This window comes from Salmo salar, chromosome 09, assembly GCF_965601325.2.
Source record: "Salmo salar chromosome 09, fSalSal1, whole genome shotgun sequence".
Lineage (NCBI taxonomy): Eukaryota > Metazoa > Chordata > Actinopteri > Salmoniformes > Salmonidae > Salmo > Salmo salar.
The window spans coordinates 27685295-27746242 of record NC_138299.1 but is presented as its reverse complement, the minus strand read 5'-3'; the positions used below and the strand labels follow the sequence as shown (position 1 = coordinate 27746242).

General features: G+C 42.5%; 1 protein-coding gene across 1 annotated transcript; it reads left to right on the top strand.

Annotated features, from left to right (window-relative positions):
* The first annotated feature begins 1244 nt into the window (after positions 1 to 1244).
* On the top strand, positions 1245 to 45911 carry apoba (apolipoprotein Ba). Its single transcript, XM_014211001.3, has 29 exons — positions 1245 to 1390; positions 2822 to 2866; positions 7584 to 7696; positions 7815 to 7960; positions 8199 to 8343; positions 8431 to 8583; positions 9125 to 9249; positions 14084 to 14160; positions 14477 to 14933; positions 15351 to 15459; positions 15571 to 15723; positions 15895 to 16106; positions 18038 to 18242; positions 18426 to 18605; positions 18697 to 18900; positions 22587 to 22754; positions 22907 to 23112; positions 23385 to 23567; positions 23676 to 23806; positions 23925 to 24135; positions 24233 to 24405; positions 24513 to 24688; positions 25583 to 25680; positions 30403 to 30776; positions 35732 to 43321; positions 43405 to 43516; positions 43623 to 43652; positions 43939 to 44125; positions 44338 to 45911. The coding sequence occupies exons 1-29, from the start codon at positions 1336 to 1338 to the stop codon at positions 45427 to 45429; spliced, it is 13110 nt and encodes a 4369-aa protein (XP_014066476.3). The 5' UTR covers positions 1245 to 1335; the 3' UTR covers positions 45430 to 45911.
* Positions 45912 to 60948: the final 15037 nt, after the last annotated feature.

Sequence of the window (60948 nt, the reverse complement as noted above, 5' to 3'; positions counted from 1 at the left end):
TTGGCCAAAGCAAGTATATCTTATTATTGGTGTCCTTTAGTAGTGGTTTCTTTGCAGAAATTCGGCCATGAAGGTCTGATTCACGAAGTGTCCTCTGAACAGTTGATGTTGAGATGTGTCTGTTACTTGAAATCTGTGAAGCATTTATTTGGGCTGCAATTTCTGAGACTGGTAACTCTAATGAACTTATCCTCTGCAGCAGAAGTAACTCTGGGTCTTCCTTTCCTGTGGTGGTCCTCATGAGAGCCAATGCACTTGATGGTTTTTGGGACTGCACTTGAAGAAACTTTCAAAGTTCTTGAATTTTACAGCATTGACTGACCTTCATGTCTTGAAGTAATGATGGACTGTCATTTCTCTTTGCTTAATTGAGCTGTTCTTGCCATAATATGGACTTGGTCTTTTACCAAATACTGCTATCTTCTGTATATCACCCCTACCTTGTCACAACACAACTGATTGGCTCAAACGCATTAAGAAGGAAAGAAATTCCACAAATTAACTTTTAACAAGGCACACCTGTTAATTGAAATTCATTCCAGGTGACTACCTCATGATGCTGGTTGAGAGAATGCCAAGAGTGTGCAAAGCTGTCATCAAGGCAAAGGGTGGCTACTTTGAAGAATCTCAAATATACCATTTATTTTGATTTGTTTAACACTTCTTTGGTTACTACGTGATTCCATGTGTGTTATTTCAGTTTTGATGTCTTCACTATTATTCTACAATGTAGAAAATAGTAAAATAAAGAGAAACCCTGGAATGAGTAGGTGTGTCCAAACCTTTAACTGATACTGTATATACCAAATCCTACTGTTCAGCGTGCATCTCTATAATAGACTTTTGTGTAATTCAAATCATGTACAAAAACCTTTTCCAACTTTTCTAAAAACTATACATGGATTAGGGCATAGCTATAATTCCTCATACAGTATACTGACCTACATATTATTGCAACGGGTAGTTGTTGCAAGTTGCTACAGGACAGTAGATCCCTGAGAAACAAAACAGGAGACAATGATATTTTGATCCAAAACAATTGCTAAACGGGAGAATCAATACTGACAAATGTGCAATTCACATATTCTAGAATAGTGACAATTGTCTCCTTTGTTAAACTAGTCAAAGTTGATGACCTTTGGATTGGCCACAACATTTGCAACATTGATTTATCTACCATAGCTCTCAGTTGGGCTGTCTTTGGGAGGGACTAGGAGAGATATGGGGAGACATTATAAAAAATCTAGGTCCTGTGGTTAGTGAATCAGTTACGGTTGAGAGAGAGCTCAACCAAACATAAGGGACAGAGCCTTTTTTTGTCATTGAGCGCCCATCATGGGGGACCCCAAGATCTGGCTATTACTTCTTCTGAGCACCAATGTCTTTGCTCGTAAGTTTTTATATTTTATTACTCTCTGATTTTCATAAGATAGTGAAAACCATTCATCATTTGCATTTTATTTAGTCAATATAGGAAGATCCATATTTTACTAATATATTAGGAAAATAATTATATTCTATACTACAATCTACTTTAATTAATGACATTAAATTATTTTGGATAGTTTGAAAAATAGATGTCTAAAAATGTATGCTCGACTGCATGTCTGACATTTACACAGATTCAATGTAGCTAAGTATACTGAACAAAAATATAAAAACAACATGTAAAGTGTTGGTCCCATGTTTCACAAGCTGAAATAAAAGATCCTAGAAATTGTCCATACGCACAAAACGCTTATTTCTCTCATATTTTGTGCTAAAATTTGTTTACATCCCTGTTAGTGAGCATTTCTCCTTTGCCAAGATAATCCATCCACCTGACAGGTGTGGCACATTAAAAAGCTTATTAAACAGCATGATCATTACGCAGGTGCGCCTTGTGATGGGGACAATAAAAGGCTGCTCTACAATGTGCAGGATTGTCACACAATGCAATGACACAGATGTCTCAAGTTTTGAGGGAGTGTGCAATTGGCATGCTGACTGCAGGAATGTCCACCAGAGCTGTTGCCAGATAATTAAATGTTAATGTCTCTATCAAACGTAGTTTTTATGAATTTGGCAGTACGTCCAACCGGCATCACAACCGCCGACCACTTGTTTGGCATTGTTCGAGTGAGCGGTTTGCTGATGTCAACGTTGTGAACAGAGTGCCCCATGGTGGTGGTGGGGTTATCGTATGGGCTGGCATAAGCTTCGGACAATGAACACAATTGCATTTTATCAATGGCAATTTGAATGTATAGAGATACCGCGACGAGATCCTGAGGTCCATTGTCATGCCATTCATCCACCACCATCACCTCATGTTTCAGCATGATAATGCATGGCCCCGTGTTGCAAGATCTATACACAATTCCTGGAAGCTGAAAATGTCCCAGTTCTTCCATGGCCTGCATACTCACCAGACATGTCACCCATTGAGCATGTTGGGGATGCTCTGGATCGACCTGTTCGACATCGTGTTCCAGTATCCTCCAATATCCAGAAACTTCGCATAGCCATCGAAGAGGAGTGGGACAACATTCCACAGGCCACAATCAACAGCCTGATCAACTCTATGCGAAGGAGATGTGTCACACTACATGAGGCAAATGGTGGTCACACAGATGCATACCTGTATTCCCAGTCATGTGAAATCTGTAGATTAGTGCCTAATGAATTTATTTGAATTGACTGATTTCCTTATATGAACTGTAACTTAGTCACATTTTTTGAAATTGTTGCATGTTGCGTTTATATTTTGTTCAGTATAAATAAATGCTACACCAACGTAAAAGTTTTCACAAAAATTAAGACTCTTTTATATGCTTTTTAGAGAAAGGCAGTGAGAATGCTGATGAACAGATGTCATCATGCCCATGTAAGTCTCTAAGGATTTACTTGAACTGTTAATCTTACATTCAGTAAATAAATGCTTTTAGATCGATGCCTGTCCTGGTTTTTGAGTTTTAGTGGAACTGGAGATAACAGAGATAACCTGGCTGGATCTGAACTCTTGCGCCATGATGTTCATGATTAGTACAATTGATGTTATTCACTAAGAGAATTTCCATTTACTCAGTAAAGGTCCAGAGTTCAAGTGGTGATGTGGAACTTCGACTGTGAACCCAGGATGTTGTGTAAAAAATATTGACTTAATTAAGGGAAAACATTTTTTTTAATTCTTCATTTAAAAAAATTATGTTTTGTTTTTCATTATGTAGATGTACAGTACCAGTGAAAACTACTCATTCATTTTATTTTTTTACAATTTTCTACATTGTAGAATAATAGTGAAGACATCACAACTATGAAATGACACATATGGAATCATGTAGTAACCAAAAAAGTCTTAAACAAATCAAAATATATTTTAGATTTGAGATTCTTAAAAGAAGCCACCCTTTGCCTTGATAACAGCTTTGAACAGCCTTGGCATTCTCTCAACCAGCATCACGAGGAATGCTTTTCCAACGGTCTTGAAGGAGTTCCCACATTTGCTGAGCACTTGTTGGCTGTTTTTCGTTCACTCTGCAGTCCAACTGTCACGATCGCTATCTTCAAACTCCCGATCATAAATAAACCAAGGCGCAGCGTGCATGGAATTCCACATCTTTTAATGAAAATGAAACTCACCAAAACAACAAAAAAACGAAACGTGACATTCTGGGACTGCTCACAGGTAGCTACACAAAAACAAGATCCCACAATCACAGGTGGGAAAAGGGCTGCCTAAGTATGATTCCCAATCAGAGACAACGATAGACAGCTGCCTCTGATTAGGGACCATACTCGGCCAAAAACAAAGAAATAAACATAGAATGCCCACCCCACATCACACCCTGACCTAACCAAATAGAGATATAAAACGTCTCTCTAAGGTCAGGGCGTGACAGTACCCCCCCCCCCCCCAAAGGTGCGGATACCCGGGCGCAAACCTGAACTTATAGGGGAGGGTCCGGGTGGGTATCTACCTTTGGTGGCTGCTCCGGTTCGGGGCGTAGCCCCCGCTCCGCCCGCTGATCCCTCCGCTTTTGTGTCACCGGACCGTGGATCATCGCCGGAGGAACCGGACCGTGGATCATCGCTGGAAGCTCTGACCTGGGAACCCCCGCTGGAGGCTCCAAACTGCTGACCGTCGTTGGAGGCTCTGGACCGCCGACCGTCGTTGGAGGCTCTGGACCGCCAACCGTCGCTGGAGGCTGTGGACCGCCGACCGTCACTGGAAGCTCTGGACTGCGGACCGTCGCTGGAAACTCTGGACCCCGGACCGTCGCTGGAGACACTGGACCGCGGACCGTCGCTGGAGACTCTGGACCGCAGACCGTCGCTGGAGACTCTGGACTGCAGACCGTCGCTGGGGACTCTGGACCGCGGACCGTCGCTGGGGACTCTGGACCATGGACCGTCGCTGGGGACTCCGGACTGGGGACCGTCGCTGCAGACTCCGGACTGGGGACCGTCACTGGAGACTCCGGACCGTCTCAGGAGGTTCCGGACTGCGGGCCGTCTCAGGAGGTTCCGGACTGCGGGCAGTCTCAGGAGGTTCCTGGACTGCGGGCCGTCTCAGGAGGTTCCGGACTGCGGGCTGTCTCAGGAGGTTCCGGACTGTGAAACGTCGCCGGAAGCTCTGGACTGGGAACTGTCGCCAGAAGCTCTGGACTGGGAACTGTCGCCAGAAGCTCTGGACTGGGAACTGTTGCCGGAAGCTCCGGACTGGGGGACGTCGCTGCAGGCTCCGTGCCATGGATCATCACTACAGGCTCCGTGCCATGGATCATCACTGGAGGCTTTGTGCCATGGATTATGACTGGAGGCTCCGGGCCATGGATTATCACTGGAGGCTTCGTACGTGGAGCTGGAACAGGTCTCACTGGACTGGGGAGACACACTGGAGACCGAGTGCATGGGGCTGGCACAGGATATACTGGGCCGTGGAGGCGCACTGGAGGTCTGGAGCGTAGGGCTGGCACAACCCGTCCTGGCTGGATGCTCACTTTAGCCAGACAAGTGCGGGGCGCTGGCACAGGGCGAACTGGGCTGTGCAGGCGCACTGGCGACACAGTGCGTAGAGCTGGCGCAGGATATCCTGGACCGAGGAGGCGTACTGGAGACCAGTAGCGCTGAGCCGGCACAACCCGTCCTGGCTGAATGCTCACTTTAGCCCGGGGCGCAGGCAACGAGCGCACCGGGCTGTGAATGCGCACCAGAGATACAGTGCGCATCAACGCATAACACGGTGCCTGACTGGTCACATGCTCCCCACGGTAAGCACGGGGAGTTGGCGCAGGTCTCAACCCTGACTCCGCCAATCTCCCCGTGTGCCCCCCCCCGCCCCCATTTTTGGAGCTGCCTCTTGGGCTTCCGTCGTTGCCGTGACTCCCGATCTCGTCGCTGTTCCTCCCTCGCTGCTTCCACTTGTTCTCATGGGAGGCGATCCCTTCCGGCCTGGATCTCCTCCCACGTCCAGGATCCTTTGCCGTCCAGGATGTCCTCCCATGTCCAACTCGTCTTCCCCGTAGGCGCACGCTGCTTGGTCTTTTTGTGGTGGGATCTTCTGTCACGATCGCTATCTTCAAACTCCCGGTCATAAATAAACCAAGGCGCAGCGTGCATGGAATTCCACATCTTATAATGAAAATGAAACTCACCAAAACAACAAAACAGGAGAAAAACTAAATGTGACATTCTGGGACTGCTCACAGGCAGCTACACAAAAACAAGATCCCACAATCACAGGTGGGAAAAGGGCTGCCTAAGTATGATTCCCAATCAGAGACAACGATAGACAGCTGCCTCTGATTAGGAACCATACTCGGCCAAAAACAAAGAAATAAACAACATAGAATGCCCACCCCACATCACACCCTGACCTAACCAAATAGAGAAATAAAACGGCTCTCTAAGGTCAGGGCGTGACACCAACTCATCCAATACCATCTCAATTGGGTTGACGTCGGGTGATTGTGGAGGCCAGGTCATCTAATGCAACACTTCATCACTCTCCTTGTGTCACGTCCTGACCCTTGTAAGATGTCATTTTCTATAGTAGAGTAGGTCAGGGCGTGACAGGGGTTGTTTTTTGTGTGGTTTTCTATGTTTTCTATTTCTATGTTTAAATTCTATGTTTCTATTTCTATGGTTTTTTTGGGGGGGGGGGATGATCTCCAATTAGAGGCAGCTGGTCCTCGTTGTCTCTAATTGGAGATCATATTTAAGTAGGTTTTTTTTCCACCTGTGTTTGTGGGCAGTTATTTTGTTTTTGAGTTAGTAAATATCAAAATGAGCACTCAACACGCTGTGCTTTGGTCCCCTCTATACGACAGCCGTTACACCTTGGTCAAATAGCCCTTACACAGCCTGGAGATGTGTTTTGGGTCGTTGTCCTGTTGAAAAACAAATGATAGTCCCACTAAGCACGAACCAGATGGGATGGAGTATCGCTGCAGAATGCTGTGGTCGCCATGCTGGTTAAGTGTGCCTTGAATTCTAAATAAAGCACAGACAGTGTCACCAGCAAGGCACATTATCACACCTCCTCCATGCTTCACGGTGGGAACCACACATGCAGAGATCATCCGTTCACCTACTCTACGTCTCACAAAGACACGGCGGTTGGAACCAAAGATCTCAAATTTGGACTCATCAGACCAAAGGACAGATTTACACCGGTCTAATGTCCATTGCTCGTGTTTCTTGGTCCATGCAAGTCTATCTTATTATTGGTGTCCTTTAGTAGTGGTTTCTTTGCAGAAATTCGACCATGAAGGCCTGATTCACGAAGTGTCCTCTGAACAGTTGATGTTGAGATGTGTCTGTTACTTACTGAACTCTGTGAAGCATTTATTTGGGCTGCAATTTCTGAGGCTGGTAACTCTAATGAACTTATCCTCTGCAGCAGAGGTAACTCTGAGTATTCCTTTCCTGTGGCTGTCCTCATGAGAGCCAATGCACTTGATGGTTTTTGGGACTGCACTTGAAGAAACTTTCAAAGTTCTTGAAACTTCCCGCATTGACTGACCTTCATGTCTTGAAGTAATGATGGACTGTCATTTCTCTTTGCTTATTTGAGCTATTCTTTCCATAATATGGACTTGGTCTTTTACCAAATAAGGCTATCTTCTGTATACCACCCCTACCTTATCATAACACAACTGATTAGCTCAAATGGATTAAGAAGGAAAGAAATTCCACAAATTAACTTTTAACAGGGCACACCTGTTAATTGAAATGCAGTCCAGGCGACTACCTCATGATGCTGGTTGAGAGAATGCCAGGAGTGTGTGAAGCTGTCATTAAGGTAAAAAGTGGCTACTTTGAAGAATCTCAAATATAAAATATATTTTGATTTGTTTAACACTTTTTGGTTACTACATGATTCCATGTGTGTTATTTCAGTAATAGTAATATTAGTAAAATAAAGAAAAACCCTGGAATGAGTAGGTGTGTCCAAACTTTTGACTGGTACTGTGCATCTAAAACGTGGCTAGTAGCTAGTATATTAGAAGTATTGATAGAAATTATATAATACTTGATATAATACTTGTACATTCAGTGACATTATTCAAATTGATTTGCCCGTTATTTGTGATCTCCAGTGTCAGCAAGGTTTAAGACCTTTAAGAAATATGTGTACGAATACACAACAGAGAGCATAAATGGTGTGAGTGGTACATCCAATCTCAGGAATGGCCCCAAAGTCACATGTCAGGTAGGCCTATGTCTGTTTGTTTTTGTGGCTCCACTTTTTCTTGTTTCTCCTGGTAAACGGGTGAGCTCTTATCTTACTGACCCTCCCTCTCTCTGTTTGCTTGACCACTCTTGTTTAGGTTGAACTCGAAGTCCCACAAGAATGCAGCTTCGTTCTTCACACAGCGGACTGTGCTCTCAGTGAGGTGTCGGTCATCGACCCTCAGGGACAGCCTGTGTATAAACAGGCCGCAGGAGCTGAGGCCTTCCAGGCTGCTATGGAGAAGTCAGTGGAAACATTTACCATAAAGATAAAACATGTATTGTCAATTTGATGATGATTTGAACATAAAATGTTCTCCATCACTTTCCCTCATTTTTTTTTAACCATTTCAATCGTTTTTCACTTGTAAAATGAATAACACTATTTGTTAGTCTATTATTTTTAGTCCTGTGAAAGAACAGATCAACTATAATGAATTTGACAATATTGACTTATTGTCTGGTGTACTGTGTGTATTCAGGAACCTTCTGAAAATCACATGGGAGCCGGTCGTTGGGATACGCCTCTACCCAGAGCCAGATGAGCCTGTCAACATCCTGAACATCAAGAGGGGCATCATCTCCGCACTCAACGTCCCTGTCGTGGAGGAGAACAACAACATTATGGTAGGTCAGGTGTTTCTTAGAAGTGCACTATTGCACCGAGGGAAAGTGAGGGAAAAATTGATGTATATTTTTCCCTTTCCTCATTAGAACACTGTGCATGGCCTGTGCAAGACTGACTACACGGTCAACTCCAGGAAGGACATTGATACAGATGTGACTCTCACCAGAGATCTGTCTCAGTGTGATCAGTTCCGCAGAATGAAGCTCCCCAGCAGCCCGCTGGCCCTCCTCCCAAGCCTGGTGAGACCTGACTTCCAAAACATTAAACCTGTACAACTTCACTGTGTTGGAAATGTTGTGGGTTCGATTCCCTCTGCGTCCACCCATACAGATATAGGATCTTAATTTGACCAGTTTCTCACAGTAGAAAAATAATCCTACAGCAACAGGAAATGTGAAATATTGTGTGGATTATAATGAATGGACATTTTTGTAGGGGTTGATACAAAAGTGAAAATTACAAAATTTAGAAGCCTTTTTAACCTTGAATACACTACACATTTCCTGCAACAACAGGGTGATCAAATTAAAATCCTACACCTGTACAAAAATATTTGCTCTTAAAGTGACTGCTAAAAGTGACATTTCATATATTATATGATGTCATGTTATGTTAGAGCAACTATAGTCTATAAAATATCTGACATTTCAAGGAAGTCCTGAACAAACCTTACAGCCATTTTGATAGATATGTGTCTTTTCTTTTAATTTCAAAAGTGCGATTTTCAGGAAATGTAAAAAGGGTAATAATGTCAACATACGGCTATCACTCTTTCTTCAGCATGGTCCTTTGTCCAAGCTCATCAGTAGTACTCAGGACTGCAACTATCAGTTTGACAACAGGAGAAAGCATATGACCAATGCTGTGTGCACAGAAAAGCACATCTTCCTGCCCTTCTCACATGAGTAAGTCACCGACAAACATTTATGTGTATGTGCGGTGTGCAACTGTGCGTGTGTGTGCTAGGGTTTAATTGCGGGAACCGGGTTACCATGATTTCCCGCCCAAACCCATTCTCGTTTCCCAAGATAAATAATGGCATGATCAATCAACACTGTGTGTGTGTGTGTGTGTGTGTGTGTGTGTGTGTGTGTGTGTGTGTGTGTGTGTGTGTGTGTGTGTGTGTGTGTGTGTGTGTGTGTGTGTGTGTGTGTGTGTGTGTGTGTGTGTGTGTGTGCTGTTGTAGCCTACTGTGGGCCTATAACGCTACGTCGCCATTAATTCAAAGCACTACGTGTGACGGGTTCTTCTACAATGCCATTGCAAACATCAAGTAGGCCTACATTCTACATCAGATCAGCACTAAAAAAAGATGGCCATAGCCCACCCTCCCCAAGAATCCCCCAACATATCACAACTGGTGTGAGAATATGCCGAGAACGAGAAGGGCATATTAGCCTAGATGCAGAAATACAAACTACACGTGCAACATATCAACTCTCTGGCTTCATTCATACATTAGTCCAGTCATCACAATGCTAGCAGCTTATCATATTTACTCAAAATGAAGTCCCCAATAGAAAACATCCCTTACACATTAAGAAAAGAGTGTTCCTCAAGGGTTCTTTGAAAAGGGTGAGGGTTCTGTGTGGAACAATAATGACTAAAATAACCCTTTGAGCCCTTCTTTGCGGTTCACAGTGGTTCTTTGCGGTTCACAGTGGTGGTTTGCTCACAGCTCTTTTTGTGCAACAGTGAGTGAGTGTCATTCCAGTTTATCTAATCTGTTGTGCTATGCCATTACATGTTAAATGTGATTATGTCCAGTGATGGTGTCTTGTGAAAGACTCATATATGGCCTTGCGTCAATTGAGAACTGATATCTAAATCAGTGGTTCTCAAACCTCTCCTCAGGGACCCCCAGCCATTCCAGAGCCTGCACACCTGATTCAACTTGTCAATTAACACAACAATAAAAACTATGGAATTTTAACCATACTTTAACCATATAATTTGAGGGCTGAGGGGATAGGGTGTATATTTTAAGTGTTTGGACCGCAGCCATAGACTGTTCTCTCTGCTACTGCACTTAACACTTATTTTTCTTAAAACTGTATTCTTGGTTAAGGGCTTGTAAGTAAGCATTTCACTGTAAGGTGTATTCGGCACATGTGACAAATAACATTTGATTTGATAAAGAACAATTAAAAAGGGTTCTGTACAGCGGCAAAAAGGGTTGTAACAATAGCGGAACCCTTTTTGGTGATATATATAACCTTTTTTTAATAGTTATTTATAGGGAACAGGTTCTCTATAGCACCATCACGGTTCCATTTAGAACTGTATGAGCATGGTTCTTTATAGAAGCTTCAAAAAGGGTTCAATATAGCACCAAAAAGGATATGCTATCTTTACAAGTCAAATAACCCTTATTTGGCACTATATAGAAAAATGTATTTTTAGTGTGACAGCTACTTGCATGGTTTCTGTAAATATAATTGCTTACTAAGTGTGCAGGCCTCTCGACGCAGTTACAGTAGACAATGTCCAATCTCAATATCCATACATTAAAATCTCCAAACTAACGTGTGGCACTGGCAGAGACTCAAAATATAAACTGTTGCTAATCACAAAATGGGGGATACACTGTGTCCACAAAAGCGCTTGAGGAAATAGACATTTGCAACATTGTTTCATGATGTTATGCCTACGCTAACAAAAGTGAGCTCACGGTGGGCTACTGGTCAGATTCACGGGCAATTTATCAACTGCAATATCCATGTTTCTCCGCTACCCTAGGCCTACTGTCACGTCCTGACCAGTAAAGGTGCTGTTTGTTATTGTAGTTTGGTCAGGGCGTGGCAGGGGGTGTTTGTTTAGGGTGTTTCGGGGTTGTTTGGATTATGTTCTATGTTAGTGTATTTCTATGTTATTTCTAGTTGGTCTATTTCTATGTGGTGTTTATGGGGGTGACCTTCAATTGGAGGCAGCTGCTTCTCGTTGCCTCTGATTGAAGGTCCTATTTATATGGGGGTTTGTGGGTAGTTATTTCCTGGTTTAGTGTTTGTTGCACCCTCCGGGACTGTTTGGAGTTGTTTGTTTTGTATATGTGTTTATTTAGTGTTTCCTTCTTCAAATAAAAAAAGAAGATGAGTATACATTTTCCCGCTGCGTTTTGGTCCGCTCCTTATGACACTCGTGACAGAACTACCCACCACAAACGGACCAAGCAGTGGAGGAAGGAGCAGCAGGAGGAATATAAGGATTCATGGACATGGGAGGAGATCCTGGACGGGGCAGGACCATGGCACCAGGCTGGGGAGTACCAGCGCCCTAAGGAGGAGCTGGAGGCAGCCAAGGTGGAAAGGTGCCATTACGAGGCGTTATACGCGCCGATTGGCAAGTGCGAGAGGCAGCCCCAATAACTTTTTTGGGGGGGCACACGGAGAGTGGCTAGGTCAGGTAATAGACCTAAGCCAACTCCCCGTGCTTATTATGGGGAGAAACGGATCATGAGAGCACCGGTGTATGCGGAAGTGCGCACGATCTCGCCCATGCGCACGCACAGTCCGGTGTGAGCGATCCCAGCCCTTCGCAAGTGCCGTGCTAGAGTGGGCATCCAGCCGGGTAGGAGTATGCCTGCACAGCACATCTGGCCACCAGTGCGCCTCCTAGGCCCAGGCTACCCTACGCCTGCTCTACGCACGGCAGCCATCAGGCCTCTGCACAGCCCAGTTCGCCCTGTGCCAGCACTCCGCTCGTGCAGGGCTACTGTTACCATCCAGCCAGGACGGGTTGTGCAGGCGGTATGTTCCAGATCGCCGGTGCCTACTCATGACCCAGTGTATCCAGTTCCCGCTCCTCGCACTAGCATTGAGGTGCGTGTTTCCAGTCTGGCGCCTCCAAAGCCAACACCACGCACCCGGCCTCCAGTGCGTCAGCCCAGTCCAGTACGTCCTGTTCCCGCTCCTCGCACTAGCCTTGGGGTGCGTGTCTCCAGTCTGGTACCTCCAGTACCAGCCCCACGCACCAGGCCTCCAGTGCGTCAGCCCAGTCCAGTTCGTCCTGCTCCTCGCACTAGCCCTGTGGTGCGTGTCCCTAGTCTGGCGTCTCCAAAGCCAGCCCCACGCATCAGGCCTTCAGTGTGCAGTCCCCGTCCAGAGCTTCCGACGACAGTTCCCCGTCCAGAGCTTCCGACGACAGTTCCCCGTCCAGAGCTTCCGACGACAGTTCCCCGTTCAGTGCTTCCGGCGACAGTTCCCAGTCCAGAGCTTCCGGCGACAGTGCCACGTCTAGAGACGGCCCACAGTCCGGAGCCTGCAGAGACGGCCCACAGTCCGGAGCCTGCAGAGACGGCCCACAGTCCGGAGCCTGCAGAGACACGCCTCGGCCCGAGGTGTCCAGCGACGCGCCTCGGCCCGAGGTGTCCAGCGCCTCGGCCCGAGGTGTCCAGCGACGCGCCTCGGCCCGAGGTCTCCAGCGACGCGCCTCGGCCCGAGGTCTTCAGCGACGCGCCCCGGCCCGAGGTCTTCAGTGATGCGCCTTAGTCCAGAGACTTCGGGAGGGGTAAATAATAATAAGCCGTTAGCGGGGGTGGACAGGTTAGGTTGGGGAGTAAGGCCGGAGCCTGAGCCACCTCCGTAGTAGGAGGTTGGGGGGGGTGTAGCACAAGAACCGTCGGTGACGGTGGCCACCCTCCCTTCCCTCCCTTTAGTTAGGGGATTATTTTTGTGTTGGGGTTTATTTTTATTTATTTTTTTGTTTAAGGTGCATCCGGGGTATGCACCTTTGGGGGGGGGGGGGGGGGGGTACTGTCACATCCTGACCAGTAAAGGGGCTGTTTGTTATTGTAGTTTGGTCAGGGCGTGGCAGGCGGTGTTTGTTGCACCTGACGGGACTGTTTGGAGTCGTTTGTTTTGTATACGTGTATATTTTGTTTTTCCTTCTTCAAATAAAAAAAGAAGATGAGTATACATTTTCCCGCTGCGTTTTGGTCCACTCCTTACGACACTCGTGACACCTACTTAGCTTATCTGTTTGTTTAGCGGAGAATCTCATTTTCCCTGGGACAAAGTCACCACAATAAGTGGATTATCATCAAGTAAAAACAGCCACAACCACCCCCAATTCCCCAATTTCCAGGTGCAAGCCAGGGGAGAGAAAAGGGACAACAAGCTGTCTGACATCTTTCAGTCAAAGATATACTAAAACAAATGTAATTTTCACTAGACCTCATAATATTTTACCAATCGGCCATCAGTGCTTCATAAGACTACATCAGTGTTTCCTCCAACACATTGGTGCGGCTGGCTCCCAGGTTAAGCGAGCAGTGTGTCAAGAAGCAGTGCGGCTTGGCAGGATTGTGTTTCTAGACACATGGCTCTCGACCTTCGCCTCTCCCGAGTCCATAGGGGAGTTGCAGCAATGGGACTAGACTGTAATTACAAATTGGGGAGAAAAAGGGGTAAAAAGTTTTTAAAAAAGAAATGAAACAAAACTAGGCTACATCAATGAAATAGTGTGGTGACTTTGAGAGAACTTTGAGTTGATTAAATTGCAACAAACAAATCCAACATGAAAACGTTACATTCCTGTGTATATTTCTCCATTTACAGTGGCATAATCATGTCAGTATGGCTGATATTATATGTTTTAAATGGCACTTCCGATTTGAACGGGAATACCTGAATCCCGGTCATTTCTTGCAATTTTCTCTGGAAAATATTCAAGCCTAGATTATGTGTGTTACAAAAAATATTTGAATTGATTTCAGTAAAGCCAATTTTTACCCATCTGCAGGAATAGTGGAATCTCATCTGTGGTGACACAGAGCCTGACCTTGAAAGACTCAGCAAAGATCAACAACAGAGTTTTTGGTAAGGAACACGAAGGCATGCACTGTACTATCAGGAAAAGTGTGAGTGTTTGTTGCGATCTGTGATGGCTCTTGCTAAAAATATCCCCTTGTTGTAAGAGCTGCGTAACATTGTGTTAACAATTACATACTGATACCATAAAAGCTGATGTCAGTTTATTACATTAAATTCAGCTCATTTGGCTTGGGTTATGACCCTGTCGTTTGGCCATTATATGTCAAGTAAAGTGTCAATTATTATGCAGATAACATGAGTTGAAGGAAACTTCTTAAAGGGTTTTCCATACCTGTTCATTTCTCCCTGTACGTTGACGTAGAGGTTGAAACCAGCCGCATTCAACCTCTTCGCATGGAGTACCCAGAGGACAAGGCTCCTACTCAGACCAAAGAAGCTGTGCTGAGCACGCTGCGAGACCTCAGCGGTCTGTCGAGCACTGACCAGGGCCAGAGGAGGCCAGGTCTCTTCCAGAAACTGGTATCCGAGCTCCGTGCCCTTAAGAACGAGACACTGAGCCCGGCTGTGGAAGAGATGATGATGGAGGGTGGTATGCTGACCTCGCAGGCCCTGGCCCAGTGTGGAACACCGGAGTGCACCAGTGCCATCCTCCAAGTCATCAGGACGATGGACAGCACCGCTGTGGAGGGGGACGCCTTTGTGTACGCCCTTAGCCTCCAGTCGAGCCCTGATTCCCACCGGGTCAGAGATATGCTCAGTGTGGCCCAACACAGACAGAGCAAAGCCATTATGTACGCTCTGGCAAACACAGTCAGGAAGTAAGTGAAATTACACTCTTTACTATTTTTTACTCTACCTCAAAATAACTAAAATCATCTCTCATCAATTGCCTTTTTTTGGGAGGGGGGAATATGGTTGAAGTTTATTTGACTGAAACCATAATAGCTTTGTAACTTTTTAGATTTTTTTATTTAATTAATTATTGAAGCTAACCACCATAGGGCAATAATTACCATCACAACTAGGGTTGCAAAACTTTCAATAAATTCCCTGGTTTTCCCGAAATCCTGGTTGGAGAATTAAGGATTTCCTGCTTAATGCTTCTACTCCTCCAACCGGGATTTCAAGACAACCAGGGAATTTATTGAAAGTGGCCAGAATTTTACAAGCCTAATCACAACACAATTCAGTACTATTCAGCGCTACTTTAACATATTCCCAACACTCATCTGCAGGTTCCACCCAGGACATCCCACCGCTGAGGTCAGAGATGTGAAAGAGTTCATGGATACCATGTTGGGAGACTGCTCAGGGAATGAGGATATGACTTTCCTGACACTAAGGGTATGCAACCGCTTATACGCAATATTAAAAGTATTGTTGTGTACCTAACATACAGATACAGCTAGTCGGTATTGCAACTTGCAACTTAATTTTTTCACAACCATATTCCAGGTTGTAGGTGTTATGGGTAAAGCAATGAAATCTACCGGTGATGTCGGTCTGGGCTTGAAGAAGTCCCTCATGAACTGTGTGCGGAAGGGGGCTTCTCTATCTGTCCAGAAGGCAGCAATTCAGGCCTTCAGACTCATGGACATCGACCAGGAGGTGATTCAATGCCCTCCAACATACCCACCACCTAAACCTACTCAATAAATTCTCAACGTTCTTCTTTGAGTTCTCTTCAGTTATATACTTTTATTACTTAGCACACTGTTCATAATCTAATCAATAACAATCTGTACTAATAAGCTAAAAGGTTTGTGCTGTGAATGGCAGGTCAGAGAAAGTCTCTTGGAGGTGTACCAGGATGCTGAGAACCCCGTCCAGAAACGTGTGGCAGCTTATCTGATGCTTATGAAGAGTCCTGACGATGCACTCCTTAGCAAGGTGATCACCACACTGAATGACGAGCAGGACCCACAGGTCAGGAGCTTTGTGGCCTCCCACCTTGACAACATCCGGCACTCTGATGATCCCACAACGCAGCAGTAAGTGACTGTTTTCTGTATGATGTGTTCAGTCACTCCCTATTCGTTTATATACGTAGTTTACAAGGTTAACTTAATATGTGTGATCACAGTGGTAGAAGGTGTTGTTGTTTTCTGCATCTCCTACTGTACAGTGGGGGAAAAAGTATTTAGTCAGCCACCAATTGTGCAAGATCTCCCACTTAAAAAGATGAGAGAGGCCTGTAATTTTCATCATATGTACACTTCAACGATGACAGACAAAATGAGAAAAAAAATCCAGAAAATCACATTGTAGGATTTGTAATGAATTTATTTGCAAATTATGGTGGAAAATAAGTATTTGGTCAATAACAAAAGTCAATCTCAATACTTTGTTATATACCCTTTGTTGGCAATGACACAGGTCAAACGATTTCTGTAAGTCTTCAAGGTTCACACACTGTTGCTGGTATTTTGGCCCATTCCGCCATGCAGATCTCTTCTAGAGCAGTGATGTTTTGGGGCTGTCGCTGGGCAACACTGACTTTCAACTCCCTCCAAAGATTTTCTATGGGGTTGAGATCTGGAGACTGGCTAGGCCACTCCAGGACCTTGAAATGCTTCTTACGAAGCCACTCCTTCGTTGCCCGGGCGGTGTGTTTGGGATCATTGTCATGCTGAAAGACCCAGCCACGTTTCATCTTCAATGCCCTTGCTGATGGAAGGAGGTTTTCACTCAAAATCTCACGATACATGGCCCCATTCATTCTTTCCTTTACACGGATCAGTCGTCCTGGTCCCTTTGCAGAAAAACAGCCCCAAAGCATGATGTTTCCACCCCCATGCTTCACAGTAGGTATGGTGTTCTTTGGATGCAACCCAGCATTCTTTGTCCTCCAAACACGACGAGTTGAGTTTTTACCAAAATGTTATATTTTGGTTTCATCTGACCATATGACATTCTCCCAATCCTCTTCTGGATCATCCAAATGCTCTCTAGCAAACTTCAGACGGGCCTGGACATATACTGGCTTAAGCAGGGGGGACACGTCTGACACTGCAGGATTTGAGTCCCTGACGGCGTAGTGTGTTACTGATGGTAGGCTTTGTTACTTTAGTCCCAGCTCTCCGCAGGTCATTCACTAGGTCCCCCCGTGTGGTTCTGGGATTTTTGCTCACCGTTCTTGTGATCATTTTGACCCCACGGGGTGAGATCTTGCGTGGAGCCCCAGATCGAGGGAGATTATCAGTGGTCTTGTATGTCTTCCGTTTCCTAATAATTGCTCCCACAGTTGATTTCTTCAAACCAAGCTGCTTACCTATTGCAGATTCAGTCTTCCCAGCCTGGTGCAGGTCTACAATTTTGTTTCTGGTGTCCTTTGACAGCTCTTTGGTCTTGGCCATAGTGGAGTTTGGAGTGTGACTGTTTGAGGTTGTGGACAGGTGTCTTTTATACTGATAACAAGTTCAAACAGGTGCCATTAATACAGGTAACGAGTGGAGGACAGAGGAGCCTCTTAAAGAAGAAGTTACAGGTCTGTGAGAGCCAGAAATCTTGCTTGTTTGTAGGTGACCAAATACTTATTTTCCACCATAATTTGCAAATAAATTCATTAAAAATCCTACAATGTGATTTTCTGGATTTTCTTTCTCATTTTGTCTGTCATAGCTGACATGTACCTATGATGAAAATTACAGGCCTCTCTCATCTTTTTAAGTGGGAGAACTTGCACAATTGGTGGCTGACTAAATACTTTTTTCCCCCACTGTACATGTTTTTGACATCCGTGTAAGAAAATCATCTTCATTTATTAATATTTTTCATCTGTCTGTCCAGCTACAAAATCATGGGCATGATTGTGTTCAATAGAATCACAGCAACAAAATAATACCCTTTATTTTCCCAATCCCCATAATCACTGTGCAACAAGTTGTGGGTTCTGAAAAGCGCTCTTTCTCTTTTCCTCAAGAATAAGACAGTATATCGAGGAGGCATTGCAAGACCACCAGCATCCTGCTAACCCCTTCACCACAATGTCCCGAAACTACAAAATGGACACTGCCATGGGCTCCATGAAGGGCAACATGATCTTTGATTCCACTGACTCCCTGCCAAAGGCAGTCCTGCTGGAGACCACCCTCAAAGCCTTTGGGTACAACAGTGACATGTTAGAGGTAATGTTTGAAAATACAAATATGACACAAAAAGTGTATTTATCTAATAAATGAAACATTTTATTTAAATGCATATTATTTCAAAGAATAATTGCATCTATATTGGTGTGATTACATTGATATCTTGTCTCCCCTTTATGTGTTTTTTAGGTTTTATAACATATTCTCACTTCTTTTTTTAAGGTTGGTATTGAAGGTAATGGATTTGAACCGAGACTTGAGGCCCTTTTTGGAGAGCAGGGTTTCTTCCCTGACTCGGTCTCCAAGGCCATGTACTGGGCGGGTCACAAGATGCCAGACTCGGTCCAGCAGGTGCTGGAGAACTGGATCCCCCCCTTGAGGAGTGAGAGAAGGAAAAGACAGGTAAAAGTGTATGATTTTATGTATTGATGTTCAAGGAATAGTTTTTTGGTTTGGCTTTTTAATGACATGTTTAATCCTTCATATCTTACAGGCCCCACAGGACCTCATAAGAGACATTGGACAGAACTTCCAAAAGCTTGTCAGTGAACTTCGCTCTCAAGACTCCCCTGAGGCTATGGCATACCTAAGGATTCTTGAAAATGAAGTTGGATACATCAAGTACAGTGAGATGGAACACATGGCCCAGAGCCTAGCCATGTACTCTGAGGTGTTCTTCAAGATCATGCCTCTTAAGGTAAATCATGGTTGACTGAACAGGTCATTCTGAAGGAAAAAGAACATATAATCCCATTGAAAAATGGTGCTATTGTTTTTGGTATGTGAACTAAGTGCGAACTAGATAACTCAACAAAACAGGAAATTACAAACAGAGCTAACCCACTGGACCCGGACTGGTTGAATCAACATTGTTTCCACATAATTTCAATGAAAGTACACGGAACAAAAATATAAACGCAACATGTAAAGTGTTGGTTCAATGATTCATGAGCTAAAATAAAGGATTGCAGAAATTTCCCATAAGCACAGAGAGCTTTTTTCTCTCAAATATTGTGCACAAATTTGTTTACATCCCTGTTAGTGAGCATTTCTCCTTTGCCAAGATAATCCATCCACCTGACAGGTGTGGCATATCAAGAAGCTGATTAAACAGCACAATCATTACACAGGTGGATCTTGTGCTGTGGACAATAAAAGGCCACTCTAAAATGTTTCATTTAGTCACACAACATATTGCCATAGTTTTGAGGGAGCGTTCAATTGGCATGCTGACTGCAGGAATGTGCACCAGAGCTGTTGCCAGAGAATTTAATGTTAATTTCTCTACCATAAGCCGCCTCCAACGTTGTTTTAGAGAATTTGGCAGTACGTCCAACCGGCCTCACAACTGCAGACCACGTGTAATCTCGCCAGCCCAGGACCTCCACATCGGGCTTCTTCACCTGTGGGATCGTTTAATACAGTCACCAGGACAGCTGATGAAACTGTGGGTTTGCACAACCAAAGAATTTCTGCACAAACTCTCAGAAACCATTTCAGGGAAGCTCATCTGCGTGCTCGTCGTCCTCACGAGAGTCTTGACCTGACTGTAGTTCAGCCTCATAACCGACTTCAGTGGGCAAATGCTCACCTTCGATGGCCACTGGCTCGTTGGAATCCCGGGTTTGAACTGTACCAGGCAGATGGAAGACAGCGTGCATGGTGTCGTGTGGGCAAGCGGTCTGCTGATGTCAAAGTTGTGACCAGAGTGCCTCGTGGTGGTGGTGCAGGCATATGCTATGGACAATGAACACAATTGCATTTTATCAATGGCAATTTGAATGCATAGAGATTCCGTGACGAGATCATGAGCCCCATTGCCGTGCCATTCATCCGCCGCCATCACCTCATGTTTCAGCATGATAATGCACAGCCCCATGTCGCAAGGATCTGTACACAATTCCTGGAAGCTGAAAATGTCCCAGTTCTTCCATGGCCTGCATACTCACCAGACATGTCACCCATTGAGCATGTTTGAGGTTTGGGATGCTCTGAATGGACGTGTACAACACCATGTTCCAGTTCCCACCAATATCCAGCAACTTCGCACAGACATTGAAGAGGAGTGGGACAACATTCCACAGGCCACAATCAACAGCCTGATCAACTCTATTCAAAGGAGATGTGTCATGCTGCATGATGGTGGTCACACCAGATACTGACTGGTTTTCTGAATCATGCCCCTGCTTTTTTTACAGTATCTGTGACCAACAGATGCATATCTGTATTCTCAGTCATTGGAAACCCATAGATTACGGCCTAATTTATTGATTTAAATTGACTGATTTCCATATATGAACTGTAACTCAGTAAAATCGTAGAAATTGTTGCAATTGTATTCAGTGTACGTAGAACCATCGTAGAATAGACGTTGAATTGACGTCTGTGCCCAGTGGGAAACATGATTTTAATTATCTCCATACACTGATTGAGTTAAAGTGAACTTACCCACACCAAAAGCAGCGGCGGACGGTGATGTTTAAGAAGAGGGAGGATGATTTTTTTTGTTATGAGCAGGCCTTATCGCTATTAGAGCATTTTGGATGACTGTCATTCATATTCCAGTCACCCAGCTCAATGTAACGTCGATAGGTTTAGGCTACTACATGATACTCTAATTTTCCCTATCATGAGGTTGCTACGACTTAGCCTATGAATGAAAGTTTACAACTTAGGTGCAAAATTAGAGTAATCAAAGTGACTGTCACGATCATCAAAATGAGTAGACCAAGGCGCAGCGTGCATAGAGTTCCACATGTTTTAATAAATGAAACTCACCAAAACCAATACAGACGCAAACGAAACGTGAAGTCATGGTGTGCTCACAGGCACAACACAAAAACAAGATCCCACAACTCAAGGAGGGGAAAAAGGGCTGCCTAAGTATGGTTCCCAATCGGAGACAACAATGGACAGCTGCCTCTGATTGGAAACCACACTCAGCCAAAACAAAGAAATAGAAAAACTAGATTGCCCACCTCACATCACACCCTGACCTAACCAAACTAGAGGAAAATAAACGTCTCTAAGGTCAGGGCGTGACAGTGACAGACTAACACATTCAATATCGCCTTTCACACTCTTGCCTGCATCTAGCTGATCTAGGGTGTAATCATTAGTCCAACAGTTGCAAACAAGAGTTTCTATTGGATAAATTCAGGTATGTTTATCCCCGTTTCATTCCTTTGCCTTTTCAACAGAATCAGCAGAATGAATATACTCCCGATCACACGCAAACACAACTCACTTTCATAGCAGCCACATAGACACCGCATGATCATTTTGCTCATTTTACAATTCTTTCTCGCATCTACGCCTTCTCCTCTTCTCACCTTTTCCCTTCACTTGTGGACTTCAGTGCACAACACATCAGCTGTCTGTGACCAGGTGAAAAAACATTTCCAAGCCAAACCTTCATAACATAACCGCTAACCGCTACATACAGATCTTACATCGTTGTCACCATATTAGCTAATGTCATAGCTAGTTAACATACCTACTAGAACTAACGCGTTGGTAAACCCTCTACAATCATGCAGTACAGTGTACAGTCAGCAAGTAGTTTAGCACTTACACCGGCAGGCCTCGATGGCAATGAATTAATAAATCCAAAATCTTACCTTGACTTGGAAGAGTTCCAGTGTTGGATAGCCATAGCCAGCTAGCTAACATAGCATCCCTCTCTGTTTGAGCCGGCTGTTTGAGTAGGCTAAACTAGCTAGATGCATTCGCTAGCTAAGTAAAATGCAAGTGAAAAAAATACAATTAAATATAGCTACCTCTCTCTCTCTCTCGCTTCTCCTTCATTTTTAAAGAAATTAATTTGTTCAAAACTGTTCAACTTTCGTCTTTCTTTCTCTTTGAGTCAACTACTCACCACATTGTATGCACTGCAGTGCTAGTTAGCTGTAGGTTATGCTTTCAGTAGTAGATTGAGTCTCTGATCCTTTGATTGGGTGGACAACATGTCAATTCATGCTGCACGAGCCCTGATAGGTTGGAGGACATCCTCGGAAAGTTGTCATAATTACTGTGCAAGTCTATGGAAGGGGCTGAGAACCATGAGCCTCCTAGGTTTTGTGTACCCAGAGGAGGACGGAAACTAGCTGTCCTCCGGCTACACCATGGTACTACCCTACAGAGTGCTGTTGAGGCTACTGTTGACCTTCATTGCAAAACAGTGTGTTTTAATAAATTATTTGGTGACGTGAATATGTTTAGTATAGTTTCATCTAAAAAGGATAACTTTTTTTAATGTTTCACTACTTACATTTTTATGAAATTCACTGAGGAGAATATTCCTCCCCTTCCTCTTTTGAGGAGCCTCCACTGACCCAAATTCCTTTTGTTTCAATTAGCCTTATTCTCTTTATTTTTGCACAGGTCATGCAGTCTTTAATGTCGAGCACTGACAACGAGCTTTATGCCCACTATATCTTCCTGGATGAGAGCTTTTCTCTGCCCTCCGCATCTGGCTTACCCTTGAAATTCTCCTTGTCTGGTGTCTTTGCCCCTGGAGCCAAGGGAGGTCTGAACTTCTCCCCTGGCATGGTAAGCTGCCTGCTCTTTTGTTTCTATTCAATTAAATGTATATGCCTTATGGAACACTTTGAATGTATTTCAACCCTATTTGAACAAATTATATGATTCATTTAGGATCCTAGGTTATTTTTAAGTGTGAATTATGCCTTTCTTACCTGTAGCAGCAGCTGTCTTTCATGCCATCTGTCGGTGTGGAGTTTATTACGCAAATGGGCATCCAAATTCCTGAGTTTGTGCTGGCTGGCATTGAGATGCACACCAACATGTACCATGAGAGTTCCCTGAACGCCAAAGTCACCATGAGCAGAAATGAGATCAAACTCTCCATCCCTGCACCCAAGGGAACCACTCAGCTATTCAGTGTCAGGTGGGAATTACTCCAACTTCTACTTAAAATACATTTTACTTAAAATAATTGTTTTTAAATATAAGTGGAACGTTAAGGGTAACTCACATACTGTTGTCAGTGTGAATCGCAGTACTTACTTAAGAATCCAGTAGTATCAAATGCCATCATCTTGTAACATAGAAAAACTTTACATAAACCAGCCTAAACTTGAATCAGTTATATTAAACATTACTATGTAAAAAGTAATATTAAAGATTGTCATTATTTTCCTGCATCTCTTCAAAATCCAGCAACAAGCTGATGTCAGTGTCCTCCACCCAGACTAAGATGGTGCCGTCGATAGGGGAGGGTATGACAGACTCCACTGAATGCCAGCCCCTGTTTACTGGTATGAATATCTGCACAACACTGCGTTACACCAATGCAAGCTCAACAGATGATGCTCCGTACTACCCCCTTACAGGGGAGAGCAGGTGAGAGTTGAGTCCATCGCCAGGATTTCCAAACACATTTGATTTCAACTGCATCATTTTATTGATTCAAAGGATAATCTTTAAGAGACACGTCTATCAATTCATTAGGCTTGCTGTGGAGATCCAACCAACAGAGGAGGTAACAGAATACACTGCTGCCATTACTTCTGAAACTCTCAGAGAGGGTAAGGAGGGACGCCAGAAAGTGGACTCTCTGAAGCTAACCCTGAGGGCGTCAGGTATGTGTCCAATTAAAAAAAAAGAAAAAAAAAAGAACAAAAGACTGGCAAATTATATAGCTACCCCAATAGAATGTACATAAAATGAATTGAGGCACATCTGTCCTCTTCATATTAGGTTCTGAGCCCACAGAGGCGACCGCAACACTGAAGTACAACCGGAACAAGAACACTCTGACCACTGAAGTCCATGTCCCTGATTATGACATTGAGGCAGGGATTAAGCTGGCAGTCACAGACAGCAATGTGAATGGGAAGAAGATACGTGGCATCACCTTAGATGTGACCAACCACAATATTCCACAGTTGTCTCTAGTTGGTCGTGCCAGGTAAAAGAAAACCCAGAATTATATTTTTACCATTTTGGCAATGTTGGTAATACTGTAACTAACTAACATGCCTTTCTTTGAATGTTTATTAACTTAGACTTGAGTCTATGGAAAATGGAATGCTGCAAGTCCAGATGACCATCCCGGCCCTGAGTTCAGATGCCTCTGCTACTGCAACCCTGAAGAACACCGATGGTCTAGTCATGCAATTAGAGACAGCAGTCAATATTCCAGGGACTTCCTCCGTGCAAACAGTCATTGTGAGATATGGTAAGTGTCATACAGCTTTTTCTCTGTGCTGTGTGACCTGAAGGCAATAGCTAAATGTAACTACAAACAGAAATTATTCAAGTCTTACATGTGCTTTTCCCATAAAGATGACAACAAGTTTGAGGTGGAGATGAAGTCTGACCTGAACTCTGAGATCCCAAAACTCATCCCAAACACAGAAGATTACCAGAGGGAGTTACAAAAGCTAATTGATGACATACTAGATCAGAAGGTGGCTAAGACTGATATGAAAGTGCGGCACATTGTTACCAAAGCCATTGAGGTAAGAGTTGTGTTTTTAAAATACAGTGAGCTCCAAAGTAATGGGAATAATCACTGCTATATTAATAAGGATGCTACCATGATTACAGCTAGTCCCGAATGAATTGTGAATTATGATGAGTGAGAAAGTTAGACGCACAAATATCGTGCCCCAAGACATGCTCACCATTACAATAACTGGGGAGGTTAGCATTTATTTTATTTTTGAGGGGGGGTATGATATTTGTGTGTCTAACTTTCTCACTTATCATTATTCATGATTCATTCAGGACTATCCGTAATCATGGTAGCATCCACATTAATGTAGAAGTGTTTAGAAATATATTAAGTCACTCCAAAATGACACAATACATTATTTACCCTTAATTTCTATTGGGCACAAAATAATCTGAAACACAACCAAAACAAATAGAAAATGGATCAAACAAGTTTCTAGTCTCACGCTTTATGTAATCATTTTGTGCTATGAATATGGGAACAAATATTAAAATGTTCACTACTTTAATACACATATAAGTAAATTTGTCCCAATACTTTTGGTCCCCTAAAATGGGAGGACTATGTACAAAAAGTGCTGTAATTTCTAAACGGTTCACCCGATATGATTTCAAATACCCTCAAATTAAAGCTGACAGTCTGCACTTTAACCTCATTGTATCAAATCCAAAGTGCTGGAGTACACAGCAAAACAACAAAAAATTGTCACTGTCCCAATACTTTGAGCTGACTGTATCTTTTGATTAATGGCATCGGCAGTAATTTTTCAAATGTTCTACGCCCAATTAACTTGCCTAGTTAAATAAATACAAAATGTTAACAAATTGCAACAATTTTGTTTCCATTGATAACATTTCTCTACAACAATTCTCAATCTAGAAAGTACATCTCATTTTAGGCATGTAACATTTGGCTGGACAAAGTTGCTGGAAGAAACAAGAGGAGACTTGCAGAACTCACTCTACCCACCGTGCCTGAGAAACTGTTCCTTCAATCGTAAGTATCTGACAATTCACATATTAAGTGGGGTTGGGATTACAGTGCATTCGGAAAAGTATTCAGACCCCTTCCCTTTTTACACATTTTGTTATGTTACAGCCTTATTCTAAAATGTATTAAATTGGTTTTTTCCCCCTCATCAATCTACACACAATACCACACAATGACATAGCAAAAACAGGTTTTACGTATTCAGACCCTTTTCTCAGTACTTTGTTGAAGCACCTTTGTCAGCGACTACAGAATTGAGTCTTCTTAGGTATGACGCTACAAGCTTGGCACACCTGTATTTTGGGAGTTTCTCCCATTCTCCTCAGCAAATCCTCTCAAGCTCTATCAGGTTGGATGGGGAGCGTTGCTGCACAGCTATTTTCAGATCTCTCCAGAGATGTTCGATCGGGTTCAAGCCCGTGCTCTGGCTGGGCCACTCAAGGACATTCAGAGACTTGTCCCGAAGCCACTCCTGTGTTGTCTTGGCTGTGTGCTTAGGGTCGTTGTCCTGTTGGAAGGTGAACCTTCGCCCCAGTCTGAGGTCCTGAGCACCCTGGAGCAGGTTTTCATCAAGGATCTCTCTGTACTTTGCTCCATTCATGTTTGCCTCAATCCTGACTAGCCAAATCAAATCAAATGTGTTTATAAAGCCCTTCTTACATCAGCTGATGTCACAAAGTGCTGTACAGAAACCCAGCCTAAAACCCCAAACAGCAAGCAATGCAGGTGTAGAAGCACGGTGGCTAGGAAAAACTCCCTAGAAAGGCCAGAACCTAGGAAGAAACCTAGAGAGGAACCAGGCTATGAGGGGTGGCCAGTCCTCTTCTGGCTGTGCCGGGTGGAGATTATAACAGAACATGGCCAAGATGTTCAAATTTTCATAGATGACCAGCAGGGTCAAATAATAATAATCACTGTGGTTGTTGAGGGTGCAACAGGTCAGCACCTCAGGAGTAAATGTCAGTTGGCTTTTTGTAGCCGATCATTCAGAGTATCTCTACTTCCCCTGCTGCCTCTAGAGAGTTTAAAACAGCAGGTCTGGGACAGGTGGCACGTCCGCTGAACAGGTCAGGGTCCGCAGGCAAAACAGTTGAAGCTGGAGCAGCAGCACGGCCAGGTACACTGGGGACAGCAAGGAGTCATCAGGCCAGGTAGTCCTGAGGCATGGTCCTAGGGCTCAGGTCCTCCGAGAGAGAGAAAGAAAGAAAGAATTAGAGAGACCATACTTAAATTCACACAGGACACCAGATAAGACAGGAGAAATACTCCAAATATAACAGACTGACCCTAGCCCCCCGACACAAACTACTGCAGCATAAATACTGGAGGCTGAGACAGGAGGGGTCGGAAGACACTGTGGCCCCGTCCGACGATACCCCCGGACAGGGCCAAACAGGCAGGATATGACCCCACCCACTTTGCCAAAGCACAGCCCCCACACCACTAGAGAGATATCTTCAACCACCAACTTACCATCCTGAGACAAGGCCGAGTATGGCCCACAAAGATCTCCGCCACGGCACAACCCAAGGGGGGGGCGCCAACCCAGACAGGAAGATCACGTCAGTGACTCAACCCACTCAAGTGACGCACCCCTCCTAGGGCCTCATGGAAGAGCACCAGTAAGCCAGTGACTCAGCCCCATAATAGGGTTAGAGGCAGAGAATCCGAGTGGAGAGAGGGGAACCGGCCAGGCAGAGACGGCAAGGGCGGTTCGTTGCTCCAGTGCCTTTCTGTTCAACTTCACACTCCTGGGCCAGACTACACTCAATCATAGGACCTACTGAAGAGATGAGTCTTCAATAAAGACTTCAAAGTTGAGACCGAGTCTGCGTCTCTCACATGGGTAGACAGACCATTCCATAAATAGGAGAAAGCCCTGCCTCCAGCTGTTTGCTTAGAAATTCTAGGGACAGTAAGGAGGCCTGTGTCTTGTGACCGTAGCGTACGTGTAGGTATGTACGGCAGGACCAAATCAGAAAGATGGGTAGGAGCAAGCCCATGTAATGCTTTGTAGGTTAGCAGTAAAACATTGAAATCAGCCCTTGCCTTAACAGGAAGCCAGTGTAGAGAGGCTAGCACTGGAGTAATATGATCAAATTTTGGGGTTCTAGTCAAGATTCTAGCAGCCGTGTTTAGCACTAACTGAAGTTTATTTAGTGCTTTATCCAGGTAGCCGGAAAGTAGAGCATTGCAGTAGTCTAACCTAGAAGTGACAAAAGCATGGATATATTTTTATGCATCATTTTTGGACAGAAAGTTTCTGATTTTTGCAATGTTACGTAGATGGGAAAAAAAGCTTTCCTTGAAACAGTCTTGATATGTTCGTCAAAAGAGAGATCAGGGTCCAGAGTAACGCCGAGGTCCTTCACAGTTTTATTTGAGACAACTGTACAACCATCAAGATTAATTGTCAGATTCAACAGAAGATCTCTTTGTTTCTTGGGACCTAGAACAAGCATCTCTGTTTTGTCTGAGTTTAAAAGTGGAACATTTGCAGCCATCCACTTCCTTATGTCTGAAACACAGGCTTCCAGGGAGGGCAATTGTGGGGCTTCGAATTGTACAACTGTGTGTCATCCACATTGCAGTGAAAGTTAACATTATGTTTCCAAAATACATCACCAAGAGGTAAAATATATAGTGAAAACAATAGTGGTCCTAAACCGGAACCTTGAGGAACACCGAAATTTACACTTGATTTGTCAGAGGATAAACCAACCACAGAGACAAACTGTCACGGCTGTCGTCGTTGAGATGAGACCAAGGCGCAGCGGGTACCGGAATACTCATACCTTATTATTATTATTTCAAGTGAGTAACGGGAAAAAACAAGAAACAGAACGACAGCTAACAGATTTGCAGGCTAAACAAACAGCAGTGCAAATACAACTACCCACAAGTGACAAACAAAAACACACACCTATTTATAGGACTCCCAATCAGAGGCAACTAGAAACACCTGCCTCCAATTGAGAGTCCAGCACCCAACCTACACATAGAAAAGCTAACCTAGAACATACCCATAGAAATACAAACATAAACCAGTGACCAAAAAACCCCGTAATACATAAATAAACTACCCTCTGCCACGTCCTGACCAAACTACAATAACAAAATATCCTCTATACTGGTCAGGACGTGACACAAACTGATATCTTTCCAACAGATAAGATCTAAACCAGGCCAGAACTTGTCCATGTAGACCAATTTGGGTTTCCAACCTCTACAAAAGAATGTGGTGATCGATGGTATCAAAAGCAGCACTAAGGTCTAGGAGCACGAGGACAGATGCAGAGCCTCGGTCTGACGCCATTAAAAGGTAATTTACCACCTTCACAAGTGCAGTTTCAGCGCTATGATGGGGTCTAAAACCAGACTGAAGCGTTTCATATACATTGTTTGTCTTCAGGAAGGCAGTTAGTTACTGCGCAATAGCTTTTTCAAACATTTTTGAGAGTAAATGGGAGATTCGATATAGGCCGATAGTTTTTTATATTTTCTGGGTCAAGGTTTGGCTTTTTCAAGAGAGGCTTTATTACTGCTAGCCTCCCAGTCCCTGCCACTGAAAAACATCCCGACAGCATGATGCTGTCACCACCATGGTTCACTGTAGGGATGGTGCCAGGTTTCCTCCAGACGTGACGCTTGGCATTCAAGAGTTAAATCTTGGATTCATCATCAGACCAGAGAATCTTGTTTCTCATGGTCTGAGAGTCTTTAGGTACCTTTTGGCAACCTCCAAGCGGGCTGTCATGTGCCTTTTACTGAGGAGTGGCTTCTGTCTGGCCACTCTACCATAAAGACCTGATTGGTGGAGGGCAGCAGCGATGGTTGTCTTTCTGGAAGGTTCTCCCATCTCCACAGAGGAACTCTAGAGCTCTGTTAGAGTCACCATCGGGTTTTTGGTCAGCTCTCTGGTGGCCAGCTCTAGGAAGAGTCTTGGTGGTTCCAAACTTCTTCCATTTAAGAATGATGGAGGCCACAGTGTTCTTGGGGACCTTCAATGCTGCAGAAATGTTTTGGTACACACCCCCAGATCTGTGCCTCGACCTCATGGCTTGGTTTTTGCTCTGACATGCACTGTCAACTGTGAGACCTTATATAGACAGGTGTATGCCTTTCCAAATCATGTCCAATCAATTGAATTTACCACAGGTGGACTCTAATCAAGTTGTAGAAACATCTCAAGTATGATCAATGGAAACAGGATGCACCTGAGCTCAACTTTGAGTCTCATAGCAAAGAATCTGAATACGTATGTAAATAAGGTATTTCTGTTTATAATTTTCTATACATTTGGGGTCTGAATACTTCCCGAAGGCACTGTATTTCCATGTCAATCCATTCCATTCACTTTAACCATATCTACATGTACATACTACCTCAATCAGCCTGACTAACCTAACCGGTGTCTGTATGTAGCCTCGCTACTTATATAGCCTCGCTACTGTATGTAGCCTGTCTTTTTACTGTTGTTTTATTTCTTTACTTACCTATTGTTCACCTAACACCTTTTTTGCACTATTGGTTAGAGCCTGTAAGTAAGCATTTCACTGTAAGGTCTACACCTGTTGTATTCGGCGCACGTGACAAATAAACTTTGATTTGATTCAATTCCGGAGATAAAATGAAATGTAATAATGGCAAAGTGTAAGGGGAAATCAGGATAAATTCTTCGCTAATAACAATGAATTAATTTGTCACTCTTTTTTGTTTTTACAACAGTGACAGTTTATTTAGATACGAGTTCAACCAGAACAAAATGGCAATCTCCCTTGTTGTGCCTTGGGGAGGAAAATCCTCTGAGGAGTTAAACATTCCCGCTACCCTGTCCATTCCTGCCATTGATGTTCCTGAAATAGGTTGGATGGTTCCTGCCAATGAGATCCAAATCCCAACTTTCACCATACCTCGCTCTTTTGACTTCGTGCTGCCCTTGCTTGGCCTTGCTGAGGTGACCTCCAAAGTAAACAGCAACTTCTACAACTGGGAGGGATCCATCTCCGGGGGCAACAACACTGTTGATGTTCCCAGCTATATTGCTCATTTTAAAGTCAGGGCTCAGTCGCCTGTCAGCCCACTCGCCTACAGACTTGAAGGTAAACTTTGCTGATCTTTCCACGTTTCATTAGGGGTTCATAGTGAAGCTGTGTAACCTATTGTTATTCTTACATTTTGTTTTTCCTTGACATAGTCAAATAACACAAGAATAGACTGGTAATTGGGTTTTTTTGGGGGGGGGGGGTGCACACAGAAACTAGAGGCCATGAGCAACTTTATTAAAAATGACTGAACTGATTGGCCTATAGATGACGCTGGTATGATGCAAAACGCAGCATCATATGATGCAAAATGCATCATTCCGCCTGTATTTCTGTATTTTGGAAGTTATATATCTTGAGAACTTGATTGCTGACATGCAAAACATTTTGGGACTATATCAATGGACTTATGCAACAAATACCAAAAGATCATTTTTGGGTGTAGTTTTCCTTTAACTTCTATGGGCTAGGTGGGACGTGATTGTCCCACCTGCGGGACACACTATTCAACAGCCAATGAAATAGCATGGCGCGAAATACAAAACAGCAAAAATCTCATCATTTGATTTTCTCAAACAATCAACTATTTTACACCATTTTAAAGATAAACTTCTCGTTTATCTCACCACATTGTCCGATTTCAAAAAGGCTTTACGGCGAAAGCATAAAATTAGATTATGTTAGGACGTAAAGTTCACAAGAAAAAACACACAGCCATTTTCCAAGGAAGGACATGCATCACAAAAACCCAAACTACAGCTAAAATATTCACTAACCTTTGATGATCTTCACCAGATGGCACTCATAGGACTTCATGTTACACAATACATGTATGTTTTGCTCGATAAAGTTCATATTTATATCCAAAACCCCCATTTTACATTGGCGCGTGATGTTCAGAAAATGTATTCCCACCAAAACTGCCAGTGAATGTGCACATCAATTTACAAAAATACTCATCATAAACGTTGATAAAATTTACAACAGTTATTGAAAGAATTATAGATATACTTCTCCTTAATGCAACCGCTGTGTCAGATTTTAAAATAGCTTTATGGAGAAAGTACATTTTTCAATATTCTGAGTACATAGCTCAACCATCAAAGCAAGCTATACAGATACCCGCCAAGTTCTGGGGTCAACTAAACTCAGAAGTAGTATTATAAATATTCTTTTACCTTTGCTGATCTTCGTCAGAATGCACTACCAGGACTCCTACTTCCACAAGAAATGTTATTTTTGTTCGAAATACTCCATATTTATGTCCAAATACCTCTGTTTTGTTCATGCGTTCAGATCACTATCCAAAGGCATAACGGGCGAGCGCAGTACCAGAGACGAAAAGTCAAATAGTTCCATTACTGTTCGTAGAAACATGTCAAACGTTGTTTACAATCAATCCTTAGGGTCTTTTTAACATAAAACGTCGATAATATTCCAACCGGACAATAGCATATTCATTCAAGAAGAAAAAGAAGGAGGGGCGCGCTGGTGGGCTCGCGCATCACCAAGTCCTTTGTCCTCAGGCAGTCCACTCATTGACTGAGCTCCTATTTTCTGCCCAGTAACAGGAGAAGGATGAAACACGTTTCTAAAGGCTGTTGACAGCCAATGGAAGCCTTAGGAAGTGCAACGTGACCCCACAGACACTGTAGTTTCGATAGGGATTCAAAAGAAGAAATACAATTCTCAGATTTCCCACTCCCTGGTTGGATTTTTCTCAGGTGTTTGCCTGCCATTTGAGTTCTGTTATACTCACAGACATCATTCAAACAGTTTTAGAAACTTCAGAGTATTTTCTATCCAAATCTACTAATAATATGCAAATATTTGACTCTGGGCCTGAGTATTAGGCAGTTTACTCTGGGCACGCTTTTCATCCGAAAATGAAAATACTGCCCCCTATACCTTAAGTTAAACTCTCATATCCCCTGCCATTTGACCTAGAGACTTGAAACTTTGTATGTAGTTGTCTGTCATCATGCTGAACAAATTTGCCACAAAGACCCATAAGGTCGGTCAGGATGGATTTTCCTCCATCTTGGACAAAAATAAATAAACATCTTCTCACGAACCATAAGTCCAAATAACACCAAATGACACGAAATGTAGAATGTAGGTCCATTGTACATGTCTTAAGTTTGAGAAAAGCTAAGTGATTGGTTAAGAGATGGCTGAGTTATTAATAAATCAGGGAATCTGATTTTATATGTCCATCTAAATCCTTTATATATCCACTCCACAATGACCTATTTTCTTGGTGTCATCAAAGACGTTACCTTGATGAACTATGTTTCATTTTGGCATTGATATCTTAAAAAATAACTATTAACAATTCACTTTTTCATGATGTAATGCTTAAATTAATAAGAACATTTTTTTTTCTCATGGACTACAAGTAAGATTCACTCAAAATGTGGGCCTTGGACTCATCACAAAAGTCCCTAAAGAGTTTAAGAAAATAACGTTGATGCATTCAAAGATGTACACAGTATACCAGTAGATGCATATTAGCACATACCGTAATATGTTAAAATATGCTACAAATACTTTGAAAATCTTCTTCTCATGAACCATATGACACCAAATGTAGAATGTAGGCCCATGGTACATGTCTTAACTTTGTCTTAAGTTTGAGAAAAGCTAAGGCATTGATAAAAAGATACCTGAGTTATTGACAAATCTGATTTTATGTGTCCATTTAAACCACAGTAAATCAACTCCACAGTGGCTGTTCAACTTGAAACTTGACATCGCTATTATGGACGTCCCTAAGATGAACCACAATGAATTTGGTATTGATATCTCAAAAAACAAGGAAACTATTAACAACTAATTCTTTGCATATGCAACGCTAATGCTCAAAATCATCTGCAATCATCTTCTCCTCATGAACCAAGATTCACTCCAGATTTTGTATTTAATGTTGTCATATAAGATATACAGTATTTAAAATTATATTTGTGTAGTGATTTTCTTGACTACACCTACAGTCTTGCTTCGGTACTGCAGTTTAACTCATAGACCGCCCCATAGAGATCGGATTTGAAAATTCCTAATAAGACTCTTTAGTCCTCACCTTTGTACGCAAAACCATATTTGGTACATAGACTTACCACATTAAGCTCTAATGAGTTTAACATAAAGTCCCAGAATTCAAAGATGACCGCAATATACCCATACACTAAGGCTGAAACTATTTCACGTCTTAACATTAACCATTAGTCAAATTGACTCCAGAATTGGTATATAAACTCAGTACATTAAGTAATGACTTTAAGAATGGTTACCTGCTGCAATCAAAGATAACAACTTACAGCGCTAGACTAAACTTCACTTGTGTCATTCTTGTGGTATTGAGAGATAAACATGGTAATGTTCACTGATTGCACATAAAAGGAAGATAGTTCCTACATGATAGAGTTTGCAATTTGCTGTGTTATCCAACTGATCTTCTGTCCTTTCTGTCATCCTGTGAACCCTGTTCATTGCTGGTCGCTGCTATATTTTAATGTACAGTGCATTCGGAAAGGATTCAGACCCCTTGACTTTTCCCATATTTTGTTACGGTACAGCCTTATTCTAAAATGGATTAAATTGTTTATTTTCCCTCATCAATCTACACACAATACCCTATAATGACAAAGTGAAAACGGGTTTTTAGAAATGTTTGCAAATGTATTCAAATAAAAAACAGAAATACCCTATTTATATAAGTATTCAGACCCGTTGCACTCAAGGACATTCAGAGACTTGTCCCGAAGCCACTCCTGCGTTGTCTTGGCTGTGTGCTCAGGGTAGTTGTCCTGTTGGAAGGTGAACCGTCGCCCCAGTCTGTTGTCCTGAGCGCTTTGGTTGCAGGTTTTCATCAAGGATCTCTTTGTACATTGCTCCGTTCATCTTTCTCTCGATCCTGATTAGTTTCCCAGACCCTGCCGCTGAAAAAAATCCCCACAGCATGATGCTGCCACCACCATGCTTCACCGTAGGGATGGTGGCAGGTTTCTTGCAGACGTGATGCTTGGTATTCAGGCCAAAGAGTTAAATCTTAGTTTCATCAGACCAGAGAATCTTGTTTCTCATGATCTGAGAGTCCTTTAGGTGCCTTTTGGCAAACTCCAAGCGGACTGTCATGTGCCTTTACTGAGGAGTGGCTTCTGTCTGGCCACTCTACCATAAAGGCCTGATTGGTGAAGTGCTACAGAGATGGTTGTCTTTCTGGAAGGTTCTCTCATCTCCACAGAGGAACTCTGGAGCTCTGTCAAAGTGACCATTGGGTTTTTGGTCACCTCCCTGACCAAGGCCCTTCTCCCCCGATTGCTCAATTTGGCTGGGTGGCCAGCTCTAGGAAGAGTCTTGGTGCTTGCAAACTTCTTCCATTTAAGAATGATGGAGGCTGCTGTGTTCTTGGGGACCTTGAATGATGCAGAAATGTTTTGGTACCCTTCCCCAGATCTGTGCTTCCACACAATCCTGTCTCGGAGCTCTACGGGGATTTTCTTCGACCTCGTGGCTTGGTTTTTGCTCTGACATGCACTGTCAACTGTGGGACCTTATATAGACAGGTGTGTGTCTTTCCAAATCATGTCCAATCAATTGTATTTACCACAGATGAACTCCAATCAAGTTGTAGCATCATCTCAAGTATGATCAATGGAAAAGGATGCACCTGAGCTCAATTTTGAGTCTCATAGCAGAGGGTCTAAATACTTATGTAAATAATGTATTTCTGTTTTTTATTTGTAATAAATTTGCAACATTTAAAAAAAAAATAATAATGTTTTTGCTTTGTCATTATGGGGTAATGCATGTAGATTTATGAGGACAATTGTTTATTTAATCAATTTTGGAATAAGGCTGTAACTTAACAAAATGTGGAAAAAGGAAAGGGGTCTGAACACTTTCCGAATGCACTGTATATTTTCCACACATACATTTAAGAATATAGAAGATCACCATATTTCACTGTTTATATAATGACAATGGTTTCATCTCCTTTTGTCTTCATAAAGGCACAGGCATGATTTCAGGAACAGTGGAAGATAATCTGAAGTACCTAGTCAATGGGTCCCTGAGCCACAGTTTCATCAATGCCAGCTTCAGTGTCTTTGAAACCTTGAACGTTACAGACAAACTAAATGCTAAGGCCAACTACAAAATTGAAGCCTCAAGTCCTCTGGGCCTGCAGACCTCTCTGTACTACTCAGCAATGTCAGAATCCACTTCTGAAGAGGTCACAGGGGATGGTAGCTTGGATGGAACCATCAGAGTGGGCTCATGGAAAGCCGACTCCACCTACAGATATAACTATGCCATTCACCCCCTCGATAGAGAAGGAAGAGGAGAGTCCAACCTGCGGGTGAACTCCCCACTTATCCAGGCTCAGAACATGATCAAGGGAGTGTATGCCAATGACGAGTTGTCAATTGTGTCCAAAACCAATGTGCAGGATGATGCTCTCAAGCATGTGGCAGAGATCAAGTACAAGGATGGCCAACTATCTCTGAAGTGTGATGCTGTTTCCAATGCCCTGGGCAATATACTTAAAAACAAAGTTGAACTTGGAATCTCCAGTGAGGTAATCATTCTGAGAGTTGAGTCCCAGGCTGATGATGCAACAAACCAGGCTTACTCCCTTCTCACAGGTTCTCTGAACACGGACGGTCTTGAAGTCAACTCTGAAGGCTCCCTTACCGTTAAAGGTGGCCGTGGATTGCATAAGGCCACTGTGACAGTGAACAGAAATGGCCTGGTTACCAGTGGCACCAACAGCCTGCAGTGCAGTCCCTTGACGTTTGAGAACATCTACAATGGGGGCATAGATAGTAGTGGAGCCTCCCTGACCTCCACGACCAAAGGAATGGCTGAAGACAGCAGAGCCGAGCTAAGCTTCGAGGGCAGAATATCAAGTACTGAGGCTTCTCTAGGCAGTGCCTTCAGAGGCAACGCCTATGATTCAAATGCAAGAAGTACAACAAACCTGGTATTGAACAGGCGGAGTTTAATCTTCTCCAACAACATGAAGGGATCTCTGCAGAACATGAAGACAGAAAACACCCATAGTCTGACTCTCACATTATGGACCCTGGCCTTCCGCTCTAAGACAGATAACCTCATCTGTGAGGACACCTCCTATAGGCATGATATAAAGGTTGACGTGAAGCCTTTTGTTACCTCCATTGACATGAAAAATGATCTCAAGCTCTTTGATGTCCGTATGAACAATGAAGGCCTGGTAAAAATGGAGCCTAACAAGCTGGACCTGAGTGGAAGTTTAAGAGGAGCCTACGGAGACGAACATGAGCTCAGACACACTTATGAAATAAACTATGCTGACCTAGCTGGCACTCTGAAGTGCAGTACAACTGGGAAGATAATGGATGCACAGATGAGCCACAACTGTGAAATTGAGATTGCAGGACTGACCTCCAAGTCTAACTGTGAGGCAAGGATAAACTCAGAATCATTACGTTTTGTCAGCACTATTCGCACCATGGCACTGCCATTTAGTGTCACTGTCAATGCCATAATCAACAGTGATGGTGAGGTGGACCTGTTTGGGAAGCACACTGGGCAGCTCTACAGCAAATTGCTTGTGAAAGCAGAGCCTCTTGCACTTGCTTACTCACATGACTGCCGGGCCACAACCACACATATGCTGGAGAGTTGGGAATCTGCTGCTCACCTGGATAACAAGTTTGATGGTCTTCTAACACCCAGTGAACAGTCATTAACCTGGAAAACTAAATCCAAGTTTGACAACCACGCTTATAATCAAGACGTCAGCACTTACAACAATGCTCAGATGCTTGGAATTGAGTTTGAGGGAATAATATCTACAAACCTTTTAAACGAGGCTGGAGAGGGTGGAGACAAAAGGTCAGAGAAGGAAAACCAAGAATTCAGTGTCTCCGGTTTCCTGAAATATGACAAGAACAGTAACTCACATATCATCGAGCTTCCCTTCATTAAAAGCCTTCCTGCTGCTTTTGATCTTCTCAAGACTGCTGTTGTCAGTGCTCTGGAGGCCATGCAACAATATATCATCAGCTTAGACATTAACCAGCTAATTGGTGGGCTAAGAGTCCATTTGGACAATCTGCCGCAGCAAGTCAGTCACTTCATGGCAGATATTGATTTGGAGAACAAAGTGAATGATGTGAAAGAGAAACTGATTATTTTGACACAAGAGTATACTGTGACGCTGGAAGACTTGGAAGCCTCTGTGGAGAATCTTAAGGTGAACATTGAAAAAACCCTGATTGATATTGCAACCAACATCAGAGACTTGATTGCGACAGTCAGGGGCAGCATTGAGAGCGGAGACTTGTCAGACGCCATTTCAAATGTCCTCTCACAAATTAGAAATATGCTGAAGGATGTTGATTACCATTTTAATATCAGAGAGACAATTGTCAGAGTCATTAATGCAATTGAGGATGTCATCAGACAGATTGATCTACAGAAGCTAGGAGACAGCAGTGTTGCCTGGTTGGGGGACATTGATAGTAGATTTAGAATCAAAGAAAAACTTCAAGATAAAATTAGTGAATTGAAACAGGTTATCGAGACCTTTGATGTCACAATGTTTTTCCAGGATCTGAGGGATTACACACTCTCAATCAACTTTGACTTTGCTAAATATGTGGAGCAGCTAACTGCTAAGATTCCCACTGAGCAGATGGCCAGGGTCCTTGAATCTATAAAGGATGTAATTGTCAACTGGATTGAAGAATATGAAGTTGCAGACAAAATCAATGCTATGTATTCTTATATCAGAGATCTGCTTCTCAGGTATGAGTTTGACAAGAGATTTGAAGTATTCATGGATCAGACTGTAGTGCTGATCAAGGAATTCCGAATCCAAGAAACTGTGCAATCACTGGTTGATGCTTTGAAATCTATAGACGTTGAAGTCATGTATGACAAAGTTATGCAACTACTGGATGGGTCTATAAATCAGTTCAAATCAATTGACTTCAAGCAAAGTATTGATGAGCTAAAGGAATACATTTGCTCAGTCATCAAGATTATAAAGGAATTTGATTACAATGCGTTTGTTGATGATGCTAACCAGAAGATCAGTGAACTAACAAGTTATGTTAATAATCAGATTGAAACCTATGGAATTGCACAAAAAATAGAGGCCTCTAGAGAATTTGTTAGAAAGATCCAGGGTTCCATCTTCAAATACTTGGAACAACTCAAAGAGACAAAAATTGCAGAAGTCGTGAAGATGATGAAAGATGTGATTGACACTACAGCCTTCAACGATATAAAGACGATTGTACAGCAAGCCCTTCAAGACATGAGAGATAGAGTTGATGGCATGAATATTAGAGAGGAGATACTCATCTATCTGCAAAGGGCAAGTGACTCCTATACCAACATGGTCGCCTACATTTCTGTTCAGTTCAACAAACTGATTGAGGAAATCCGCAGGGTGGCTGAGGACCAAGATATATTAAACCAGATCAGTCAGGCTGTGGATGGTGTTCTGGATGCACTGAAGACAGCAGAGGTTGAGATTCCCTCTTTTGTAGTGCCTCTCACTGACCTCGTCATTCCCGCCATCCAAATCCACCTGAACAGGCTGCAGGACATAAGCATTCCGGCTCAAATCTCAGTCCCTGAGTTCACCATCCTGAGTTCTTACACTGTCCCAGCCATGAACATAGATTTTGAGGAAATCAAAGAAAAAATAATTGCATTCATCGACCAAGTAAGAGAATATGAGGTTCCAATGCCTCCACCCGAGGCCATCTTTGGAGACTTGAGAGCACTTTACTTATCCGACCTCCCAGACTTGACCTTCCCAGAAATAACTATTTTAGAGATCAAGCTTCCAGCCATCAACCTCCCAAAGTTGAATCTGGAGAACTTTGAAATCACAATGCTTCCAATTCCGGAGTTCAAGTTCCCTCAGGTCCACAGTGAAGTTCAAATTCCTGCTTTTGGCAAGCTCTATGGCGAGTTTAGAGTGAACTCCCCCCATTACACTCTTGTGACAGTAGCTTCATTAGAGAACTCAACAACAATTAATTTGAATAGAGATGCACCAGAGACTTCCAAGTTCACAGCCATGCTTACTTCTCAGGCCAAATCAGCCTTTGAATTCCTTGACTACTCCTTGGATGCTACTGCTCGTCTAGAAGCTTCTCAGATGGAAACATTGGTGTTTACTGAGACTGTGAATGTCACCCACATGGTCTTCTCTATAGATCACGAGGGATCACTGACTTTCAGCGCACCCTCTGCAGAAGCAACAGCAAAGACCACTGCTAAGGCCACTACTGAGATGTACACAGCTGATCTGGTGAACAACATTGCACTGTCCCTAAAGAGTGGAATTTCTGCATCAATAGACACTACTTACAGCCACAACTTGAACATCCCAGCTGTTGAAACTTCAAGCCAAGCCACCATGACCCAGACTGCAGCAGCCAGTCTTGAATCTGGTATTATTTCTGTGACTGTCGGAAATGAAGGAAGTGGAAAGTGGTCCATTCAAGACTACTCAGATGAAGGCACACACAAAAACAATCTAGAATTAAACATCAATGTTATCACTGCAAAATTAACCTTTGTTGGAGAAACTGAAAGCAAGGTCTTGAAAATGAAACACACCATGAATGCTGAATCTGTCATTTTCAGCCACTTCACTGTTGATGCCAGGGCTGAGACAGAACTTCCTTTCGTCAAGAGCAGTATTGCGGTTTTAAGTGGAGATGCCCATGTGGGAGACCTAAAGATTGCACTGACAGCCTCCCACAATGCAGAGCTTACGGGAAGAATGAGTGGAACCATATCTAACACTTTGGAATTTTTGGTCCGTCCTTTTGAGATTGTCCTAGATTGCAAAAACGAAGGAAATTCAAAGGTTATCTTCCCATTGAAACTCACAGGAAAGTTTGATTTCCAAAATGAATTTGGTGTGATACTTAACTCTGAAATGCAGCGTGCCTCCTGGGCTGGCTTAGCTCGATTCAATCAGTACAAGTACTATCATAATTTCACCATGGACAACAATCAGAAAGACATTGGAATCTATGCAGCAATGAACGGTGAAGCCAATGTTGACTTTTTGACCGTTCCCCTCACCATCCCTGAGATGACAGTGCCTTATCTTAGATTGAAAACACCTCACATTCAAGAACTTTCTCTTTGGGAGCATGCTGGCCTCAAGGAACTTCTAACCACCCCTAGGCAATCATTTGAAATGAACCTAAAGCTTCAGTATCAGAAAAACCCTGACATGCACACCATTGATTATGACCTACAACCCTTCTACAATGCAATTAGTAATTTAGACATTTTTAGGGCTCACTTTGGGTTAGGGAGAAACAAACTTGTAAACCTTCTGACAACCTCTTACAATGAAGCCAAGACACATTTTGACAAATATAAGATTGACACATCCAACCAACCTCCCAGGTTCGTCACAGTCCCCGGATACAAAATACCCATCCTGAATATTGAAGTCTCTAGCTTCAGAGCAGAGTTACCTGCATTTGGCTTTTTCATCCCTAAGGAGGTCAGTACACCAGGTTTTAAAGTTCCAACAATGGGTTTTTCTGTGCCATCTTATACCCTGGTGCTGCCATCTCTGGAGCTGCCAGTCTTACATATTCCTGAAACATTGAGTCAGCTGACCCTTCCCTCATTCACACTACCTGCCATTCAGAACAACATCAGGATCCCTGCCATGGGCAACATGACATACGATTTCTCTTTCAAGTCCACTGTGATTACCCTGACTGCTAATGTAGGCCTCTATAACCAGTCTGACATTGTTGCCCGATTTGGAGCTTCCTCAACTTCTGTGTTTGATATTCTAAAAGGTAAACTTGACGGGTCTACCAGCCTGACAAGGTCAAGGGGTTTAAAACTTGCCACTGCCCTGACCTGGGAGCACCAGAACATAGAAGGCAGCCACGACTGTACTGTTAGTCTCTCTAAAAGGAACATGGAAGCTTTTCTGGCAACTGTTGCAAGAGTCAACCTTCCCTTTGTGAGTCTGGAATTGAGTCAGGAACTTCTTGGAAATACCAAGACCAAACCAAATGTAGCCTCCAAGATTAAACTAAAATACATGCTTAATATGCCACTGATTGAGGCTGTAGGCAAGGGGAACATTGATCAAAACTTGGCATTGGAGGGACTTACATCTTATGTCTCACTGGAGACCTCTACCAAAGGAAAAACTGACATAACAGTAAAAAGGATTGTTTACTATGGAGCTATAGACAACGAGGCTAACATTTACCTAAACGCAAATGGCTTGCGATCCACAGTGAAAACTGACCTAGACTCCAACCTTGTTTACGATAAGGTTACCATATTGAATCTGAACATCAATAACAACCTAGCTCTTGAGGCATCTCTGAGGCGTGTGTATGCAACTTTGAATTACACCTGCAACAATATGGTTAACATTGTTTGGGCAGGGTTTGATACAAATGGGAAGCACTCTGTTAAAGCAAACTTAGACTTTGTTCCTCTAACAACGCTGACAGCTAAGGTAGACATTGATGCAACCCAGCCATTTGATTACATGGATCTTCCGGGTGACGCAGGAGTGGATCAGAAATGTTATCTTTCCATCACTGCAGATAAGCAGACATTCAGCTGGAGTGGTAGAGAGCAACTTGCCTCTGTTACACATTCCTGTGACTTACTTCTGTCAAATGATGAGGCTGAAGTGAAGATGGATATTGCTGAATCTGTGGAAGGATCTCTTGCTTTCCTGAAGTCTGTCCTGCTCCCTGTCTACCAGAAGACTATTTGGGATGTGCTTAAGTTAGAGCAGGTCTCCAGAATGGATGAAATGCAATTCCTCAATCTGTCCACTACTGTAGTTTACACAAAGAACAAAGAGGGACTAATTTTCACTTTACCATCCAAATTATTTGAGAATGGGGTCACCTTCAATATCCCAGAATTGACACTAGCAGTGCCTAGCTGGGTGAAAGAGATCCCAAAGGCTGTAAGGACGATTGACATGCGATTCCAAAATATTGATCTCCCAGATCAGGTCTCAGTGCCACCTGTCATTGATGTTCCAGCTTTCGATTTACCCTTCACCACTCTCCATGTGCCAGCCTTCTCAATTGATTTGAAGAATTTGGAGATCCCTACGATGATAAGCACCACTGGCTTTGGCATCATGCTGCCTGGTCTGCCCAAGGTGGAAATTCCCAGTTTTGATATTGATACAGAGTATCTACAGAACAGAATGTCCTTCCTGTCAGTGAAGCTGCCACAGTATGAAATCACTATCTCATCATTTACCTTCCCCAAGTCCATTACCATTGGTGAGCACACCATTAATTTGGATGAGATTGCTAGTCAGATTTCCAACTTTGAAATGCCAACCATTACCATCCCAGAACAGAAGATTGAAATCCCTGAAATCTCCCTGAACTTGCCTACAAGTGTGTTTATCCCAGCCTTCGGTGCCCTCTCCACCACTGTGAAGGTGTTATCCCCAATTTACAATGTGACATCAACTGCAACCCTGGAAAACAAGGAGTCCAACGTTGTCACTTCACTGAAGTCCATCTGTACCTCCACTATGATCTTCCTGGAGTATGACCTCGATGGTAAGATTTGAAAAATTTACTTTGGATTACTTTCTCCAAGTACTTTCAGGTTTACATTTATTTTTGTATATTTGTCCCTGCAGCCACCGCCACTCTTCGTTTTGAGAATGGAGCAGTCCGCATGAATGGGAAATGCAACTTGGTTCACAGTGACATAAACGTCGACTGGCAGCATGTCTTCTCACAAAATCTCAGGTAAAATATGTTATGAAAGTAAGACTGATGCTTTCGAAAATACCACGCTACCAAATAATAAGATAACAACATATTTTTCTGATTTAAATGTAATCTCTTTTCTTAGGATGAAACGGCAAGCCTCTCCTGATGCTATGTAAGTACCACAAGATAATTCCATTTTTTATTTTACTAGGCAAGTGAGTTAAGAACAAATTCTTATTTACAATGATGGCCTACCGTGGAACAGCCTTGTTCAGGGGTAGAACAGAGAACCTGAGCAACCTTTCGGTTACTGGCCCAACACTCTAACCTCTAGGCTACCTGCCGCCCCAGACATCCTGTACATTTCTACCTTTCAGCCCAGATTTTCAGCCCAGATTTTCCCCAACAGACAGATCACAATCGCATAAAAATCTAACCAAGTGTCCTTTATCTTTCAGTGTATCTCGTCATACTTTGAATGTGGATATCACCAGCCCAACCTTTGTTGATGTGAGCTTCCGCTATGCTTCCCGCAAGGATGGCATCACCACTTCCATGGCTTCCCCATCGATTGGTTTCCTCGGGTTCCTTTTTACTTGGAGGTCACCTTCACAGGTGTACGGAAAAGTGTTTAGTCGCTACCTGGTAAGACACAGCTGAATTACTGGAACTTTTTTTATATGCATACTACACACCTCTGCCTACAAATTGTCAAACTGAAAGCTTAGAGTTTTCAATATGTTATTTTCTATGGACACAATACATAGCTTTTTTTGTTGTTGCCTTAATCAGTGTTTATACTGAAAGAATGAGACAAACAATGCTAATCCCCTCTTACTTGTTCCTTATCCATCCAGTCTACCCCTGATAAGGACACGGACATTGTGAGTGTCAAAGCCACTCTGAAGAACTCTGAGAAGTTGAGTTTCCAGGTTGCCTGGAACATGAATACCATGCATTACACCATCGAAGGGCTCAAAGAGCGGATGCCTGCCATCACAGATGCGCTGCTCAAGTTCATAAACAAGTATCACACAGCTATCTTTGGCTTCAGTGTAAACCGTGCCTCCATTAAGCTGAAGAACTCTGTCTCCAACATCATTGAGAGAGCCTATCATGAGGTCCCATTGGGTTTTGATACACTACAGAATTCTATGAGAGAGATGTTTAGGAATGCAGCTGACAGCATACCGTCTATCGACATCACTGAACTGCTTAACAGTGTTCTTAAGTTCTTGCGTGAAACTAATTTTGCTCTGCCCAGAATAGAGGAGAGACTTTCTGGACAGGAGCTCTACGAGAGGGCCAGTCGCTCCGTGTCAGCAACCATTGACCGGGCTGCTAAAAGGTTCTCAAATCTCATGGAGACCATAACTGGTATAATTGAAACTTTAATTAAAGGCGTTCAGTTCACAATCCCTGGTAGCAATGTAGTTGTCAACGGAAACAAGATTGTTGCCAACCTGAGGTCTGCCATGAGTGCCATCCAGGATGAGATGACCAAGGTAGTGAGACGCTTGGAGGACGTGAGTCTGGAGGAGCTGATCCAGAAAGTTCATGACCTCCTGCAGCTATGTTTCCAGAGGGCAGCAGAGTTACTTGCCTCTCTGAAGACACAAGACCTGAAGGAAATTTTGCGTTCTCTTGAGCGTGACATGCACGTGACAAAATCTGAAGCTGGTGAGTACAAAGATACTGCCAAAATAAAGATCCAGGAAATCTATAACGAGGTGACAGTGGATCGTGTGAACAATGACCTCAAGGAGCTTGTCGATATTTTCCAGTCTCACTTTTATGGGGGACTCAATGAATTTATCAACCTAATGGAGCAGGCATCGCAAAGCACAGCTCCATACATAAGAGTAACATTGAAAAAGATGGATGTTGATGTTCCCCTTCCCTTCTTTTGGAAGTCTTTCAGTGAGTGGCCAACACAGATCAGGCAGTGAGTGAGCGAGCAATGCCTTTTACCACCACTTGAATAAGAACAGCTAACTAAATGTACTTTTCTATATGAAAAGAAAACACTATACTAAGCACAGGAGGTTGGTGGCACCTTTATTGAGGAGAACGGGCTTGTGGTAATGGCTGGAGCGGAATCATTGGAATGATATCAAATACGTCAAACACATGGTTTCTGTAATTGAGGCTATTCCATATGCTCCATTCCGGCCATTATTATGAGGCGTTCTCCCCTCAGCAGCCTCCTGTGATACTAACATATACTTTATGTTTGAGCTGTGACTTTGCTATGTGGAGAACCAAAAAATATTATACTAATACATATACATTATATTTGAGCTGTTATTATATATCACTGTGTTTCATTTTTAAAAGAGCTAGTTTTTTTTTTATGCCTGAACAATCATCTTTTTGATGACCATGTTAATTGAGACAATAAAGGGAATTTTTACAGGTATGGTCAACAACACATTTAATATGAGTTATTTCAAGTGAGATTCTTACATCCCAACAAATTAAGGAAGATGGTTCACACACATAAAGTACAGACTCCAAGACTCTTCTTTTGTTCGAGCTCAAGTTAAAATCGTGTGGCCTTTAGATGGCAGGGTAGTCCAACTCATTGGAATACTTCTGGTTTTAGAATTCCAACTGTCTAAATAGAAAGCTAAAAACCTTTGTTTGCTACAGATGTTGGATCTTAAGTTGATCACTCTTTGGTTGCTGAAAAACTTCCTGCACTGTAGGAAATGCAGATGAGCTTCGTGATTTACATAAATTAACTGAAAACCCGCACTAATACACGGCTATATTAACAGTATTGCACTTTTCATGTAGTCTAATTTTGGCCAGCTTATAGCCTAACCACCGATCAAGCAACATTATGGACTAAACGTTCAACTCCTGTTGCTGCGGGATTATTTCACTGAGACAATACAGGTTAAATTAAGATCCTACATCTGTAGGTCCAGTTATTCACCCTTCACCCTGCCTCTTCTCTCCTTTTTGCCCTCCCTTCTTTCTCACTCCCAATATCCCATACAGCCTCTTGCTCTCTTTCATAATGTGTGCCACATTCCCCCTGCTTATTTCCCCTGGTTACCTGGTTGGACACTTAATGCCCCCCACTGCTATTTCATATACTCTATCAAAGAGGGGCCCATAACAAATGTTGCTAAGCTTGGTGGCTGTCATCTGTTTGGAATTCAGGGCTGTGATGGTTGCAAGAGAAAACTGTTTTTCCCACAGTAGTCTATCAAAAGTGTTGTGTTTGCTCAAAAATATCAAAATGTAGAAATGTATTATATCTCATAAATAACTAACATACATACATTTTACATTTTAGTCATTTAGCAGACGCTCTTATCGAGAGCGACTTACAGTAGTGAACGCATACATTTCATACTTTTTTTTTTTGTTGTACTGGCCCCCCGTGGGAATCGAACCCACAACCCTGGCGTTGCAAACACCATGCTCTACCAACTGAGCCACACAGGACATAAAAAAGATTAAAGATCATGGTTGGAATGTGGAGTCAGAAAAGACGTTGGCTTCATGTATACTTCATTACGAGCAATCGCCTTCAGATTAAAGTGACTAAATCACATGTCCAACTTGGACAAGTATCTGTATGAGTTTCATGTCAATTTCAGAAAATGTCAAAAATGAAAAGTTCTGTGTGGCTTTATTTTTAGGAGCAATCATACGTTATATTTCTTTAAATATTCATAGCAGTCAACAAATGAGGAAGTGTTTTGGTGTTGGACGGTAGTAAATTCGTTTTTTTGTCATTTATTTCTATGAAGACATAGAAGTTGAACAGTCAAATATGGAGTTATACAGTTGTACATACTTTTTTTTATTTTCAATCCCACCCGCTGCTCTCTCCACCTGACCCCAAAAATGAAAGAAAAAAAACATAACACCCTCATCCTTACCATCCAATACCCCATTTATTTTTACATTGTCATACCAACACGATCACACACGATTACGTCTCAGGCAAATCAAATCAAATTGTATTAGTCACATGCGCCGAATACAACAGGTGTAGAACTTAGTGAAATGCTTACTTACGAGCCCCTAACCAACAGTGCAGTTTCAAAAAATACAGATAACAATAAGAGATTACAAGTAATTAAGGAGAAACAGTAAAAAATAACATATACAGGGGTCAATGTGCGGAGGCACCGGTTAGTTGAGGTAGGTAGGTATCAGACATCGTGGAACTGAATCATACTGCATGTCCGCAGGTTCCCTGGGCATCTACTGGCCTGCCATGATGGTGCCAATGTAGGCTGCAAGTAGCCAAACTTAACTGACAAGGTAGTCTCTATAACACAAGCCATTGCTCAGATGTTAAAGTGACTTCAGAGGTCATTAATAAGATTTCCTATTGTTGAATACCCCTGAATTGGATTACTGCCAGCCATGAGTAATCTCATTTCTGTGAAGGAGTAACAAGGCTACGAAAGAAAACAAAATGTCTGTGATTTACGAGGTGCGTAAAAGGCAATAAAACATCCACTGTGAAACCCCCACCCCTTTCCCATAATATTCCTCCTGCACATTGCCAGCTGTGTGTTGAACTGGACAGTGATAAAACTCATATGACTTATTGTAAATTCTTGCAATGTTTCATCTCTGACCTTCAAGATCAGATGCAGCCTTGCTCCTGAGAGACTTTGTAATCAGCACCTTGCATCAGGATTGTATTAGTCAAAAGGTCCGTTTTCTTTCCATTAGTGCCTTGATGAAGACACACTGGCTACTTAAAAAAGACCAACGCCAGCCAGTAGCTTTCCTCTCGCACCTGTTGACACCCTTCGCTCTTTGAAATTAAAATGTTTTCCTTAAGTCAATCTGAGTTGACCTAACATAAACTTCACATAAAGGCAAATAAACACAATATTCTGCCACTCTGAAATATTATGTCATGATACTCATGATAATTGTGTGCAAAAGTAAAGTACCGCCTACCTTACTAAGAAGGATGCCCCAAAGAACAAATCTGCAAATGGAAGAGAGGCCTTACTGGGCACACCACGTCATTTCAACGTGGCCATTTGGGGATTATTTGGAGACGTTGATCAATGACATTTCAACCTTTATTCACCCACTCAAAAAGACAGCCAGAAGTTTGGAATTCCCAATGTGTTACTACTATTCTTTCAATCATCTAAAAGCACAACCAAATTCCAATAAAAAAAATTCGGATTTTGGTTTAGTTGTCATCAACATGTGCTATCACTGCATTTTCAACCATTTAAAAGCACAACAAAGCCCTGGATCAGATCAAGCATTAACAAGAAATAGCTGATGCTTTGGCAGTGTCGGAGGTAGAGCTGTCAAATCAAAGTAGTTGCTCGTGTGATCATAGTTACAAAGCCACACCCGTCCCACTCATGTTAGAAGTACAGAATGAGAAAGCGTAGGCTATATAGAAATAAGGACACTTAAATTTGAAATCATTAAACAAAATAGAGGAATTCTATCAGCCTAATTGAGGTGTAGATTACATCTCATGTGCCAGTGTTTGAACTTGTAAACAAAGCTGATTTCTCTTAATGTCCACTTTATGTATAATGCCGGGAGCCGCTTGTGGATTTGACAGCTCTAACGTAGGTCCACCTCAAACACTGCCAAAACAACCACTATTCAGGTGTCGGCTAGTGTGGATCTGATACAATCTAGCCCAAGGTCCAAATGGGAATACAATGTCAGATATTTTGTATTTTACAACCATTTAATGTCACTGTACTTTGTCTAAAAGCACAACCAAAAATACCTGGATTGCAATTGAAATTACATTAAAAGTACATAGTGCAAGGGATCAATGCATTTCGAGATTCTGCTCATATTATTAAAGAAGTTGTGAAGATCTCCACAGAACTGTGACCTTTGCATGCTATCTTGAGCATTTACACTTTCAATTATTACATAAGAAAATACTTACATTTGAAGTCGGAAGTTTACATACACCTTAGCCAAATAGATTTAAACTAAGTTTTCCACAATTCCTGACATTTAATCCTTGTAAAAATTCCCTGTCTTAGGTCAGTTAGGATCACCACTTTATTTTAAGAATGTGAAATGTCAGAATAATAGTAGAGAGAATGATTTATTTCAGCTTTTATTTCTTTCATCAAATTGCCAGTGGGTCAGAAGTTTACATACACTCAATTAGTATTTGGTAGCATTGCCTTTAAACTGTTTAACTTGGGTCAAACGTTTCGGGTAGCCTTCCACAAGCTTCCCACAATAAGTTGGGTGAATTTTGGCCCATTCCTCCTGACAGAGCTGGTGTAACTGAGTCAGGTTTGTTGGCTTCCTTGCTCACACACGCTTTTTCAGTTCTGCCCACAAATGTTGTATAGAATTGAGGTCAGGGCTTTGTGATGGCCACTCCAATACCTTGACTTTGTTGTCCTTAAGCCATTTTGCCACAACTTTGGAAGTATACTTGGGATCATTGTCCATTTGGAAGACCCATTTGCGACCAAGCTTTAACTTTATGACTGATGTCTTGAAATGTTGCTTCAATATATCCACATATTTTCCTTCCTCATGAATGCCATCTATTTTGTGAAGTGCACCAGTCCCTCCTGCAGCAAAGCACCCCCACAACATGATGCTGCCACCTCCGTGCTTCACGGTTGGGATGGTGTTCTTCGGCTTGCAAGCCTCCTCCTTTTTCCTCCAAACATAACGATGGCCAAATAGTTCTATTTTTGTTTCATCAGACCAGAGGATATCCAAAAAGTAGGATCTTTGTCCCATGCGCAGTGTCAAACCGTAGTCTGGCTTTTTTATGGCGGTTTGGGAGCAGTGGCTTCTTCCTTGCAGAGCGGCCTTTCAGGTTATTTAAAATATATATATTTCACCTTTATTTAACCAGGTAGGCAAGTTGAGAACAAGTTCTCATTTACAATTGCGACCTGGCCAAGATAAAGCAAAGCAGTTTGACACATACAACAACACAGAGTTACACATGGAGTAAAACAAACATACAGTCAATAATACAGTAGAAAAATAAGTCTATATACAATGTGAGCAAATGAGGTGAGATAAGGGAGGTAAAGGCAAAAAAGGCCATGGTGGCAAAGTAAATACAATACAGCAAGTAAAACACTGGAATGGTAGATTTGTAGTGGAAGAAAGTGCAAAGTAGAAATATAAATAATGGGGTGCAAAGGAGCTAAATAAATAAATAAATACAGTAGGGGAAGAGGTAGTTGTTTGGGCTAAATTATAGATGGGCTATGTACAGGTGCAGTGATCTGTGAGCTGCTCTGACAGCTGGTGCTTAAAGCTAGTGAGGGAGATAAGTGTTTCCAGTTTCAGATATTTTTGTAGTTCGTTCCAGTCATTGGCAGCAGAGAACTGGAAGGAGAGACGGCCAAAGGAGGAATTGGCTTTGGGGGTGACCAGAGAGATATCCCTGCTGGAGTGCGTGCTACAGGTGGGTGCTGCTTTGGTGACCAGTGAGCTGAGATAAGGGGGGGTCTTTACCTAGCAGGGTCTTGTAGATGACCTGGAGCCAGTGGGTTTGGCGATGAGTATGAAGCGAGGGCCAGCCAACGAGAGCGTACAGGTCGCAGTGGTGGGTAGTATATGGGGCTTGGGTGACAAAACAGATGGCACTGTGATAGACTGCGTCCAGTTTATTGAGTAGGGTATTGGAGGCTATTTTGTAAATGACATCGCTGAAGTCGAGGATCAGAAGGATGGTCAGTTTTACGAGGGTATGTTTGTCAGCATGAGTGAAGGATGCTTTGTTGCGAAATAGGAAGCCAATTCTCGATTTAACTTTGGATTGGAGATGTTTGATGTGAGTGTGGAAGGAGAGTTTACAGTCTAACCAGACACCTAGGTATTTGTAGTTGTCCACATATTCTAAGTAAGAACCGTCCAGAGTAGTGATGCTGGACGGGCGGGCAGGTGCGGGCAGCGATCGGTTGAAGAGCATGCATTTAGTTTTACTTGTATTTAAGAGCAGCTGGAGGCCATGGAAGGAGAGTTGTATGGCATTGAAGCTCGTCTGGAGGGTTGTTAACACAGTGTCCAAAGAAGGGCCAGAAGTATACAGAATGCTGTCGTCTGCGTAGAGGTGGATCAGAGACTCACCAGCAGCAAGAGCGACATCATTGATGTATACAGAGAAAAGAGTTGGCCCGAGAATTGAACCCTGTGGCACCCCCATAGAGACTACCAGAGGCCCGGACAACAGGCCATCCGATTTGACACATTGAACTCTATCAGAGAAGTAGTTGGTGAACCAGGCGAGGCAATCATTTGAGAAACCAAGGCTATTGAGTCTGCCGATGAGGATGTGGTGATTGACAGAGTCGAAAGCCTTGGCCAGGTCAATGAATACGGCAGCACAGTATTGTTTCTTATCGATGGCGGTTACGATATTGTTTAGGACCTTGAGCGTGGCTGAGGTGAACCCATGACCAGCTCTGAAACCAGATTGCATAGCGGAGAAGGTGCGGTGGGATTCGAAATGGTCGGTAATCTGTTTGTTGACTTGGCTTTCGAAGACCTTAGAAAGGCAGGGTAGGATAGATATAGGTCTGTAGCAGTTTGGGTCAAGAGTGTCCCCTCCATTGAAGAGGGGGATGACAGCAGCTGCTTTCCTATCTCTTGGAATCTCAGACGACATGAAAGAGAGGTTAAACAGGCTAGTAATAGGGGTTGCAACAATTTCGGCAGATCATTTTAGAAAGAAAAGGTCCAGGTTATGTCGATATAGGACTCGTTTTACCGTGGATATAGATACTTTTGTACCTGTTTCCTCCAGCATCTTCACAAGGTCCTTTGCTGTTGTTCTGGGATTGATTTGCACTTTTTGCACCAAAGTACATTAATCTCTAGAAGACAGAACGCGTCTCCTTCCTGAGCGGTATGATGGCTGCGTGGTCCGATGGTGTTTATACTTGTGTGCTATTGTTTGTACAGATGAACGTGGTACCTTCAGGCGTTTGGAAAATGCTCCCAAGGATGAACCAGACTTGTTGGGGTCTACAATTTTTTTCCGAGGTCTTGGCTTATTTCTTTTGATTTTCCCATGATGTCAAGAAAAGAGGTACTGGGTTTGAAGGAAATACATCCACAGGTACACCTCCAATTGACTCAAATTATGTCAATTAGCCTATCAGAAGCTTCTAAAGCCATGACATAATTTTCTGGAATTTTCCAAGCTGTTTAAAGGCACAGTCAACTTAGTGTATGTGAACTTCTAACCCACTGGAATTGTGATACAATGAATTATAAGTGAAATAATCTGTCTGTAAACAATTGTTGGAAAAATGACTTGTGTCATGCACAATGTAGATGTCCTAACTGACTTGCCAAAACTATAGTTTGTTTACAAGACATTTGTGGAGTGGTTGAAAAACGAGTTTTAATGACTACAACCTAAGTGTATGTAAACTTCCGACTTCAACTGTATAGTTACAGCAACCTCAAAATGTGGCCATGGATGTGTTACTCATTTTGAGGTTGAGTAAATGAAGAGTTTCATTCAAAAATGCTATTTATCCATTTTCAGAAATATAGGTAAATTAGCTTTTATTGTTTAAAGAAATTATGAAAGAGATTGGTGTGTTTTATCACTATCTAATCATGGCATAGGGTTGTTCGATCACAGACATGCATTTGTTTCAAATCTATCACTTGATTGTTTCATTTGAGAGAGATCATGTTTTTTTGCAAAATGCTATATCCTCCTCAGTCTCAGAGAAGTATAGTAAGTAGTACTGCTAGGTTTTGCACAGTCAAATATGACAAATAACAACATTAACATTAATAAAGACCTGTTCAAATGATACATTTGTGAGTGACATTGGTATTAAAAAAAATATGCATTTACATTTGACTTTTGCATTTGACATTTTAGTAATTTAGCACATGCTCTTATTCAGAGCAACTTACAGTAAGTTTATTCAAACCTCTAAAGGATCTGAACCTTTTTTACATTTTCACCTAAAATGACATACCCAAATCTAACTGCCTGTAGTTCAGGACCTGAAGCAAAAATATGCATATTCTTGATACCATTTGAAAGGAAACACTTTGAAGTTTGTGGAAATGTGAAATTAATGTCGGAGAATATAACACATTAGATCTGGTAAAAGATAATACAAAGAAAAAAAACATGCATTTTTGTTTTTGTTTTTGTACAATCATCTTTTAAATGCAAGAGAAAGGCCATAATGTATTATTCCAACCCAGGCGCAATTTAGATTTTTGGCCACTAGGTGGCAGCAGGGTATGTGCAAAGTTTAGACTGATCCAATGAACCATTGCATATCTGTTCAAAATGTTGTATCAAGTTCATAATTGTGCACTCTCCTCAAACAATAGAGTGGTATTCTTTCACTGTAATAGCTACTGTAAATTGGACAGTGCAGTTAGATTAACAAGATTGTAAGCTTTCTGCCCATATCAGATATGTCTAAGTCCTGGGGAAAAAATGTTGTAACTTACAACCTCAGGCTAATCACATTAGTCTACGTTAGCTCAGCCGTCTCGCGGGGGGACACCGATCCCATATTCAAATAGCTAGACGAGAAAAAAACACATTTTCATACACATACACAAAAATCTATGAATTATAATATTGGTGGATAAGGTGTTTTGGAAATAAACTCTTAAAATACTGTTACATTAGTTTGCAAGATAGCCTTTACTTTAGGCTAATTAAAGTTCGATTTGATTTCGTCCTATTCTTTTTGGTTGAGATGGAGATGTGAATCTCACATAAATTATTCATTTGTAGACAAACTGGAATTGAAGCCAGACTAAGTCAGCAACACAGACGGAACTATCCAAGCAGAAGATACATCTCCTTCAATTGTGATATTTGGTTGCATTGACAACCAAACTGTCACGTCCTGACCAGTAAAGGGGTCTTTTGTCATTGTAGTATGGTCAGGGTGTGGCATGGGGTGTTTGTTTTGTGTGTTTTGGGGTTTTTGGTCTAGGGGATTTTGGTTCTAGTTTTCATTTTCTATGTTCCGTTTTCCAGGTTTGGCCAAGTGTGGTTTCCAATCAGAGGAAGGTGTCTTTCGTTGTCTCTGATTGGAAGCCATACTTAGGCAGCCTGTTTTCCTTTGGGTTTTGTGGGTGGTTGTTTTTCGTATAGTCCTTGTGTCCTTACGGAACTGCTGTTTGACGTTGGTTTATTTTGTTTAAGTGTTCACTAATAATAAAAAAGAAGATGAGCACGATACCCGCTGCGCCTTGGTCTGTCCTTTACGACGCCCCTGACACAAACACAATTCAATATCCAGTTTGTCTACACATTAATAATTGATATGTTGGATTCACGTCTCCATTTCAACCAAAAATCTAAGTTAAAGAATAGGACTAAATCAAACTTTAAAAGCACTTTGAATAAAGTTTAATTAGATTTTGTCCTATTCTTTATCTTAGATTTTTGGTTGAGATGGAGACATGAATCCAACATATGAATAATTAACTTGAAGATTACATTTGTAATCAACCAAAGCTTGAAAACCTATGCCTATATGTACTATATTGTATTTTTGTTGTTGTTGAACCCTGGGTTAAATTGAAACAATAGCTGTTAATGACTTCACAAATGCTACATATGCCTAGTATCATTGACGATATATGACGTATTGTCACGTATACTCCCTCTCCTCCTTGATTATCTTCCCTATATCTGTCACTCCCCTTGGTTCTTTCCTCAGGTGTTATTGATTCTGTTTCATGTCGGTGCGTTGTTTGTGTTTCGTGTTTATTATTTTATTTATTAAAAAACTCACTCCCTGTACTTGCTTCCTGACTCTCAATGCACTCGTTACACGTATAAAGTATGATTACATTTCATTTGCTCTGTTAAGCCTACCCTTTAAATGACTTCAATAGCAACAGTGAATCTATTTAGTTATTAACAGATCTCTCAATAATAATTCTCACGATAGCACATTGGTAGTAGTCAGTGAGAAATATCAAAGCCAAGCAGAGATGGCCTCAGTTACAACCCTGGAAGGGAGACCAAAAAGATAACTGTAGATAGTCCAACTCTCCAGGAGGTTCTGCCCATCATTGATTTTTTTCTGATACTGGATATAACGTTGACAAATCTGATGTTTCAAAGCTACAAGTTCAACATTTATCTACGTTTAAAATTGGTTACCATGATGACATAATCCTGTGGTTGAAAAATTACCCTCTAAACAATATTTTCCGTTGATGACTTTTTGCATATCCAACGTATTTTACACAGATTCTACGTCACAATACGTTGACAAATTATGTTGGAACAACGTTTATTCAACCAGTTTGTGCTCAGTGGGGCACCTCTGGCAGTAGGAGAGGGACATCCATCACCTGGGAGGAGGAGGGATTTTATTGCTAGACACAAGTTGCTGATGTCCTCTCTCCTTTAGCCCTGGAGCTTTAACAGCTCCCCGCCTGTGGCTCCTAAATATTGAGGTCAGGTCTGAGAACCTTTCAGCCATCCCATCACATCACAACACATATCATACCACATAACATCACACCACACCACATTACACCACATCGCACCACATCACACCACATCAGACTATATCGCATCACGTCACATTCCGCTGGAAACATCAGCAGCAACATCACCACCCCTTTTGCCTCCCACAGGCTGCATGTAGCCCCGCAATCCTCCTCCTCACCCCCTGCACCCTCCCATCCTGCTCTCCCTCCCTGCAGGTTTGGGAGCACATCCAATTCTATTACGCACAGGGCCAAGCCTAGCTACTCTCTGAATGAACTCTTCACAGCTGGACCCAAATGACTTACAGGTGTCTCTTTAGGCTGTACATCACTGGCTCTCTACTCACGGTCAACGGGGGGCATCACCTTTGCTACATTAGGGATCACAGCTGGTGCAGCGTAACACTCGGCAGGAAATGTCTGACAGCAGCCCGCCAGCATGAATCTGGGAAGTGCCCATAGAGAGAGAGAGGAGAGTGCGATAGAGAGAGAGAGCAAGGGTTGGAAGTGGGGGGGATTGGTGTTGCGTGAATGCGAAGGCCAAACAGGAAATGCTGACCAACTTTTGAATGTGCTGCTGCCCCATCTGACAAGGTGCAGGTGCAACAGCGAGTAACACACTGTGATAGTGAGCAATTTTGCTGGACTATGGATGTGATGCACGGTAGTTGTAAGCATGCTATGGTTCTTATATGTTTCTCAATCATTGCCCAGCTGCTGTTTTATGGACCTGGTCAGGCGTATATAAGCCCCTACATAGTTAAAGCTCTGAAATGTGCCTAAGTGATTTAGGTGTAATGTGTTGGCCAGATCCAATGGGTTGAGGAGAGTTTTATCTCCTCTCCCCAGAGAGAGGCTCTCTCAGTCCTGCGTGTTAACTTGTTTCCTGAAATCAAAGCACACACAGGAGCACTCACTGGAACACACACACAGACACACAGACAAGGCACAGACACACATACAAGGCATAGACACACACACACAAGGCATGATAATTAACCAGCATAAAATATGCCAGAAGTATGTTTGTTTATACTCCAGCTCAGAAGGTGGCGGTAATGCACCTAAACATTGTTTTGTGCACTGGCATTGAAACTCAATGAGAAAGAATAAGACAAAAAACAAGGCTGTGTTCCAGACCGCCTACATTGCAGTCATGTTGCTTAGATTATCAAAATGCTGAATCATACTGATGGGATTCCTGCCATATTAAACACTTCTTACATGTTTACAGAGATCTAAAACAGATGTAAATAGTCTTAGATCCATTCACATGCGATAGTAGTTTTTTAATGATCTGATTATTATGGGTGCCAGGTAGCCTAGCAGGTAAAGCTTTGGGCAAGTAACTGAAAAGGTCGCTAGTTCAAATCTCTGAGCAGACAAGGTGAGAAATCAGTCGATGTGCCCTTGAGCAAGGCACTTAATCCTAATTGCTCCAGGGGTGCTGGACAATAGAGCTCGCCACCTTGTAGGCTAGTCCTAAAAAACAGAAATGGTTCATTGGCCATTCCTATGGGGGAATGAATGTGTAAAGAAGGGGGTTTTGGGATAAACGCCAGAAATAAGGTATTAGGTTAGCACAGGCTAATGAGATCTTATACATTTTGTTCTATGAGATAATATAAATCAGTAAACATGAATTATGAAGCCTGTATGTGCTTGTTTTGATTAAATAAATACTTTAAAATTCACATAAATGTACGTTATCTGGTGAAGATTATCTGGAACGCCACCGAGACTATGAGACTGGACCAGCTGGATGCTGGGTGAGCACAAACCACTCGTGCCCCTTCAGTATCCATTGGTACTAGGGCATGACCGTCATCAGCGTAGCAAAACATTTCATGTCGACAAAGCATTTGGTAGGTAATCGTCGCAGTGAAAATCTTAGGAGTAATAGCTAGCTAGCTGGCTATCCGATTTCCAACAACATTAGCAACATAATTAGCTAAGCAGCTCACAGGCAGGTATGTTCTATGCAATGTTATAGCTAGCTGCCCAGGCTGTGACTAAAAATGTGCATGTTGTCAACCAACCGAAAAACGATTCCCTAATCCCTGCTATTTCCGAATGGCCAGCTAATTTATTACACTGACTGGGTCGGTGTCAAAGGGAATGAAACGTTAAACTGATAACAAGTAGGTGAACGGTTCAGTGGCCTGTGTTCCAACATGCAATCACACAGAATTTGAATCTCAGTCAAATTGGACAATTTTCGAAAGGAGAACCTCTAGGTACAATAGATGGATGGCAAATATTAGGCTAGATCTCTAAATAAATTAATATAGGGAGCATGTCTGATTATCTCCATAATAATGGAGGTTATAAATATCTTTGCTACAGCCATGTTATAATCAGGGCTCATGGGGTGGCAATAGCCTTGAGGTTAGTGACAGCAGGGAATAATGAATTGTCTGTTCAAATCCCAGCCGTTGTATCTTTGAGCATGGCACTAACCTCAACAAACAACATTGCATATCCAAATGAATGAAATAACATTTCATGCCTCACTCTTTTGCTAGCCTTTGACATGGGATCCTCAGCAATGGAGGATAGAGATGAGGCCTTCACAGAGCACCTATACAGCTGTGGGGCTGTCACAGAGGTCCTCAAATTTGTCACCTGTAACCTACACTCGTAATCCCCCTAAAGTGCTTTTTCCTCATCATTTCAGGTGAGTCTCTTTAAAGCATTTTCTTAATTCATGGAAAATGCATTGTTATTCCTGGTTAGATTATTGTGAGATGCCTGTAGTTTTCATCCAGAACTGTATTGGTAAATCGACTAGAGCCAAGTTATGTGTATTTTGAGTGGGCAATCCCTTTAGAGTAGAGTCTTTATTATCCCCAGGGGGCATTTAATTTTGCAACACATAGTAAAAGCACATGACAATAAATATACACCAAAACAATATATACTGCAATACTGTAAGTTCACAACTACCAGTACTACTACAGCTTATTGAGAAAGCTGATAGCAGCTGGCATGAAGGAGAGTTTAGACCTATTTGTTTTGAGGGAAGCAACATAAAATCATCAAACTAGGGATGCTGGGAGTCCCTCAGAATGGATGGCTCCTTACCTATGACTAGTGTCTGATACAGGTGAGAAAGGTCAGTAAAGTTCATGATCCTGCTACTTTGTTTCACAGTGTTACCCAGCCCGTTCTTACTCTTTCATTTATATTTCCAAAACAGCAGATCGTATTGAATGGTAAAATGGATTCAATGAACGATCGGTGAAAGATGGTCATCGCCGTCTTATCCACCCTGAAACGGCAGTTTCCTCAGGAAGAACAAATGCTGATCTCAAATGCTGATCTCTCTCAAAACTCAATTTGCTGTCAAGGAAAGTTCCAAGATATCTGTATCGATTAACGGCCTCTCACCATCTATCAGTCTGTATTGGTGGCAGTGAGCTCCTCCGGAAATCAATAGCCATATCCTTGGTTTTCTTGACATTCATTTCTAAGTAGGAGTGGTCACACCATCCAACACTCTCCTCCATCACTGGGCCATGGCTCACCTCAACTTCCTGTCACACTCATGATAACCTTAGTCATCTGCAAACTTAATGGTATATCTTGTCGTGATTACTCTGACAATCATTAGTGAACAATACAAACAGAGGGGAAAGGACGCACCCTTGTGGTGAACCAGTGGAGGAGGATAGTGTATCGTTTAGGGAACCATGAATTTTACCCTTTGAGTTATTTTGGTAAAACAATCTGTCAACCAGCTGACTGTTAAAATCAAGAACAAAATTGGACAATAGCCTCTCTGCTAAGATGTGGTTATATACAATTAAAAGGGGAAGAGAAGTCAACAAATAGTAGTCTGGCATGGGTTTTACTGTACTTCCCTCAAGACGTTTAAGGACATAGTTAAGAAGAGTGACAGTTGCATCTTCCATCCCTCTCCCAATCCCATAAGCAAACTGCAATGGGTTTAATCGATCCTGAACCTTGGCCATAATCTCACCCTTAACAATATGTTCAAAGGCTTTTTAAACTGCAGTTTTTAAAAGTGGTGTTGTTAATACAACACGTTTCATCGTATTCCTGACAAAGCAGTTTGCTTTAATTGACCCTTAGTGTCTCATCATCATATCATGTGATGTTGATATTAAACGTCCTATCCTGTGACTATGTTCTCACCACGTCCAGACCAAATAGCACACAAACATATTTTGGGTCTCTTGTGCCTCGATACTACTCTGCCTATGTCACCCCACTTCTTTGTGTTTAAATATGGGAACTTTGAGAAAGATGAGCCATAGAGTCAGGGGGAGAATCTCAGTCATGCCAGTGACCTTTGAAAGGTCGCAGTGACTGGAGCTCGTTCATTGCCCTCTAAATATCACTGAGTATATGGCTCAATGGACCCATTATGGCTGACAGAGACACCGTGAAGGCCCAGTTATTGTAGACCAGCTGCCCTTTTCTCTGTGATCAGAGCAATGATCTTTGTGTCCAATCTTATGTACAACCGGTGTTTCATACTCTAAAGCACTCACAGGTGCATCTGTATTCTCTGTAGGTGTGTGTTTTGATTGATGAATGGAAACCATGACGACTTGAATAGAGGTTGACCTCCTCCCATTAAACGTATGTGTTTTTGATTGTTTTTATAGAGCACAGATGCCACAGCCTATCATTCTAAAATCTCAAAGCGTGTAGCCTACTACAATCATAGACATTCAGTATTCCTTGGTGGAAAAATGGGTTAGTGAAAAGTTTGATGTTTTAATACCAGCTCCTGATATATTTTGTAATGTGTGGGCCTATGCTCTTCTGTCTTCCTTGTGATGGTGTTCTGTGTGATGGTGTTAATTTCCTCCTGAGGATCAATAATGTTCAATTCAATTCAACGGATGAAAAAGTAACCAGGAGCAACTCTCTTTAGCCTCAAGCGTAAATGGATAGGATAGTCTAGTTGATACATAGGCCACCCTCTATCAATACATCCCTCCACCCTCCCTCCAGGCCACCCTCTATTCTCA

Bases quoted from the DNA above. Each gene is read 5' to 3' on its own strand.
- apoba (XM_014211001.3), top strand. From the start codon at position 1,336: ATGGGGGACCCCAAGATCTGGCTATTACTTCTTCTGAGCACCAATGTC. The intron at 1,391-2,821 runs GTAAGTTTTTAT...TATGCTTTTTAG, and splicing joins GAGCACCAATGTCTTTGCTC to AGAAAGGCAGTGAGAATGCT. The intron at 23,113-23,384 runs GTGGGAATTACT...TTCAAAATCCAG, and splicing joins ACTCAGCTATTCAGTGTCAG to CAACAAGCTGATGTCAGTGT.